The sequence below is a fragment of the Rhinopithecus roxellana genome, chromosome 20 (genome assembly GCF_007565055.1).
Source record: "Rhinopithecus roxellana isolate Shanxi Qingling chromosome 20, ASM756505v1, whole genome shotgun sequence".
Lineage (NCBI taxonomy): Eukaryota > Metazoa > Chordata > Mammalia > Primates > Cercopithecidae > Rhinopithecus > Rhinopithecus roxellana.
The window spans coordinates 31,459,599-31,531,687 of NC_044568.1; the positions used below are offsets into that span (position 1 = coordinate 31,459,599).

General features: G+C 40.6%; 2 protein-coding genes and 1 pseudogene across 2 annotated transcripts; 1 reads left to right on the plus strand and 2 right to left on the minus strand.

The window, feature by feature from the left end:
• The first annotated feature begins 8,870 nt into the window (after positions 1-8,870).
• LOC115895181 (zinc finger protein 681-like) lies at positions 8,871-52,041 on the plus strand. The gene is made up of 5 exons (XM_030924440.1): positions 8,871-8,880; positions 9,076-9,277; positions 9,790-10,382; positions 26,421-26,531; positions 49,407-52,041. The coding sequence occupies exons 1-4, from the start codon at positions 8,871-8,873 to the stop codon at positions 26,516-26,518; spliced, it is 903 nt and encodes a 300-aa protein (XP_030780300.1). The 3' UTR covers positions 26,519-26,531; positions 49,407-52,041.
• LOC104654266 (small nuclear ribonucleoprotein E) lies at positions 38,051-38,506 on the minus strand. Its single transcript, XM_010353384.2, has one exon. The coding sequence runs from the start codon at positions 38,501-38,503 to the stop codon at positions 38,225-38,227; it is 279 nt and encodes a 92-aa protein (XP_010351686.2). The 5' UTR covers positions 38,504-38,506; the 3' UTR covers positions 38,051-38,224.
• Positions 52,042-54,156: 2,115 nt separating the features above from the next.
• Positions 54,157-54,971, minus strand: LOC104654268 (annotated as a pseudogene).
• Between the last annotated feature and the right edge of the window lie 17,118 nt (positions 54,972-72,089).

The following is a 72,089-nucleotide window of genomic DNA, read 5'->3' on the forward strand; positions in this document are numbered from 1 at the left end:
TTTAGCTCTGAGAAGTTTGATGGACTGAAGCCTTCTTCTTTCATCTCGTCGAAGTCATTCTGTGACCAGCTTCGATCCGTTGCTGGCGATGGGCTGCGCTCCTTTGCAGGGGGAGATGTGCTCTTAGTTTTTGAATTTCCAGCTTTTCTGCCCTGCTTTTTCCCCATCTTTGTGGTCTTATCTGTCTCTGGTCTTTGATGATGGTGACGTACTGATGGGGTTTGGTATAGGTGTCCTTCCTGTTTGATAGTTTTCCTTCTGACAGTCAGGACCCTCAGCTATAGGTCTGTTGGAGATTGCTTGAGGTCCACTCCAGACCCTGTTTGCCTGGGTATCAGCAGCAGAGGTTGCAGAAGATAGAATATTGCTGAACAGCGAGTGTACCTGTCTGATTCTTACTTTGGAAGCTTCCTCTCAGGGGTGTACTCCACCCTGTGAGGTGTCGGGTGTCAGACTGCCCCTAGTGGGGGATGTCTCCCAGTTAGGCTACTCAGGGGTCAGGGACCCACTTGAGCAGGCAGTCTGTCCGTTCTCAGATCTCAACCTCCGTGTTGGGAGATCCACTGCTCTCTTCAAAGCTGTCAGACAGAGTCGTTCGCATCTGCACAGGCCTCTGCTGCTTCCCCTGTTGTTTTTTAGCTGTGCCCTGTCCCCAGAGGTGGAGTCTACAGAGACAGGCAGGCTTCCTTGAGCTGCTGTGAGCTCCACCCAATTCGAGCTTCCCAGCGGCTTTGTTTACCACTTAAGCCTCAGCAATGGCGGGCGCCCCTCCCGCAGCCTCGCTGCTGCGTTGCGGTTAGATCGCTGCAGACTGCTGTGTTAGCAATGAGGGAGGCTCCGTGGGCGTGGGACCCTCCCGGCCAGGTGTGGGATATATTCTCCTGGTGTGCCCGTTTGCTTAAAGTGCAGTATTGGGGTGGGAGTTACCCGATTTTCCAGGTGTTGTGTGTCTCAGTTCCCCTGGCTAGGAAAAGGGATTCCCTTCCCCCTTGCGCTTCCCAGGTGAGGCGATGCCTCGCCCTGCTTCAGCTCTCGCTGGTCAGGCTGCAGCAGCTGACCAGCACCGATTGTCCGGCACTCCCTAGTGAGATGACCCCAGTACCTCAGTTGAAAATGCAGAAATCACCGGTCTTCTGTGTCGCTGGCGCTGGGAGTTGGAGACTGGAGCTGTTCCTGTTCGGCCATCTTCCTCCGCCCCCCATATTGTGTTTTTTTAGGGATCACTTGTGTTAATGTTAGTTGAAATTTGTGTAGCTTCTTGATTTTGTTATATATATTTTTTAAAATGTTGAAGTATCAGCTGGGTATCAGTCTTATTTTATTCTTCTGTTCCATAATTTTTATTTCTTTTTGTGCTTTTTATATTGTTGTTCGTTTCATCTTTGTTATTTCATATTGTTTTCTATGTTCCCATTTCACTCAATGAGCATGATTGAGATGATAATTTAAATTCTTTAAGGTGATTAATTTTTTTTTCCAGAAAATCGAGGTGAATTCACATTGTTTCAGGTAATTTTAACATCTCCAGTTTTTCTGTGATTGATTTCTGAATATTCATTTTTTTCTTTGATTCTGCCATCTCGTCCTGATGTTTTGTATATGTTTTAATGTTTGGTTGTCATTTGTCAAAAAAAAGTCACATGTGAAAATATTTATGAAGTGGCTTTGACCTGGGGTAATATGGCACCAGGTTTTTAGGCTAGAAATTCTTGGAGTCTCTCAAACCTGTTTTAAGGATGAGTCTTCTCTGTGCTTGTGTGTTTTTCAGTTAAAGAAGATTCCCCTGTTTCTCCCTGAGATCCTATAATCACTTTCTATTCCAATTGTCTGTCTATGGTACTGAAGTCTTTCTTCTCTTGTAACAGTCATTTACCTCAGCTGACCCAACGTGTCATTCAAAGTATACCACCATTTCTTTTAGCTCTGTCATGGAACATAGAAATTAGTCTTTGGCAAGGCCTCAAAAAGCCAGAAGCATGGACACATGTGGCACTATTTTATTTATTTTTGGAAGGAGAAGCCAGGAGTTGGGACTTTATATTTAAAGGCACTGTGTTGTACTGGGGACAAAGAATGGCTGTGGTGGGTAAATATACTTTTCTTCCACTTCTTTGTAGTTCATGGCATTTTGGTGACTTGTGGTGCTGCAAATGCTTAACTGCTTTTTATATTTCTCAACAAAAGCATTTTGTTTGGTACATTTCTATTAAGTTTATATGTCTATAAGGAAATCAGAGCCTGTGGTATTATATTGTGTCACTATTCATATATATGTAAAGTGTATACATATATATATATATATATATACACACACACTTTAGGTTCTAGGGTACATGTGCACAATGTGCAAGTTTGTTACATCCATCCTCTTTGTTCCCCATGTGCCATGTTGGTTTGCTGTATCCATCAACTCATCATTTGCAATAGGTATATCTCCTAATGCTATCCCTTGCCCAGCCCCCCACCCACCAACAGGCCCCAGTGTATGATGTTCCCCACCCTGTTTCCATGTGTACTTGTTGTTCTGCTCCATCTATGAGTGAGAATATGTGGTGTTAGGTTTTCTGTCCCTGTGATAGTTTGCTTAGAATGATGGTTTCCAGCTTCATTCATGTCCCTGCAAAGGACATGAACTCATCCTTTTTTATGGCTGCATAGTATTCCATGGTGTATATGTGCCACATTATCTTAATCCAGTCTATCATTGATGGACATTTGTGTTGGTTCCAAGTCTTTGCTATTGTGAATAGTACCACAATAAACATACATGTGCATGTGTCTTTATAGTAGCATGGTTTATAATCCTTTGGGTATATACCCAGTAATGGAATTGCTGGGTCAAACCATATTTCTAGTTCTAGATCCTTGAGGAATCCCCACAGTGTCTTTCCACAGTGGTTGAACTAATTTACACTCCCACCAACAGTATAAAAGTATTCCTATTTCTCCACATCCTCTCCAGCATCTGTTGTTTCCTGACTTTTTAATGATCCCCACATTCTAAGTGGCACGAGATGGTATCTCATTGTGGATTTGATTTGCATTTCTCTGATGACCAGTGGTGATGAGCATATTTTCATATGTCTGTTGGCTGCATAAATATCTTCTTTTGAGAATTGTCTGTTCATATCCTTTGCCCACTTTTTGATGGGTTTTGTTTTTTTTTTTTTTTTTGTAAATTTGTTTAAGTTCTTTGTAGATTCTGGATATTAGCTCTTTGTCAGATGGGTAGGTTGCAAAGATTTTCTCCCATTCTGTAGGTTGCTTGTTCATGGTGATGATAGTTTCTTTTGCCAGGCAGAAGTTCTTTACTTTAATTAGATCCCATTTATCTATTTTGGCTTTTGTTGCCATTGCTTTTGGCATTTTAGTCATAAAGTCTTTGACCATGCCTGTGTCCTGAATGGTATTGCCTAGGTTTTCTTCTAGCGTTTGTATGGTGGTCTTACATTTATGTCTTTAATCCATCTTCAGTTAATTTTTGTATATTGTGTAAGGAAGGGATTCAGTTTCAGCTTTCTACATATGACTAGCCTGTTTTCCCAGCACCATTTGTTAAATAGGGAATCCTTTCCGCATTTCTTGTTTTTGTCAGGTTTGTCAAAGATCAGATGGTTGTCGATGTGTGGTGTTTTTTCTGAGGCCTCTGTTCTGTTTCATTGGTCCATATATAAGTGTTTTGGTACCAGGACCATGCTCTTTTGGCTACTGTGTACCCTTGTAGTATAATTTGAAGTCAGGTTGTTGTGATGCCTCCAGTTTTGTTCTTTTTGCTTAGGATAGTCTTGGCTATGCGGGCTCTTTTTTTGGTTCCGTATGAACTTTAAAGTAGTTTTTTCCAATTCTGTGAAGAAAGTCAATGGTAGTTTGATGGGGATAGCATTGAATCCCTAAATTACCTTGGGCAGTATGACCATTTTCACGATACTGATTCTTCTTATCCATGAGCGTTGGAATGTTCTTCCATTTATTTGTGTCCTCTTTTATTTCATTGAGCAGTGGTTTGTAGTTCTCCTTGAAGAGGTTCTTCACATCCCTTGCAAGTTGGGTTCTTAGGTATTTCATTCTCCTTGTAGTAATTGTGAATGGGAGTTCACTCATGATTTGGCTCTCTGTTTGTCTATTATTTGTGTATAAGAATGCTTGTGATTTTTGCACATTGATTTTGTCTACTGAGACTTTGCTGAAGTTGCTTATCAACTTAAGGAGATTTTTGGCAGAGACAATGGTGTTGTCTAAATATACACTCATGTCATCTGCAAACAGAGATAACTTGACTTCCTCTTTTCCTAATTGAATATCCTTTATTTCTTTCTCTTGCTTGATTGCCCTAGTCAGAAATTCCAACACTATGTTGAATAGGACTGGTGAGAGAAGGCGTCCTTCCTTTGTGCCAGTTTTCAAAGGGAATGCTTTCAGTTTTTACCCATTCAGTATGATATTGGCTGTGGGTTTGTCATAAATAGCTCTTATTATTTTGAGATACGTTTCATCAATACCTAGTTTATTGAGAGTTTTTAGCATGAAGGGCTGTTGACTGTTGTTGAAGGCCTTTTCTGCATCTATTGAGATAATCATGTGGTTTTTATCATTGGTTCTATTAATGTGATGGATTACGTTTATTGATTTGCATATGTTGAACCAGCCTTGCATTACAGGGATGAAGCCAACTTGATCGTGGTGGATAAGGTTTTTGATGTGCTGCTGAATTTGGTTTGCCAGTATTTTACTGAGGTTTTTCGCATGGATGTTCATCAGGGATATTGGCATAAAATTCTATTTTTTTTGTTGTGTCTCTACCAGGGTTTGGTATCACAATGATGCTAGCCTCATAAAATGAGATAGGGAGGATTCCCACTTTTTCTGTTGATTGAAATAGTTTCAGAAGGAATGGTACCAGCTCCTCTTTGTACCTCTGGTAGGATATGGCTGTGAATCCATCTGATCCTGGACTTTTTTGGGTTGGTAGGCTGTTAATTATTGCCTCAATTTCAGAATCTGTTGTTGAATCTCTATTCAGAGATTCAACTTCTTCCTGGTTTAGTCTTGGCACAGTGTATGTGTACAGAAATTTATCAATTTCTTCTAGATTTTCAAATTTATTTGCATAGAGATTTTTATAGTATTTTCTGATGGTAGTTTGTTTTTCTGTGGGATCAGTGATGATATCCCCTTTATCATTTTTATTGTGCCTATTTGATTCTTCTGTATTTTCTTCTTTATTAGTCTTGCTAGTGGTGTATCTATTCTGTTGATCTTTTCAAAAAACCAGCTCCTGGATTCATTGATTTTTTTGAAAGGTTTTTTGTGTCTCTGTCTCCTTCAGTTCTGCTCTGATCTTAGTTATTTCTTGCCTTCTGCTAGCTTTTGAATGTTTTTGCTCTTGCTTCTCTAGTTCTTTAAATGTGATGTTAGGGTGTAGATTTTAGATCTTTCCTGCTTTCACTTGTGGGCATTTAGTGCTATAAATTTCTCTCTACACACTGCTTAAATGTGTCCCTGAGATTCTGGTACGTTGTGTCTTTGTTCTCATTGGTTTGAAAGAACATCTTTATTTCTACCTTTATTTCGTTATTTACCCAATAGTCATTCAGGAGCAGGTTGTTCAGTTTCCATGTAGTTGTGCAGTTTTGAGTGAGTTTTTTAATGCTTGGTTCTAGTTTGATTGCACTGTGGTCTGAGAGACAGTTTGTTGTGATTTCTCTTATGTTTACTGAGGAGTGTTTTAATACCAATTATGTAGTCAGTTTTAGAATAAGTGTGATGTGGTGATGAGAAGAATGTATATTCTGTTGATTTGGGGTGTACAGTTCCGTAAATGTCTGTTATTTCTGCTTGGTCCAAAGCTGAGTTCAAGTCCTGCATATCCTTGTTAACCTTCTGCCTTGTTAATCTGCCTAATGTCAACAGTGGGGCGTTAAAATCTCCCTTTATTATTGTGTGGGAGTCTAAGTCTCTTTGTAGGTCTCTAAGGGCTTGCTTTATGAAGGAATACAGGGTGCTGCTGTATTGGGTGCATATATATTTAGGATAGTTAGCTCTTCTTGTTGAATTGATCCCTTTATTATTATGTAGTGGCCTTCTTTGTGTCTTTTGATCTTTATTGGTTTAAAAGTCTGTTTTATCAGAGCCTAGGATTGCAACCCCTGCTTTTTTTGCTTTCCATTTGCTTGGTAGATCTTCCTTCATCCCTTTATTTTGAGCCTTTGTGCGTCTTTGCATGTGAGATGGGTCTCCTGAACACAGCACAACGATGGGTCCTTACTCTTTTTCCAGTTTGCTAGTCTGTGTCTTTTAATTGGGGCACTTAGCCCAATTACATTTAAAGTTAATATTGGTATGTTTGAATTTGATCCTGTAATTATGATGTTAGCTGGTTATTTTGCCCATTAATTGATGCAGTTTCTTCATAGTGTTGATGGTCTTTACCATTTGGCATGTTTTTCAGTGGTTAGTACCGATTGTTCCTTTCCATGCTTAGTGCGTCCTTCAGGAGCTCTTGTAACAAGGCAGGCTTTGTGGTGACAGAATCTCTCAGCATTTAGTTGTCTGTAAAGAATTTTATTTCTCCTTCACTTTTGAAGCTTAGTTTTGCTGGATATGAGATTCTGGTTTGAAAATGCTTTTCTTTACGAATGCTGAATATTGGCCCCCACTCTTCTGGCTTGTAGGGTTTTTGCTGTGAGATCTGCTGTTACTCTGATGGGGTTCCCTTTGTGGGTTACCCGACGTTTCTCTCTGGCTGCCTAAACATTTTTTTCTTCGTTTCAACCTTGGTGAATCTGACAATTGTGTGTCTTGAGGTTGCTCTTCTTGAGATGTATCTTTGTGGTGTTCTCTGTATTTACTGAATTTGAATGTTGGCCTGCCTTGCTACGTTGGGGAAGTTCTCCTGGATAATATCCTGAAGAATGTTTTCTAACTTGGTTCCATTCTCCCTGTCACTTTCCAGTACCCCAATGAAATGTAGATTTTGACTTTTCACATAGCCCATATTTCTTGGAGACTTCGTTTCTTTTCACTCTTTTTTCTCTAATCTTATGTTTTCACTTTATTTCATTAATTTGATCTTCTGTCACTGATATATTTTCTTTCAGTTGATTGAATCAGCTATTGAAAGTTTGTGCATGTGTCACAAAATTCTCATTCCGTGGCTTTCAGCTCCATCAGGTTATTTAAGATTTTTTCTACACTGTATATTCTAGTTAGCCACTAGTCTAACGTTTTTTCAAGGTTTTTAGCTTCCTTGTGGTGGGTTAGAACATGATCCTTTAGCTTGGAGAAGTTTGTTATTGCCAACCTCTGAAGCCTACTTCTGTCAACTTGTCAAACTCATTCTCTGTCCATTTATCTTCCCTTGCTGTCAAGGAGCTGCGATTTTTTGGGGAAGAAGAGGCACTCTGTTTTTTGGAATTTTCAGTTTTTCTGCTCTGGTTTCTTCCCATGTTTGTGGTTTTATCTATGGTCTTTGATGTTGGTGACCTACAGATGGGGTTTTGATGTGGATGTCCTTTTTGTTGCTGTTGATGCTATTGCTTTGTGTTTGTTAATTTTCCTTCTAACATTCAGACCCGTCAGCAGCAGGTGTGTTGGAGTTTGCTGGAGGTCCATTCCAGACTGTGTTTGACTGGGTATCACCAGTGGAGGCTGCAGAACAGCAAATATTGCTGCCTGATTCTTTCTCTGGAAGCTTCATTCAAGAGGGGCGTCCGCCTGCTTGAGGTGTCTTTCGGCCCCTACTGGGAGGTGTTTCCCAGTCAGACTACATGGGGTCAGGGACCCACTTGAGAAGGCAGTCTGTCCATTGTTGGAGTTCGAATGCCATGCTCAGAGAACCACTGCTGTCTTCAGAACTGTCAGACAGGGACATTTAAGTCTACAGAAGCTGTCTGCTGCCTTTGTTCTACTATGCCCTGTTTCCAGAGGTGAAATCTAGAGAGGCAGTAGACCTTGCTGCGTGGTGATGTCCTCTGCCCAGTTTGTGCTTTCTGGCCTCTTTGTTTACACTGTGAGTTATTCAAGCCTCAGCAACAGCAGACACCCCTGCCCCAATCAACCTGCAGCGTCGCCGCCGGTCAATCTCATATTTCTGCACTAACAGTGAACAAGGCTCCATGGACGTGGGATCTGCTGAGCCAGGCCCTTGGGTTATCTCCTGGTCTGCTGGTTACTAAGACTGTGGCAAAAGTGTAGTATTTGGTCAGCAGTTTACCATTTCTCCATGTACAGTCTGTCATGGCTTTCCTTGACTAGGAAAGTGAAATCCCCTGACCCCTTGTGCTTCCTGGGTGAGACGAGGCCACGCCCTGCTTCAGCTCACCCTCTGTGGGCTGCACCCACTGTCCAACCAATCCTAATGAGATGAAGCAGGTACCTCAGTTGGAAATGCAGAAATCACCCATCTTCTGCATCAGTCTCACTGTAACCTGCAGACTGGGGCTGTTCCTATTTGGCCATCTTGGAAGTGACCCTGTGTCACCGTTTTAATGTGCTTTGTATAATTTCGTATTTGTAAAGTATATTCGCCTTAGTCTAATGAGTGAGATGATTTGTTACATTTTTTTCAGCTGGTTCTTTTTTTTTTTTTCACTGCAGAGATATTGCCAAAGGAGGACCTAAAGGATTCACATAAAAAAGTAACAGTGAGAAAATATGAAGGCTGTGACCTTGATAATTTGTACTTAAAGAAAGACTGGCAAGGTGTGATTAATTGCAAAGGGCAGAAGAGTAGTTATAATTGCCTTCATCAATGTTTACCAACAACCCATAGCAAAACATGTCAATGCAATAAATGTGACAAAGCTTTTGAGTGGTGCTCAATTCTCAATGGAGAAAATTAATAGCAGAAAGAAACCCTACAAATGGAAAAAATGTGGCAAGGTCTGTAGGTGGTTCTCAGGCCTCATTTTAAATAAGAAAACTCATACTAGAGGGATCCCCTACAAATGTGAAAAATATTGCAGACCCTTTAAATCCTTCTCAGACCTTACTAAACAGGAGAGAATTCATACTGGAGAGAAGAGAATTTTTTTTTTAAATGTGAAGGATGTGGCCAAGCCTGTGGTTGGTTATCAGAACTTATTAGACATAAGAGAATTCATACTGGAGAAAAACCCTACAAATGTGAAAAATGTGTCAGAGGCTTCAGAAGCTTCCCAGACCTTAGCAGACATAAGATAATTCATACTGGAGAGAAACCCTACAAATGTGAAGAATGTGGCAGAGGCTTTACAAGCTTCTCAGATCTTACTAGACATAAGAGTATTCATACTGGGGAGTGACCTTACAAAGGTGAAGAATGTGGCAAAGCCTTTAGTCGCTCCTCAACCCTTATTAAACACCACAAGATAATTTACAACTGGAGAGAAATGCTACAAATGTGAAGAATGTGGCAGTGCCTTTAAAAGCCTCTCAGATCTTACTCAACATAAGAGAATTCATACTAAGGAGAGACCTTACAACTGTTAAATATATGGCAAAGTCTGTAGGTGCTTCTCAGAGCTTAATCAACATAAGATAATTCATTCTGGAGAGAAACCCTACAAATGTGAAGAATGTGACAGAGCCTTCATAAGCTTCTCAGGGCTTGCTAAACCTAAGAGAATTCATACTGGAGAGAGACCTTACCAATGTGAATTATGTAGCAAAGCCTTTAGCTACTCCTCAACCCTTATTCGACACAAGATAATTCATCCTGGAGTGAAACTTTACAAATGCGAAGAATGTGGCAAAGTTTGTAGGTGGTTCTCCAATCTTATTCAATGTAAGATAACTCATTCTGGAAAAAAGCCCTATAAATGCAAAGAATGTGGCAGAGCCTTTAATAGCTTCTCAGACTTTACTAAACATAAGAGAATTTGTACTTGAGGGAGACCTTATAAATGTGAACAATGTGGTAAAGCCTTTATCTGCTTCTCAAACCTTGTTAAACACAGGAGAATTCACATTGCAGAGAAACCCTACACATGTGAAAAGTTTGGTAGAGTCTTTAAGCTTCTCAGAACTTACTCAACATAAGAGAATTCATACTATACAGATACCTTATAAATGTGAAGAATGTGGCACAGTCTGTAGGTGTTTCTCAGGCCTTACTCTACATGAGAGAATTCATACTGGAGAGAGACCTTATAAATGTGAAGAATGTGGTATAGACTATAGGTGGTCCTCAGACCTTAGAAAACATAAGAGAAATCATACTGGAGAAAAACATTACAAATGTGAAGATTGTGGCAAAGCCTATGTGTACTCAGAACTTACTAATCACAAGAGAACTCATACTGGAAATAAGCCCTATGCATGTGAAGAATGTGGCACAGCCTTTTCCCACCCCTCAACCCTTTTCAACCACAGGAGAATTCATACTGGAAGGAGGCCTTACAAATGTGAGGAATATTTTATACTTTAACGGTATAAAAACATCAGAAATAAGAGAGATGGAACACTTTCACTTACATTACAGATCTTATTGCACACAGAAAAATTTAAGAGGGAAAGGTTCCAGGAGTTTCACAAACTTTACTAATTTTTTAAAAGAATAACAGCTCCTGGATTTATTGATTTTTTTTTTTAAATAGTTTTTTGTGTCTCAGTCTCTTTCAATTCAGCTGTAAATTTTGCTGTTAATATTGTCAACTGCTGTATTTGAGATTTCTTTGCTCTTTCTTCTCTACTTCTTTTACTTTTAATGTTAGTCTGTTTATGTGATCTTCCCAACTTTTTTGTTGTGAGCATTTAGCACTGTAAATTATTATCTTAACACTGCCTTGACTGTCTCCTATATATTTTTGTATTTTGTATTATACCTTTGTTATTAATTTCAGAAAACTTCTTTATTTCTGACTTAGCAATGTTATTCAATTTCCATGTAATTATATGGTTTTTAGTGAATTTCTTTTTATTTATTTATTTATTTATTATACTTTAAGTTCTAGGGTACATGTGCATAACGTGCAGGTTTGTTACATATGTATACTTATGCCATGTTGGTGTGCTGCACCCATCAACTCGTCAGCACCCATCAATTCATCATTTATATCATGTATAACTCCCCAGTGCAATCCCTCCTTCCTCCCCCCTCCCCATGATAGGCCCCAGTGTGTGATGTTCCCCTTCCCGAGTCCAAGTGATCTCATTGTTCAGTTCCCACCTATGAGTGAGAACATGCGGTGTTTGGTTTTCTCTTCTTGTGATAGTTTGCTAAGAATGATGGTTTCCAGCTGCATCCATGTCCCTACAAAGGACGCAAACTCATCCTTTTTTATGGCTGCATAGTATTCCATGGTGTATATGTGCCACATTTTCTTAGTCCAGTCTGTCACAGATGGACATTTGGGTTGATTCCAAGTCTTTGCTATTGTGAATAGTGCCGCAATAAACATACGTGTGCATGTGTCTTTGTAGTAGACTAATTTATAATCCTTTGGGTATATACCCAGTAGTGGGATGGCTGGGTCATATGGTACATCTAGTTCTAGATCCTTGAGGAATTGCCATACTGTTTTCCATAATGGTTGAACTAGTTTACAATCCCACCAACAGTGTAAAAGTGTTCCTATTTCTCCACATCCTCTCCAACACCTGTTGTTTCCTGACTTCTTAATGATTGCCATTCTAACTGGTGTGAGGTGGTATCTCATTGTGGTTTTGATTTGCATTTCTCTGATGGCGAGTGATGATGAGCATTTTTTCATGTGTCTGTTGGCTGTATGAATGTCTTCTTTTGAGAAATGTCTGTTCATATCCTTTGCCCACTTTTTGATGGGGTTGTTTGTTTTTTTCTTGTATATTTGTTTGAGTTCCTTGTAGATTCTGGATATTAGCCCTTTGTCAGATGAGTAGGTTGCAAAAATTTTCTCCCATTCTGTAGGTTGCCTGTTCACTCTGATGGTAGTTTCTTTTGCTGTGCAGAAGCTCTTTAGTTTAATGAGATCCCATTTGTCAATTTTGGCTTTTGCTGCCATTGCTTTTGGTGTTTTAGACATGAAGTCCTTGCCCATGCCTATGTCCTGAATGGTACTACCTAGATTTTCTTCTAGGGTTTTTATGGTATTAGGTCTAACATTTAAGTCTCTAATCCATCTTGAATTAATCTTCGTATAAGGAGTAAGGAAAGGATCCAGTTTCAGCTTTCTACTTATGGCTAGCCAATTTTCCCAGCACCATTTATTAAATAGGGAATCCTTTCCCCATTTCTTGTTTCTCTCAGGTTTGTCAAAGATCAGATGGCTGTAGATGTGTGGTATTATTTCTGAGGACTCTGTTCTGTTCCATTGGTCTATAGCTCTGTTTTGGTACCAGTACCATGCTGTTTTGGTTACTGTAGCCTTGTAGTATAGTTTGAAGTCAGGTAGCGTGACGCCTCCAGCTTTGTCCTTTTGACTTAGGATTGTCTTGGCAATGCGGGGTCTTTTTTGGTTTCATATGAACTTTAAAGCAGTTTTTTTCCAATTCTGTGAAGAAACTCATTGGTAGCTTGATGGGGATGGCATTGAATCTATAAATAACCTTGGGCAGTATGGCCATTTTCACGATATTGATTCTTCCTAACCATGAGCATGGTATGTTCTTCCATTTGTTTGTGTCCTCTTTGATTTCACTGAGCAGTGGTTTGTAGTTCTCCTTGAAGAGGTCCTTGACATCCCTTGTAAGCTGGATTCCTAGGTATTTTATTCTCTTTGAAGCAATTGTGAATGGAAGTTCATTCCTGATTTGGCTCTCTGCTTGTCTGTTACTGGTGTATAAGAATGCTTGTGATTTTTGCACATTAATTTTGTATCCTGAGACTTTGCTGAAGTTGCTTATCAGCTTAAGGAGATTTTGGGCTGAGACAATGGGGTTTTCTAAATATACAATCATGTCATCTGCAAACAGAGACAATTTGACTTCTTCTTTTCCTAACTGGATACCCTTGATTTCTTTCTCTTGCCTGATTGCCCTAGCCAGAACTTCCAAGACTATGTTGAATAGGAGTGGTGAGAGAGGGCATCCCTGTCTTGTGCCAGTTTTCAAAGGGAATTTTTCCAGTTTTTGCCCATTCAGAATGATATTAGCTGTGGGTTTGTCATAAATAGCTCTTATTATTTTGAGGTACGTTCCATCAATACCAAATTTATTGAGCGTTTTTAGCATGAAGGGCTGTTGAATTTTGTCAAAAGCCTTTTTTGCATCTATTGAGATAATCATGTGGTTCTTGTCTTTGGTTCTGTTTATATGCTGGATTACATTTATTGATTTGCGAATGTTGAACCAGCCTTGCATCCCAGGGATGAAGCCCACTTGATCATGGTGGATAAGCTTTTTGATGTGCTGCTGAATCCGGTTTGCCAGTATTTTATTGAGAATTTTTGCATCGATGTTCATCAGGGATATTGGTCTAAAATTCTCTTTTTTTGTTGTGTCTCTGCCAGGCTTTGGTATCAGGATGATGTTGGACTCATAAAATGAGTTAGGGAGGATTCCCTCTTTTTCTATTGATTGGAATAGTTTCAGAAGGAATGGTACCAGCTCCTCCTTGTACCTCTGGTAGAATTCAGCTGTGAATCCATCTGGTCCTGGACTTTTTTTGGTGGGTAGGCTATTGATTGTTGCCTCAATTTCAGAGCCTGCTATTGGTCTATTCAGGGATTCAACTTCTTCCTGGTTTAGTCTTGGGAGAGTGTAAGTGTCCAGGAAATTATCCATTTCTTCTAGATTTTCTAGTTGATTTGCGTAAAGGCGTTTATAGTATTCTCTGATGGTTGTTTGTATTTCTGTGGGGTCAGTGGTGATATCCCCTTTATCATTTTTTATTGCGTCTATTTGATTCCTCTCTCTTTTCTTCTTTATTAGTCTTGCTAGCAGTCTGTCAATTTTGTTGATCTTTTCAAAAAACCAACTCCTGGATTCATTGATTTTTTGGAGGGTTTTTTGTGTCTCTATCTCCTTCAGTTCTGCTCTGATCTTAGTTATTTCTTGCCTTCCGCTAGCTTTTGAATGTGTTTGCTCTTGCCTCTCTAGTTCTTTTAATTGTGATGTTAGAGTGTCAATTTTAGATCTTTGCTGCTTTCTCTTGTGGGCATTTAGTGCTATAAATTTCCCTCTACACACTGCTTTAAATGTGTCCCAGAGATTCTGGTATGTTGTATCTTTGTTCTCATTGGTTTCAAAGAACATCTTTATTTCCGCTTTCATTTCGTTATGTACCCAGTAGTCATTCAGGAGCAGGTTGTTCAGTTTCCATGTAGTTGAGTGGTTTTGATTGAGTTTCTTAGTCTTGAGTTGTAGTTTGATTGCACTGTGGTCTGAGAAACAGTTTGTTATAATTTCTGTTCTTGTACATTTGCTGAGGAGTGCTTTACTTCCAATTATGTGGTCAATTTTGGAATAAGTGTGATGTGGTGCTGAGAAGAATGTATATTCTGTTGATTTGGGGTGGAGAGTTCTATAGATGTCTATTAGGTCCGCTTGGTGCAGAGATGAGTTCAATTCCTGGATATCCTTGTTAACTTTCTGTCTCGTTGATCTGTCTAATGTTGACAGTGGAGTATTGAAGTCTCCCATTATTATTGTATGGGAGTCTAAGTCTCTTTGTAAGTCTCTAAGGACTTGCTTTATGAATCTGGGTGCTCCTGTATTGGGTGCATATATATTTAGGAGGGTTAGCTCTTCCTGTTGAATTGATCCCTTTACCATTATGTAATGGCCTTCTTTGTCTCTTTTGATCTTTGATGGTTTAAAGTCTGTTTTATCAGAGACAAGGATTGCAACCCCTGCTTTTTTTTGTTCTCCATTTGCTTGGTAGATCTTCCTCCATCCCTTTATTTTGAGCCTATGTATGTCTCTGCATGTGAGATGGGTCTCCTGAATACAGCAGACTGATGGGTCTTGACTCTTGATCCAGTTTGCCAGTCTGTGTCTTTTAATTGGAGCATTTAGTCCATTAACATTTAAGGTTAATATTGTTATGTGTGAACTTGATCCTGTCGTTATGATATTAACTGGTTATTTTGCTCGTTAGTTGATGCAGTTTCTTCCTAGCCTCGATGGTCTTTACATTTTGGCATGTTTTTGCAATGGCTGGTACCGGTTGTTCCTTTCCATGTTTAGGGCTTCCTTCAGGGTCTCTTGTAAGGCAGGCCTGGTGGTGACAAAATCTCTAAGCATTTGCTTATCTGTAAAGGATTTTATTTCTCCTTCACTGATGAAACTTAGTTTGGCTGGATATGAAATTCTGGGTTGAAAATTCTTTTCTTTAAGAACGTTGAATATTGGCCCCCACTCTCTTCTGGCTTGTAGAGTTTCTGCCGAGAGATCTGCTGTTAGTCTGATGGGCTTCCCTTTGTGGGTAACCCGACCTTTCTCTCTGGCTGCCCTTAAGATTCTTTCCTTCATTTCAACTTTGGTGAATCTGGCAATTATGTGTCTTGGAGTTGCTCTTCTGGAGGAGTATCTTTGTGGCTTTCTCTGTATTTCCTGAATTTGAATGTTGGCCTGCCCTACTAGGTTGGGGAAGTTCTCCTGGATGATATCCTGAAGAGTGTTTTCCAACTTGGTTCCATTTTCCTCCTCACTTTCAGGCACCCCAATCAGACGTAGATTTGGTCTTTTTACATAATCCCATACTTCTTGCAGGCTTTGTTCATTTCTTTTTCTTCTTTTTTCTTTTGGTTTCTCTTCTCGCTTCATTTCATCCATTTGATCCTCAATCGCTGATACTCTTTCTTCCAGTTGATCGAGTCGGTTACTGAAGCTTGTGCATTTGTCACGTATTTCTCGTGTCATGGTTTTCATCTCTGTCATTTCGTTTATGATCTTCTCTGCATTAATTAGTCTAGCTGTCAATTCTTCCACTCTTTTTTCAAGATTTTTAGTTTCTTTGCGCTGGGTACATAATTCCTCCTTTAGCTCTGAGAAGTTTGATGGACTGAAGCCTTCTTCTCTCCTCTCGTCAGAGTCATTCTCTGACCAGCTTTGATCCGTTGCTGGCGATGGGCTGCGCTCCTTTGCAGGGGGAGATGCGCTCTTATTTTTTGAATTTCCAGCTTTTCTGCCCTGCTTCTTCCCCATCTTTGTGGTTTTATCTGTCTCTGGTCTTTGATAATGGTGACGTACTGATGGGGTTTTGGTATAGGTGTCCTTCCTGTTTGATAGTTTTCCTTCTGACAGTCAGAAGGACTGTCTGTTGGTCTGTTGGAGATTGCTTGAGGTCCACTCCAGACCCTGTTTGCCTGGGTATCAGCAGCAGAGGTTGCCGAAGATAGAATATTGCTGAACAGCGAGTGTACCTGTCTGATTCTTCCTTTGGAAGTTTCCTCTCAGGGGTGTACTCCACCCTGTGAGGTGTGGGGTGTCAGACTGCCCCTAGTGGGGGATGTCTCCCAGTTAGGCTACTCAGGGGTCAGGGACCCACCTGAGCAGGCAGTCTGTCCGTTCTCAGATCTCAACCTCCACGTTGGGAGATCCACGGCTCTCCCCAAAGCTGTCAGACAGAGTCGTTCGTGTCTGCACAGGCCCCCGCTGCTTCCCCTGTTGGTCTTCAGCTGTGCGCTGTCCCCAGAGGTGGAGACTACAGAGACAGGCAGGCTTCCTTGAGCTGCTGTGAGCTCCACCCAGTTCGAGCTTCCCAGCGGCTTTGTTTACCTACTTAAGCCTCAGCAATGGTGGGCGCCCCTCCCCCAGCCTCGCTGCTGCCTGGCGGTTAGATCGCCGCAGACTGCTGTGTTAGCAGTGAGGGAGGCTCCGTGGGCGTGGGACCCTCCCGGCCAGGTGTGGGATATATTCTCCTGGTGTGCCTGTCTGCTTAAAGCACAGTATTGGGGTGGGAGTTACCCGATTTTCCAGGTGTTGTGTGTCTCAGTTCCCCTGGCTAGGAAAACGGATTCCCTTCCCCCTTGGCTTCCAGGTGAGGCGATGCCTCGCCCTGCTTCAGCTCTCGCTGGTCAGGCTGCAGCAGCTGACCAGCACCGATTGTCCGGCACTCCCTAGTGAGATGACCCCAGTACCTCAGTTGAAAATGCAGAAATCACCGGTCTTCTGTGTCGCTGGCGCTGGGAGTTGGAGACTGGAGCTGTTCCTATTCGGCCATCTTGCTTCGCCCCCCGGTTTTTAGTGAATTTCTTAGTCTTGGTTTCTAAATTGATTGTGCTGTGGTCCAAGAGATTGCTATATCTGTTATTTTCATTTGCTGAGTAGTACTTTATATCCAATTATGTGATTGATCTTACAGTGTGTATCACGTCATGATAAAAACAGTATAGTTGTTATTGCTTTTGGTTAGAGAGTTCTGTATGTACTTGTCAGGTTCATTTAACACAGTGCTAATTTCAGGTTTTGAATATCTTTGTTAATTTTCTGTTGCAATGATCTGTCTAATATTGTTAGCGACGTTTTAAAGTTCCCCACTACCCTTGTGTAAGAGTGTGTGTCTCTTTTTTCTTTCTTTTTTTTTTTTTTTTTTGAGGTGAAATCTTGGTCTGTCGTCCTGGCTCAAGTACAATGGCACAATCTCAGCTCACTGTAACCTCTGCCTCCCGCGTTTAAGTGATTCTCATGCCTCAGCCTCTCTAGTAGCTGAGACTACAGGCATTCACCACCAGGCCCAGTTAATTTTTTATATTTTTGGTAGAGATGGGGTTTCACCATTTTGGCCAGAATGGTTTTGACCTTTTGACCTCATGATCCACCCGCCTTGACCTCCCAAAGTGCTGGAATTACAGTCATGAGCCACCGTGCCCAGCTGAGTCTTTGTCTCTTTAAAGCCTCTAAGAACTTGCATTATAAATCTGGATACTTTTGTGTTGGGTGTGTATATATGTAGCATAGTTAGCCCTTTACCGTTTTGTAATGCCCTTTTTATATTTTCATAATCCTTTTTGATTTAAAGTCTGTTTTTTTCAGAAATAAAGATTGCAACCCTTACTGTTTTCTGTCTTTTTATTTGCGTGGTAGGTTTTTCTCCATTCCTTTATTTTCAGCCTATGTAACATAAGTGTCTGGAAGGCAATATACCAGTGGGTCTTGATCCTTTATGCAACTTGCTGCTTTGTTTTATTTGGGACAGTTAGCCCATTTATATTTAAGCTTAGTGTTGATAAGTGTGGATTTGATTCTATCATTTTGATCATCGCTGGTTATTTGGCAGACTTCATTATTGTGTAAAACTAGTGATTTTGTTTTGCAGTTGCTTTATAGTGTCAGTGGTTTGTGTATTTCAATGTGTTTTTGTAGTGGCTGGTAATGGTCTTTCTTTTTTCCTATTTAGTGCTTTCATTAGCAGTTCTCTTAAGGCCAGCCTGGTGGTAACAAATTTCCTTAGCATCTGCTTATCTTAAAAGGATCTTATCTCTTTTCTACTTTTGAAGCTTAATTTGGTCGGATATGAAATTTTGGTTAGAATTTTTTTAAAGAATGTTGAATATTGGCATCTAATCTCTTGGCAAATGGTAGGATTCCTGTTGAAAAGTTCTTTGTTAGTCTGATGAGCCTCCCATTTGAAGCTATGTGTGGGGTCCCCGGATCTGTGCTGTTTTATCCTGCTTCATTGTCAGCAAACAGGGTTGTCTGATTTTCTAAGAGGCTACTCACATCTACCATGTACCAGAAAGCAATGGTGAATATTTGCGGATTAAAATCTCAGGGCTTGACTTTTTAAAAGTGCAGCATTGTGGTCATTGTGGATCAGCTGGGTCTGGTGTTGTCTTGCAGGGATCACAAACTCACATCTCTGCCTACAGCCCAAGAGATGATGGACACTGCATATCTCTTAGGGGAGAGGCCATTAGCTAATCACACTTCTTGATTATGAACAGAAATGAAAGTGAGACTCAGAAAGAGAAGATAAAGTGCTTCAGAACAACACCAAAACTCTGATTCTCCTGGAGAGCAGCTGTCATTTTTCTGTGCACTGGAACATGAATTAAAATGAAGAAATTTATAAAGCAAAAGTTAATTCAAACCACATTTTTTTTAGACTCCCTAAAGTTCAGTTTTATAAGTGATTCAACATTAACTATCTTTTTCTGTATGTTTTTCAAAGTTTTTTTGATCTTTTCAAAAATTAAAATTCCTATCTTATTTGAGAGCAATTTATTTTTGAATATTTTTATTTTATTTATTTATTTTTTGAGACAGAGTTTTGCTTTCTTGTCCAGGCTGGAGTGCAGTAGCGTGATGTTGGCTCACTGCAACCTCTGCCTTCCAGTTTCAAGTGATTCTCCTGCCTCAGTCTCCTAAGTAGTTGCGATTACAGGCACCCATGACCTCGCCTGGCTAATTTTTGTATTTTCAGCAGAGCTAAAGTTTCGTGATGTTCGCCAGGCTGGTTTTGAACTGCTGACCTTGTGATCTGCCTGCCTCAGCCCCCTAAAGTGCTGGGATTATAAGCGTAAGCCACCGGGCCTGACCTATTTTTAATTCTTATTGATACATAACAATTATACATATATTCAGGGTACATGTAATATTTTGATAAGAGCATACAATGTGTGATGAAGCTTAGTAATTGGGATATTTATCAGCTCAAATATTTATTTGAAATTTTCTCTTTTAGCTATTTTGTAACATACAATGGATTATTGTTAACTATTGACTCTATTGTGTTACCAAATCCTAAATCTTATTTCTTTTAACTGTTTTTTGTTTGTTTGTTTGCTTTTGTTTTCTTTTTTTGAGACAGTTTTACTCTCTCACCCAGGCTGGAGTAGAGTAGTATGATTTTGACTCATTGCAACCTGTACCTCCTGGGTTTGAAAGATTCTCGTCTGTCAGCCTTATGAGTAGCTGGGATTACAGGCACACACTACTATGCTAGCTAATTTTTGTATTTTTAGTAAAAACAGAATTTCATGATGTTGGTGAGGCTGTTCTCAAACTCTTGGCCTCAGGTGATACACTCTTCTCGGCTTCTCAGCATCAGCCACCATGCCCAGCCACCTGTATAGTTCTTAATGCTTAATTAGTATTTTTGCTAGTAGTTGACTCAACATTTCCAGGGAAAAAGAGGCAAAAATATGAAGAAACATAGATATCTTCTGTTTTTTTTCTCCTAAATATGTTTCCCAATACATAAAGCAAAAGAAGAATAATCTATCTCAAATACATTATAGTAAGTGAAAGAAACCAGATTGAAATATGGCAGAATGTATCTTTGCATAGAGAGAAAATGTTAATTTTACTACAAGAATGCAGTTTTTAAAAAAGAATATTCATAAAAGACAAGTGAATAGAGACAGTAGATTCATGATGGTCTGTTGTTGAAAGTGGAAAATTGTTTAAGGTTATTCTTTTATGGCTTTTATAATGATAAACATACTAGAAATATTGAGTGTGATATTATGCAAAGTTTAAAACAGTGACTTTTAAAACTAAGCATTCCATAGGATAAGATTGCTACATTATTTTCTGAAAAACAACTTATAAAATCTGAAAACCAAATAATTTCTTTTTGAAGAAATGTAAAATAGAGTTCTTGTATTTGACTGATAGGTGTAGGTGGTATATTTAGGTCAACAAATCTGTATAACTTGCTACTTCTGTCATTAACTGTCTTTTTTTGTTTCATATGTTGGGATCTTTGTTAGGTGCATATATATTTATAACTGTTATGTCTTATTCATGGGTTAACATTTCTTCAAAACATCGTGTCCTCATTTGTCACTTGTAACACTTTTGTCTCAGTATTTATTTTGCTGAAGTATAGCCACCCCAGCTCTTTTGGTTACTATTTGTATAAAGTATCTTTAGGAATTCTTTTATTACAACCTAAAGAGAAGGCTAATGAAAGTCTGTTGTAGATAACAAAGTTGAATTATATTTATTTTTTTTAAACCATTCTGTCAATAATTGCATTGTAATTGTACAGTTTATTTCTATTTAAAGTATTTACAAAAGATGGAATTCTACCATTTTGCTACTTATTTTTCCGTCATATCTTTTTCAAATTTAGTCTGTTTATTACTGACATTTTTATTCTATTGATATTTTTCAAGTCTACAGTTTTTATTCCCTTTTAAATTCCTTTTTGACTTTTTAAAGTTATTGTTTTAGTGATTAAGGATTATAATTAATCTTATGAATGTATGACTATGTATAATAAATTAATACCACTTGAAATCTGATTTCATTAAAACAGTTGGTTCCACACAGATCTGTTTCTCCAACTATATGTGTTTCCAGGTTATATAATTATGCATTGCCTGAAATTAACATAGTTTTATAACTAATTCTATGCATTAGTCTACTGAATCATATATAAAAGCATTTTAAAAGATGAAATAAGTTATGAAATAAAAATATTTTCATAGTGGCATTTTTATTTTTGCATATATTTACTTTTACTGGTGTTACTTGTTCTTCTAATATGGCATTAAGTTATTTTATAGTGTGTCCTTGTATTTCAGCCAAAAAGATAGCCTTTATCATGTATTGCAGAGTGGATCTATTAGTGAGAAACTCTGTATAGATTTTTTAAAAATATAAAAATGTCTAGATATCTCATTTATCTTTGAAGGATAGTTTATGAAAAACAGAGTTCTTTGTTGGCTTTTTTTTCTTTTATCACTTTAAATATGTCATCCTGCTGTCTCATGATTTTATGGTTTCTAGCAAGAAATTAGTTCTTAATTTTACTATGAAAGCTTGTATATGAAGGGTCTTTATTTTTAAGAGTCTTTTTGTCTGTAGGTTTTGAAAGTTTGTAATGTGTCTTTTGTGGAAGTCTTTGAGTGTATACAATTTTGAGCTCAGTTCTATTTTTGAATGTGTAGATTCATGAGTTTTATCATGTTTAGAAATTTAACTGCCATTATTCCTTTAATTTTTTTCTTCTGATTCTTTTATGCTCTCCCTCTTCTTTTTGTATTTTCCATAATCCTTGTGATGGCAATGTAATGATTTCTCATTAGTATCTTAGAGCCTTCTAATTTTTCTTAATTCTCTTTCTCCTAGTAGGTCTAAATAGTTAAAATTGAACAGACTTAAGCTTTGCTAATCTTTTTGTTTTCCTTTGTTGTTTTAACTCATATCTGCTGTAGAGGGTTTCTGGTAAATTTTTTTCTTTCAGTGATTTTAATTTTTGACTTCAGATGTTTTTGTTTATAATTGCTATCTCTATTGATACTTCCTATTTGATGAGACATAATTTTCCCATTTTTTTTCTTTTTTATGGTTTACTCTGTTTTTCAGCATATTTAAGTCCATTGATTTAAAGACTTTTAAATCTCTTTCAATGTCTAGGATATCTCTAGGACTGTTTCTGTTAATTTGTTATGATGTTAATGAGTGATATTTTTTTGCCTGCCTTGTGTTTTGTTGTTTTTGAAAACTGTACATTTGGATATTATAGTATGGTAACTTTGAAGTCATTATTTTTAATCCTTTGGATTTTTGTTTCTCATGATTATTTATATTTGTTTAATGAGTTTTCAATGTTATTTTTGTAAATATTTTATTCTTTGTGGTGTATGGAATAAAAGTCTCTGTTTCATTATCTTATGAACTAGTAATTTGACAGAGATTTTCTCAAATGCTTACTCACCCAAAACATCTTAATTATTGCAGCTCAGCTTACAAACCAGGAAGATTATGTTTTCGCCTTTTTTTCCCCCTGTTTGTGCAGAGTTTGTGTATTACTTTGTTCTCACACTGCTATAAAGAAATGCCTGAGACTTGGTAACTCATAAAAGAAATAGGTTTAATTGAATCACAGTTCTGTGTGACTGGAGTGGCCTCAGGAAATTTACAATCATGGCAGAAAGTGGAGGAGAAGCAAGTACCTTCTTCACAAGGTGGCAGGAGAGAGAGTGAGAGAACAGAAAAAACTACCATTTATAAAACCAGCAGATCTCGTGAGAGTTTACTCACTGTCCTGAGAACAGCATGGGGGAACTGCACCCATAATCCAGTGACTTCTTTCCCTCAACAGTGTGGGGATTATAGTTCGAGATGAGATTTGAGTTGGGTCACAGAGCCAAACCATATTAGGGGGTAAAGCAATCATGACTGATAACGTCTTCTTAGAGCTTTTCTGAACACTGACCTTACCCTTGCCTAGTTCTGAGCAGGCATATGGGCTTCTAGATTCTCAGAAATATGTGGACAGTTTTCAGAGCCCTTATCCCCAGGGATTTTATTCTCCAGTCTTCCTGTTCTACATGACTCTTGTATTTTCCAACTGATATTTTTCTTCCAGGTTTGATGTGTAGTTAATTTGCCTTTGCATGTTTGTGCCAAATACTAGTTTATTGGTTATAAGTTATGGTTGTTCATTTTTAATATAGGTGTTTACTGCTATAAATTTATCTGAGCAGGTTTTTGCTGTGTCTTGTATGTTTTGATATGTTACTTTATTATTTATCTGAAAATATCCAATTATTTTGACATGATGGTTATTTAGTGTGTTGTTCAATTTCCAGATATATGTAATTTTCCCAAATTTTCTGCATTGACTTCAATTTCCTTTTTTTAAAAGAGAGCACCGTTTAGGCTAAGTGTGATGGCTCACACTTGCAATCCCAGCATTTTGGGAGGCCAAGGTGGGTGGATCACTTGAGTTCAGGAGTTCCAGACCAGCCTGGCTAATATAGTGAAAACCTGTTTCTACTAAAAATACAAAAAAATTAGTTGGGCATGGTGGCGTGTACTTGTAATCCCAGCTACTCAGGAGACTGAGGCAGGAGAATCGCTTGAACCTGGGAGGTGGAGTTGTGGTGAGCCGAGATTGCACCACTGTACTCCAGCTTGGGCAATAAGAGCGAAACTCCATCTCAAATAAATAAATAAATAAATAAATAATTAAATAAATAAATAAATTTTAAAAAAGAAAAAAAAGCACCCTTTGAATTATTTCAATTCTTATTTTATTACTGTTTGTTCATTGTATGGCATAGCATATGGTCTATGTGAGGATTGACCTATGTGTACTTCTAATCTTGGGTGGAACAGTATGTGTAAGACTGTCATTTCAAGTTGGTTTGCAGTGTTGTTCAAGTCTCTTTAATTGTTGATTTTCTGTCTCATTTTTCTATTATTAAAATTGGGATATTGAAGTCTCCATTCATTTTTTTCCCTCCATATACTTTTAATTTCAACAGGTTTTTGGGGAAACAGGTGTTGTTTGGTTACATGAATAAGTTCCTTAGTGGTGATTTCTGAGATTTTGGTGCAGCCATCACCCAAGCAGTATACACTGTACCCAATGTGTAGTCTTTTATCTCACCCTCCTCCCACTCTTTCCCCCAAGTCTCCAAAGTCCATTGTATTATTCTTAAGTCTTTGCATCCTCATAGCTTAGTTCCCTTTACTTGTTATTTTTGTTATCTCTATTTCTTTGTTCTCTGTGTTTGCTTTTGGAAGTTTTATGTTCTTTTGCTAGGTACATAATATATGTATAGTTTTTAATGTCTTCATGTTGAATTGACACTTTTAATTATAAACTGTCTCTTTTATCTTTAGTAGTAACTTATTACTATTTTGTCAGATTTTGATATAGCTACTCTTACTTGCTTATAGTTCATGTTTTTATTTAATTACTTTTATTCTGTTTGTCTCTTTGATTTAAAAAGGAATGTCTTGTAGACACCAGTTAGTTATATGTTGTTTTTATATCCAGTCTCACAATCTCTGCCATTGGATTTGATTATTTAATTATTTCATATTTAATGAATTCTCAATAGAGTTAAATTTATAGCTCCCATTTTACTTTTTGCTTTCTGTATGTCTCATGTAGTCTTTTTAAATTTTTTCTAACTTCGTTGATTTCTTTTGCATTAAGTAAATATTTTCCATGCAATATTATAATTTCTGTAATAATTTTCTATGCATTTTTTGTTTATTTTCTTATTGTTTTCTCCAAGGCTTATAATATACATCTTATCAGAATCTGTTTGACATTTTTACTCACTTAGCTTTAATGAGATACAGAAATGTAACCTTTATATGGCTCTTTTCCCCTTTATGAACTAAACTGGGTCTTCCTCAAAATTATTATGGTTAAACCTAACCACCAATATGATTGTATCTAGAGATAGGATTTTTAGGAGGGAATTAAGGTTGAATAAGTTCAAAAGGGTTGGATGGTACTAACATAGAACTGTGGTCTTTTAACAAGAGAAAGACCATGCACTCTCTCATTCTACCTCTCTTTTTCCTGTGAGAGAACAGTGGAAGGTGGCCATCTACAAACGTGGAAGATAGATATACTAGCACAAGTTATCTTCATTTAAAAAAAAATCTGAAATGTCGTGATTACTTAAATAGCTTTGCTGTGAATATGTCTTTGTTGATAGTTTTGTTTTTGAGCACTGGTTCAAAAAAGGAAGAAATAAAGAAACTTCAAATCAAGACATAAAAAGGCAATCAAAATAACAAATCAAGACCTAAGAAACTACCTAAGCTGAGCAATGAGATTGTGGGGATGGCACCTGATAATAGATTAAAGTGGGTTTGACATAGTAGCAGCATTATATTTGCAGACAGTGATTGAAAGTCTAGAAGTAAAGATGTTTCTGACTGAGGCCAATTGAAAGATTTGTTTCTTTGAGGATCAGATATGACACATGAGAACACACCATGCTGAACTGTAGCCTGTTTACAGGGTAAGCTGATGCCCTTTGTCAAGATCCATTGGTTTGTGAAAAGAAAAGCAATCACTTTAGCATCGGGTTCTAAATGTTGCAGTCACAATAAGGGTTAAGTTTACAGTTAGAGTTAATTATATTACAGGTATGGCTGATAAATGGCACAAAGCAAAAAACTTGGCAGTTGCCAAAAAGTGGATGATCTAATGCTGAGTTTGTAAAATTAAACACCCCTGTGACTGAAAACAGTAGATGATGCTGAGAGATGGGAGGACAGAACACAGAAACACAGATGGCTGGAAATTCACATCCAAGTAAGTTATACGAAAAAAGTGCATTCCCCAAACATCAGTGCTTCTTGCAGAGGAGGTGTTCATTTTGCCTTTGATAAATGTACCAGGCCTAATATATTGCAAGTGAAAAGAAATTTACATTTTCCTTTCCCTGCCAGATGCCTTGGCTCAGGACTCTGTTTCTTGTGGTGAAAAGCATTTCTTCTAAGTTGTCCTGAAAAGGGGGACATTTTTCTTATCCCAACAGAGTAGCTTAGAGTCTAGCTGTTACCCTGAGACCATTGAGGAACATGTATGAATACTACAGGACACTCTGGAACCAATGGGGTTACATCAAGAAACCCAATATTATATTCTGTTTCTTTTAAGTAAAAATATTGTTTGACTTCTGTTTTGTTGACAAGGACTTAGACCAGACCACCCACCTGGGCAAGGTTACCATGAAAGCGAGATCAGACGTGACAAGGTTTAAAGCCCATCTGTTCCTCACCTGCTGTTTTTCAGGAGTTAAGTTTAGTTTTCCCCTTGTTGACTTCTTTCTAATAACCTTTACCCCTTGGCTATCCTGCTTCTACAGGTGACATGACAATTATTGGCCTAAAGGGAGATGAGCTCCTGGCATCATTTCCTTGTAGCATATTGTGGTCCTCAACCTACCTACAAAGATTCAACTGAAAGTCTCAGCTGGGTGAGTGTCTATTATTCATCTGCATAGACAGTGAGAGCTTAAGACTCAAGTGGGTGGTGGCATGACGCAGCATTTTCTCAGTGGAATGTTAGAAGAATTGCTTCTCGTAATCACAGTCTAATTATCACTGAATCACTGCTAACAGCAGAACAGTTTTCAAGATAAAATACAAATTTACTCTTATGAGTACATACATTTATAGATTTGTGGAAAGACCTTTGTATTTTCATGTTGTTGTATTTGAGTTGGGATTTAATAAATTAGCTATATGACACCTTATTTTATTCATTGATGTAAAATTTTATATTTTAAAACAAATATAAGCCAATTGAGAGATTATTTAGTTTTCTTTGTTCTTTTTAGTTTGGAGAATCATTAACGTGTTTATAATATTTTAGGATTGCTTAAAATTGTGTTATCTGAATATATTAGTTATTTACTGTACTTTATAATAATTATTATTAGAAATCATAAAGATCCTTTTCATTGTTTTATAAAATTTTTAATAGTTTTTTTCTGATTACCACATAACTATCTAAGAATGTCACATTTTGCTATTTATTAAATCTTTACAGAGTTAAAATCTTACCTGAATGGGGACTTGCAATATTTATCATAACTTAAAATATTGTCTTAAATTAATTAAGTTTTATTACTGTGTTTTGTAAACCAACCAAACTTATAAAGTTGTTTTTATATTTCTTTAGGTGAGATTGCTTAGTGATAAGAGAGTAATAATTTACAAAAATATTAAGGATATAGTATTTCCTTTTCAAACAGGGTCTTCTCATATTGTATCCCTATCACTTCTAAGTTCTGATTTTAGTTTTCCCTCCCTCCCTCCCTCTCTCCCATCCTTCCTTCCTCTCTTCTCTCTCTCTTCTCTCTATATAGTCATCTCACTTTGTCACCCAGGCTGGAGTGCAATGGCATGGTGCTGGCTGACTACAACCTCCACCTCCATGCCTGGCTAATTCTTTTGTATTTTTAGTAGAGACTGGGTTTCACCATGTGCACCAGGCTCCTCTGGAAATTCTCACCTCAAGTAATCTGCCTGCTTCAGCCTCCCAAAGTGCTGGGATTACAGGAGTGAGGTACCATGCCTGGCTAAGTTTATAATCTAGTTAAAACATGTATTCATAAATATAACTAGTAAATGTCAAGTCAGTTGTTGAAATTAGTAAGTTAGCTATTTCTGCAGAAATAGTGTTCTTTGTGTCTGTGTTTCTTTCTTTTTTGTCTTTCTTTCTTTTTTTTTTTTTTTTTTTTTTTTGAGACGGACTTGCTCTGTTGCCCAGCCTGGAGTGCAGTGGGGCAATCTCGGCTCACTACAAGCTCTGCCTCCCGGGTTCACACCATTCTCCTGCCTCAGCCTCCTGAGTAGCTGGGACTACAGGCACCCGCCACTATGCCTGGCTAATTTTTTTGTATGTTTTTAGTAGATACGGGGTTTTGCTGTGTTAGCCAAGATGATCTCCTGACCTCATGATCCGCCCACCTCAGCCTCCCAAAGTGCTGGGATTACAGGCGTGAGCCACCATGCCCGACCGTGTCAGTGTTTCTTTAAAATGAAAGACAGGATGAAATTAGGGTAGAATAAATACACAAAATAATGCTGATAGAGATTGTGACCCACAAGCTCAGAAGCATCTTAAAAACATAATCAATAGTAAACCTGTATGTCCTTGAACTTCAGATTATTTTAATTTGTCTTAAAATTATTCATAACAAACTCTACATTTCATGCATTCATAAGGGAGAAAGTCGGAAGGGAGGGACCTCTACTGATCTTGATCAGTGTACCTGAGGTACAGAGGACACAGATGTCTTTCCTCCCAAACTGAATTTTAGATACAGCCTCATCTTCACATTAGAGTGATGCCCAGAGATATAATAGACCAAAAACTCACAAGCTTTAAAAAATAAAAATGCTATATTTTTATTTTGCTCACATATACTCTTCATCCTAGAGATTAAAACACACAGACACCCCCCCCCCCCACACACACACACACTACTTGGCAGAATTTTAGAATTTCCCCCAATTTGTAGCCCATGGCATGGCTTGTGACCAAGCCCCTCAAGTGTTTTTTTGTCTCCTGTTTCTTCAGTGACACTTTCATAGTCTTATTTTTTTGCTCAGGGACCTGAGAAGTAATGGTCTTGAGATCATAAAAATTTATGTTAGCAAACATCCTAGCTGCATCCAACAGTAAGTTAAATTGCCAAACAAATTGAAATGTACTTAATCTATTCAGTTATTATTTTATACCTATCATAATTGGGGTTTTCTTGGCATTTCTGCATTTCACATTTTTTTCATGTAATAATCTAGGTTGAAAAGTGTTTTTTTTCTACAATGCCTAGCTCTATTTTAAAGGTTTCAACTATTGCCACTAAATCATCCACCCCCATCACTTGTCACTTGCAATTCTCATAACCACTTTGTCAGTGACCAGTCATAAGTCTTAAGTGCCATTCATAGAATATGATAAAATTGGTAATGACCATGAAGCTATCAAAACAATAATAAAACAAGTGCATTATTTTATTTCATTATTTAGGCTATATGTAACTTTAATCTAAATCAGGTACAGTGTAAAATTCTGTAGATCAATTGCTATTTTAAGTATCTCTGTCAATTAGACATTATTATAAAAATAAGGAAATAGACTTTATTTAACTTTATTTTCTCCAAGATATAATATCTTTTTTTTTTTTTTTTTTTTTTTTTTCAGAGAACAGTCTTTCACTCTGTCACCCAGGTAGCCAGGTAGGAGTGCAGAGGTATGATTATAGCTGACTACAGCCACAGTTTAATGAGCTTAAGTGATTCACCTGCTTCATTCTCTTTAGGAACTAGGACTGTAGGCTTGTGTCACCACACCCAGTTAATTTAAATTTTTTTTAAAAAGTAGAGAAAGGAAGTCACTATTTTGACTCGGCTGGACTTGAACTCCTGGTTTCAAGCTATCCTTTTATTTCAGTTTCTAGAAGTGCTAGGATTGCAGCCATAAGTCACTTTGCACAGCCAAAAATAGAATATTATTCTATGCATAATAGTACTTGGGTCCTTGTGTATGGCTAATGTCTTTTAAAACTGTCTTCTTTAGACATATGATCTAAATTTGCAAATTTTGTAATCACTCTTTTATTCTTAGTCCATTTAATGGTGTTATCTTCCCCATCACTGTGTGTGTGTGTGTGTGTGTGTGTGTGTGTATGTAAACTTGCACTGTTTAGAAGATAAATCAAGTATAATGAGAATGTACTTGACCTGTCTTGTCAGTCTTTGAGATTGCTCAGGGTCTTTATTCTCAGCCCAAGCAATATCTGGTTGCCACATCTCATAGTGAGATCTCACATGTTCATCTCAATTTATATTTTTAGTATATTATTCAGGAAGCAATTTTCTTTTACATTCTGACCAAATCATATGGCCTGTATAAATTTTTTTCTATTCTGTGTCCCTCAGCCCTGTAACATGTTATTTCAAATTTTGTGATAATTTTATGGTAGATGTGGCAGATTTACCAAATTAAAATACAGAATACACACTTAAGCTTAAAATTAGAATAAACAACAGAAAACTTTTTTATATAGCTATGCAATATTTGCATATTTTTCTGTAGTATGTGTAAGCAATTCTTTGAAGATATTTACACAAAATCATTATCCATTATTTACCTAAAATTCAAATTGAACTAAATGTTTTATACTTAATTATTTAACCCTAGTCTGTGAAAATCACTGTTCTTTCCTCTAGACTCAGGACTAATGTCCTCAACATCCTCATTAGATAAAAAAATTGATAATTTAACAGACAAACTCTTTTGTAGTAGGTAGTAGTTATTTAAAAATGTGCAGGATGTATTAAAATATGTGACCTGGACACAACATTGGGCAAATAAAAAGTATTAGAATTCTTATCTGTTTTTTTTTTTTTTTTTTTTTTTTGTAATTTTATTATTTGTTTCTGGGACATGACTTGCAATACACACAGTATATTTGTAAAGTGATTGTTATATATTTACTAAATAATTATTTATATATTAGTAGTTCAAGTACAACTATTGTTTTGTTGGTACTGAACTGTTGTACTTTAAATGGAGAGATTATTGTGCCTTTAATCTGACATAATATGGGAGCTTCTCGATCTAACATGAAAGCAAAACCTAAATTTGTTGAAGGCACCAGTATATATTGGTGGCAATTGTCTGCTGTTTGGTTCTGGACATTGACATAAATGTTTACATGTACTAGATTATGCATTGGGAGATAAAACAACAATGATTATATCAACTACAAAATTTCTAGTTTGTAAATGCATCCACATCAGTTGATATTAGAGCAGTGTTCTAACTTAGATGTGAATTTCTCAGTATAATCTAAAAATGTTGTCAAATTATCTTCATTGTCTTACATATATTACATTTATAAGTTGGTATAATTGTAAGTGACCTTGAAATCATAACTTAACATTTTTATCTTGAAGTTTGAGTAATTTATTTGCTAATTTAATGTGTGTGTGTGTGTGTGTGTGTGTGTGTGTGTTATAAAGGTAAATTATTCTAAGCCCTGGATTAACTTAATTGGATACAATAGTAGTGCCTATATCCAGGGACAGTAACAAGAGAAAGCAATTGCAAAAGTATTTCATAAATTTATAAAGTGTTCTGATACAGAGATATTCTCTTTAAGATACAGCAAATTATCTTCAGTATTAAAGACCTTAGTATTTTTCAAGGGCATGAAAGGATATCTCTGTAATAATTGAAGTCTCAACAAGGATCAACAAGTTATCATTTTAATGCAATTTATTTTATGTTAAAAGGCAGAGAATGGTAGTGTAGGTCATTTTAATATTGAGAGCTGGATTTTAGCAATCTTCTTTTCTTCTTCTTCTTTTTTTTTTTTTTTTTTGAGACAGGTTCTAACTCTTGTCACTCAGTCTGGAGTGCAGTGGCGTGATCTCAGCTCATTGTAACCTTTGCCCTTCAGGTTCAAATGATTCTCATGCCTCAGCCTCCCGAGTAGCTGGGATTAGAGGCACATGCCACCATTCCTGGCTGATTTTTGTGTTTTTAGTAGAGATAGGGTTTTGTCATGTTGGCCAGGCTGGTCTTGAACTCTTGACCTCAAATGATCTGCCCACCTCAGCCTTCCAGAGTGCTGAGATTACAGGCATGAGCCACCGTGCTGGTTGCAATTTTCTTCCATGATATAAAAGTTTACAGGCCAGGTGCTGTAGCTCATGCCTGTAATCCCAGCACTTTGGGAGGCCAAGGCAGGCGGATCACCTGAGGTCAGTAGTTTGAGAACAGCCTGACCAATATGGTGAAACCCTGTCTCTACTAAAAATACAAGGCTTAGCCTGGCATGGTGGTGGGCACCTATAATCCTAGGTACATGGGAGGCTGAGGTGCGAGAATCACGTGAACCTGGGAGGTGGAGGTTGCAGTGAGCTGGAGGTTGCAGTGAGCTGAGATTGTGTCACTGCACTCCAGCCTGGGCAGCAGAGTGAGACTCTGTCTCAAAAAAAAAAAGTTTACATAAGGGTTCTCTGGGATGGAAACACAAGGTGGACAGAGCCAGGATTATTTAAATAAAATACAGTCAATAGGAGTTGTGATAAATGAAATAATGCCCCACAAAAGTGCCCATGTCTTGACGCCTGGGTTCTAGGAATATATTATGGTACATGACAAAGACGAATAGAGGCTGCAGATACAATCAAGGGTGATAATCAGTTGACTCTAAAATAAGGAGATTAATTTGAATTACGAGTTTGGTGTCTACAACCATACCAACCTGAATGCATCTGATCTTATCTGAGTTGAGTGTGAGCCTAAGGTAATCACAGAAGTTCTTAAATGTGAAAGAGAGGCTGAGAAAATTTATGCTGTGATGTGAGAGTCAGTCAGATTTTTTTTCAAAAAAATTGAATTATGTATACACATAAATATTCTTGGAATATATATATATTTGTACACTATATATAGTGTATAAAATAATGCTGAGACCATTTTTGAAAATTTATGTACTAGAATTAATGAATAAAGAATTTTATGAGATTAAAACATGTTAGTGATGATTTTGAACATACCATAATGACATTTGTGATGTAAAGTCTTATTTTGAGATACTCAAAATATGTTTCTCTTTCTCAGTTTAGATTATTACATTTCACTTATGTTTTCATTAAAGAATACCTCTTTTTTCCAAGCTGGCATTGGAATCTCAACCATCAGCTTCCTCATTCTTCCACGTCTTCATACTTCTTTTGTAATGCAGGCCTAAGCCCACTGACCTGACCATTTATCACTTGGCCCTCAACCACATAGTGATGCTTCTTACTATGGTGTCATTGTTTTCTCCAGGTCGGTTTGAGTCACTGTATTTTCAGAATAACTTCAAGTGTAACGTATTTTTCTACCTAAACAAGATGATAAGTTTCTTCATCTGCACCGCCTGCCTCCTGAGTGTTCTGCAGGCCAGTGAGTGTTCTATCAGCCCCAGCAGCTCTTGGTTGGTGAGGTTTAACCATAAATCCACCATTTTCACTTGCCATTTCTTCTTCTTTTTATGTTTTTTCTAGTTTCTTTTTCAGTAGTAATCTCATCTTGTACACTATAGCTTCTTCCAGTGTGACCCTGAGCATTCTTCTGCGTCTCAGTAAATACTATTCACTTTTCCACCATGAACTCAATCATCAGAAGACTGTTTCTTACTCTGTCATTATCCAGAAATGTTTTGTTTATAGGAATAATGCTGCTTTCAAGTGCATACCTGGTGGTTCTTTTGTTCAGGCACCAGAAGAAATTCCGGTACTTTCACAGCACCCGCCTCTCCCCAAGACATTCCCCAGAGAAAAGTGCCACTCTGACCATCTTGCTCCTAGTGAGTTTCTTTGTGGTTATCTACTGGGTTGATTTCATCGTCTCATTTACCTCAGCCTTGCTATGGTCATATGACCCTGTTGTCCTGGGTGTCCAGAGGCTTGTGGGCAATGTATATGCCACTGTCAGTCCTTCAGTGCTACCCAGATGTGATAAAAAGATAATCAGTGTGACGGAAACTGAGACAGAAAGTTACCAAGTTATTTTTATTAAAAACAGATTATTCTGTCACCACTTAATTTAAGTAGTACAGAAGTTGCCATCTAATTTAACTTAAATATATGAACTTACAGTTTAAATGTGTCTAAATACTTTTGAAATTAATGCTGTCAGTTCTCTCGTTTTTAGTTTAATATATATGATAGATAATTCCCATATGTTTACAAGTGTCTGTTTTTCATTTCTTTCTGAGGTATAATAATAAGAATATCTGGTAATAAACTTTCTTTGTCTTCATATTTTTGAAAATGTTTTCTTTTTATCTTTATCTATTAACAATATTTGACTAAATATTAAATACTTATACTCAACATTTACTTATCTTTGTTCTGGGTTCTATAAAGGCTGTATGGATGGTGCCTACAAATTTATGGCTTACCTCTGTTTTTTATCTCCTACTTTTAATATTTTTCTTTGTTTTTTAAATTTTATTTATTTATTTTTTGAGACATAGCTTTGCTTTGTCACCCAGGCTAGAGTGTAGTGGCACGATCTCGGCTCGCTGCAACCTCCGCCTCCTAGGTTCAAGCGATTCTTCTGCTTCAGCCTCCCGAGTAGCTGGGATTACAGGTGCCCACCACCACACCTGGCTAATTTTTGTATTTTTAGTAGAGACGGGGTTTCACCATCTTGGCCATGCTGGTCTCAAACTCCTGAGTGCAGTGTGAATCACGTACCTGGCCTTAATTGGTAAAATGCATTCATTCCTCTCTATTCTGTAGATAATAATTGATTGTAGATTCAAATGTGCAAAATACAACTGGAAAACTTGCAGAAGTCACCAGGGGTTATTTTTTGATAAAGAATAGGCAGTTTTTGATATAAGGAAAAGAGAAAAGAAGAAACTAACAAATTCAAATATATTAAAATTAGAGAGTTAAAAGACAAAAAACTGACACAAAAATCTGCAATACATACAATATTAAAAATATTAATGTGCACAGTAAAAATAAATGAATAAGTAATTTACCATATATGAAAGAGGATTCATCTCCTTGGTAAATAGAATACTCAAAATACCATATAGATAATATTTAACATTTATTACAAAGCTAAATATTAGTCAATTAGACAATTCCAAGTGTTGATGACCACAGCTAACAATTACACATGAATAATGGAAGAGCCTGTGGATACCCTTTATTCCAATTAATGTGATTTGGAATTTACCACAATCCTCAGTCTAGTAATTTTCCTATACTGTCCAGAATGTTTATTGTGCATTTAAATTTGGAGACTGAAGAAAATGATAGGAGCAGTATTTTTTTCTGAGAGCAAGAAATTAACTTCAAAAGCTCACTGAAGTGGACAACTGAACAGTGCATTGCCTTAGACACTAATGTGTAAAACAAATTGAGGCAAGGACAACACTGATAAACATTTTCATTTTAATTCCATTGATATTCATAACATAAATAGTACATGTTTAAGGTGGTGAATATGATGGTTACCCTGATTTGATCATTATACAATGTATGCATGTATGAAAATTTTACATTGTACACCATAAATATGTAAATTACTATTTGTCAATCAAAAGTAAAATTGAACAAAGGTACCAAACAAAAATAAAAATAATAGAATTATATACTGGGACAAAGTAAATAAATTAAACCTGATTGAATGTTGGAAGCTCCAGCTACAACCTTTTCTTCTCTCACCCCGTACATTTCACATACTTTGAAGTACACTTGCCTTTCCTTGGAATCATTAGTAAAGATTAAGGAGATGCCTGCTTGGCTGCTTAAGCATGTAACAACACCCAAAGAATAATGAAAACTGTTCACAGTTTATGGCATGAAGGAAAATAATTAGCTTGAATTATTTTAATTAACTCAGTGTTGAAGCCCTATTTCTTCTGTCTCCCGTATGTGAGGTAAAAATTTTGAGGAACGTATTAGTATTACAAGTATCATTAATAAATAATGGGGAATAAAATAGAGAGGTCTGTGCAGTTGAATTATAACTCACATATTTCTGGCTTAGCGTGTAAGGAGATGGAAGTGGAATGTCTTTGTTTTTGGCAGGAGCCTCTCAGAATAAATGCAATGGGTTAACAAGGCAAGAGAACTTCAGGAAGCTACTTTCTTCTCCCTTTCCTCAGAATGGGCTGTGACTCATCAGGGCTTCTTCTGTCACATGCCCCTTCTCTTTGCAATTGATGTCACAAAGCTCTGCTGACACTCTCTGTGACAGAGCTGTTTGGAACTCATCTTGTGTCCCCATTCTGAGCTGCTAGCTTCCATCTCCCCACCCAGGGAGCAGCTCCTATGGCCGATCCCCAAGGATGCCCTTGGCTTCTGTCCCCCCTGATAGCCCCAGACAGAGGAGACAGAAATTTGAGGTGGGACTTGAGCTTCTTCTAGAGTGAGTCTGTTCCATAAGGGCTACACCTCAGCCTGGAAGACGTGCCCAGAATGCCTGTCACCAAACGTTCAAAGACCCTGTGAGGTACATCCTGTAGACTGAGGTGAAGCCCTTTTAGCCCAGACTTTCTTCTTGAAGGTATTTACCATAGTCCATGACACATAATAGTGCTCAATTAATAGCATGTTTTCTCTTTTCCTGCCAGGGAGTCACAAAAAATCAGCTACAGGGAGAAAGTGTAAAAGAGAGAGAGGGAAAAGTGTATTACTGAAGTGAGGGTCAGGAATGTTTGTGCATGAGGCTGATTGGAGTGAAGATCTAAAAAAAGAAAGTATGAATTTTTCTGGATTAGTTCCCCCATTTCACCATGGTAGCATCTTCTATAAATGACTGCTTCCCTGAAAGCTTTTCCCCCAGAAGGCACTGGTGTGTTATTTCTTTATCAGCTTTAAAAAAAATAGGCCAGGGATGGTGGCCCACAACCTGTAATTATTTTGGGAGGCGAAGGCAGGTGAATCGCTTGAGCTCAGGAATTCAAGACCAGCCTGGGCAAGATAGCGAGACCCTGTAACTACAAAAAAACAAAAATAAAAATTAGGTGTGGTGCCATGCCTCTGTAGTCCCAGCTACTTAGGAGGCTGAGGTGGGAAGGTCACTTGGGCCAGGGAGGTTGAGGCTGCAGTGAGCTGAGATTCGACCACTGCATTCCATCCTGGGTGACAGAGTAAGACCCTGTCTCAAAAAAAAAAAAATTTCTGGGGTTTTGTTTTGTGTCTTTTTTTTTTTAAGCAACTGGTATTTTCAAGCTAAAAATGAAAAGTATTATGGAAAAACTAATGTATTCATAGGAAAAGAGTTGTGCGCATAATTTATTTGTTATAAGATGTAAATGTTATGTTCTAGAAACTTTTTGATTTGTAAAATTTTCCCTCTCAAGAAAGTTTTTTTTTTTTTTTATGTCTTATAAAGACCCCCCTGAATTAACGTGTGATAATTCTGTTGTTGGAGTGAGCATAATGTTGCATATAACCTGCTTTTTGGGGCATTATCTTAGCCTACTTTGCACAACAGAGATACCAAGGGTTGGTCTTATGAAGCTGAGGCTGTTTTTGCATTGTGATTTCAAAGATGCTGAAAATACTGATTTTCTAATACCCAAAATTACACTAAATATATAAGAGACTTGGGCTTTTAAGTCTTGAAAACTTTTCATCCTGAGTTTCTGTTACAATCTAAGATGAAAAGCAGATGCCTTCCAGAATCCTAACAGGGGTTGCTGCCAGCCAACTGAATGACTTGTTGGAGGAAGGACTTATACTGCTGGGACTGAGGGACAGGCTGATAGGCTGACTGGCTTCAGCGGGGACCTTCCACAGGTGACCCTGGTTCATAATCTGAGGCTTTGTCTACACGGTTTCATTAGTGTGTAGCCGTGGAGTACTTAATCTTAAAAACCAAATGAAAAAAATGAATTGAGAGTTATCACTGTTATCACTATATAACCATGTATAATATTTTATAATAAGGTCCCCTAGCAAACTACTAAAACTGGTCCAAAGGGATATTTAAAAAGGGATAATGAAAGTATTTCCACTAGAGCCCTGTTCATGGCAGAAATGCAGACACTGCCCATGACCTCACCACACAAACTTCCCTCATGTGTGGAGAGAGACCAACGGGCCCTCTGGTCCCCCTGGCTTGCGTTCATTATGCCGACTTCAGTATGGAGTCTCCCTGTAGGGGTCACTGGAGAAGCTGAGGTAGTGGTGACCCAATGGAACTGATGACTTTTGGGATGCATCTGGATCAGCCAGCCTGTGGTGAGTGGATGGAGCTGGGGAGGGCAGCAGATTGGGTGAGGCCAGAAGTAGGGACTCACCTGGGACCTCTCAGCAGAGAAGCTTTGGTCAGTCCCAAAGCTCTGGAGCACCCTCTAGAGACCCAGCTCCCTGCTGGCTTGGTCAGCACCAGCTCACAATGCCTGGGAAGGGAGGAGAGATGAGGCTCACTAGCCACAGAAAAACAAGCAGTAAGTTTTTTTTTTTTTTTTTTTTTTTTTTTTTAATACAAACAATCCCACAGCATTTATTGACATCTTGTATAACACAAGGCTAATCAAAACACTATGAATAAATGTTCATATTGGACAAAGGACATCTAAAAACAAACTGTATTCTTCTCAACAATTTCTCACTTCATTGATCATTTCTAGTTGGAGACACTTTGTAGCAGAGTAATATTATCTCCTTTCAGCATGATCCGACCCAGTTGTTTTCTTGACTTTGTTTTAGAATGAATCTCTTCTGCATCATCTAATACAAGGTTCATATATTCATCAAAACCAATGATACAGCCTTCTATCCGCATATTCACTTGCTCGTAGAGCCACACCTGAATCCGTGATCTATTTTGTAAGTATCTGAAGATGAGGTTGATGGGCTGCACCATAACCTTCTGTACTTTCTGGCCCTGGCCACGGTACGCCATGGTCAAGCAGTAAGTTTTTAAAGGACTCCAGCTCTTTCTCTTTCTCAGGGGGAGTTGGGTTTTCTTACATAGAACTGAGTTTCTGCTTACATACACTTGAATTTCTTTTAATTTCTTTTAATTCCTGTTCCACCTTGCCTGTTGGTCATGTTATGCCCAGACCGTTTATTCCCCGAAGAAGACCACCAGAGTCCAGAGTCAAAGCCAAGCGGCAAGGATCTTTAATGCAAGTTCGAACTTGGTCCCTCCGTTCTACAACATACAAGAGGGCCTCGAACAATGCAGGTGCTTGCCTTTTATAGCCTAATGTAAACAGGACTTGTAAAGTTGCAGAGGAACGAGGGAATTCTCTAGGTTACAGCGTTACAATTGGTTAACATTTTAAGTTTATACATTTAGCAGTTTTTTTATTGGTTCCCACGCTCTCACAAACGGCTGTGTTCTTATCGGGGACTTTCCAGGTGGTGTCTTTCTAAAGTTGAGATATATGGTAGTCTTTGATATATGGTGGGGAGACATATGGTGGGATGAGCCCAGGAAGTTGAGAGACATATGGAGGGGAGACATATGGTGGGATGTGTTTATACTGGGCTCAGGAAGTTGAGAGATATATGGCAAGCACCGGTAATTAGAACAGAAAAAGAACAAGACAGGGACCTTCACAATGCTTGTCTATACAACGCCTGGAATCTATAGATAACATAATCGGTTAGGTCCGGGGTCAACTTTTAACTAGGCTCAAGGCGATGCCCGGGCTGTCTGCCTGTGGGGTCAACTTTTAACTAGGCTCAAGGCGCCGCCTGGGCTGTCTGCCTGTGTATTTCATTTGATCTCTTTCAGTCACAGAGTTGGGGGAGTACATTCTCAGCACGGACCAGGATTGGGGACCATGGGGATCCCTGGAGGGAGGGGCATCGCTGTGTGACATCGCTTGCTACACGCGGGAGTAGTAGTCTCTCAACCCCTTTTGGCAAGCAGCCAGACTACAATCCCAAACTGGGACTGGAAGTTGTGCTGTGAGGTAGGAGCAGCACTGTGCCCTCCTCGCCTGGTGTGCTGGGAGAAGTAGTCTCTACAATCCCAGCATGCACTGGTTCCAGCATGCACTGGTGTTGGCATGCACCGGGATTGTGGTGTTATTGGGGGTCCTGCGGGTAGCATCTGTCCCAGTGTGCATCTGAGTTGGTATGCACCTGGGTCGGGGGAGTCTCTGGGGGTCATGGGGGGTCGTACGGTTGCCTTGAGGGAGGGGCAACATGTTGCTCCTCTTGCCAGGCATGCTGAGAGTAGTAATCTTTTTTGGTTGCTTGTTTTGTTTTGAGAAAGAGTCTCACTCTGTCACCCAGGCTGGAGTGCAGTGGCACAATGCACCATCTCGGCTCTCCGCTCACTGCAACCTCTGCAAACCTCCCCCTCCCGGGTTCAAGCGATTCTCCTAACACAGCCTTCTGCACTGGGATTACAGGCATGCACCACCACGCCCAACTAATTTTTGTATTTTTACAAACGGGGTTTCACCATGTTAAGCAGGCTGGTCTCAGACTCCTGACTTCGTGACTCCTGATCTGGTGATCCGTCCGCCTCTGCCTCACAAAGTGCTGGGATTGTAGGCCTGAGCCACCGCCCGGGCCAAGAGTAGCAATCTTTTAACCGCTATTGGTTGTTGGTAGCCTGCCTTCTAGACTACAATCCCAGCATGCACCGGGATTTGGGGTGGTGCCCTTAACTTGTGGGAGGGGCAGCGTGGTGCCCTCCTCCCCTCTCTTTTGGCCTTTAGTCACAGGGAAGCGAGACTACAATCGCAGCATACGCCGGGATTGGGGGTGGTGCAGATATTTTGAGGGAAGCACAGAGCTTTATCCTCCTGGCCCGGCATGCAGGAAATAGTAGTCTCTTAACCCCTTTTGCCTGTTGGTCGGAGGGAAGCTGGACCACATTCCCAGCATGCCTGGACAGTGAGCATTTCTGGAGGGAGGGGCAGTGCAGTGTGTTCCTCGCAGGGCATGCAGGGAGTCGTATCAGTGAGACTGATACCCAGGCCTCTGTGAGCATCCCTCAGCACAAAGGCGCTCTCCAAGGGGGATGGGCTGGCCCTCCCAGGACCAGCAGCCCAGCTTCAGAAGCCCATGGGTCATCACAAACCTCACCTGGCTGGCATGTTCCTGAGGCTATGGCCAGTAGTCTGTGGGGAGTTCCACAGAACCCAGGGCAGTAGGCTGCTCTCTGGGGCCCCAGGGGATCAAGGTCTGGCCAGCCTGTCCCTGGCTCAAGACACGTGCCTGGGAATTGGGGTTTTCTCTTCTGCTCTTTGCATCTCCTGGGTAAACCAATAGTTATCCTCCTTCATGCAAAAAAGCACTTGTGAGGGTGACCTTTCCAGGAAACCACAGCCCATGTCACCCCCGCCAAGCTCTGAACTTGTCCATGGGCAGGCCAAATGGCGAATTCTCCCAAAAGCGGCTGAACTGAGACTCTGGCTGGAGAGAGCAGAGGGCAGCAGCACAATGGACAGTTTCTCAGACCTCAGGCCCGTTCCACAGCAGCTTCAGAAAGCAGGCAACTCTTTGGGCTTGGTGAGGCGTGATGCCCAGGAAAGACCCCCTCCCTGAGCAGGCCCCAGAGAAAGACCAGCCTCTTCCCCATCCACCCCAGGTCTCAGCCTCCCGGCTGGCTGATACACAGGAGAGGCTAGGAAATGGGAACAGAAGAAGCAAAGGGCTGGGTAGGTGCTGCTTGGGATTCATGGAGGTTTGGGCTAAATGATAGGGCTGCCCCTCCTGGGCTGGAGGCAGTGTCCTCTTTGGGAACCAAGAAACTCTAGTCTTGAGATGGGCCAGTGCTGCCCAAGATTGTGAGTCTGAACTCTGACAGAAGACGCCAGGAAGTAACCGCATCCCCAGGCTGTGGTGCAGGGAGCCTGGCCTGAGAGCTGCCCAGTGCACTGAGGATGCACCTGGAGTCTGTCTTCCTGATGGCCCCACAGCCATTCACAGGGTCTGACCATCTAGCCTGCCACTCTCTGCTTACTGACCACCCACCCTTCCTGTTGCTTCACTTCCCTAACCTGTGTGCCCTCGAAGCCATGACTGTCTCTTTAGGCACTCTAGTTCTTCTGTTATCCTTATTTTGTCAGAAACTCTGAGCAAGAACTCCCCAGATCCATCCACGCACCTGCCTTTCCACTTTTTAACTGGGCTGCTCAGCACTGCTGGTGGACACCAGGGTCAATGAGGGTGACTGAGGGTTTCACAGGCAACTGGGATGGCCCTGTACCCAGTCCCCAGCCTCAGATGGTACTTAGGGTCTTCAGCCAGCAGCTTCCTCCCTCCTGTTGCAGCAGCCCTCACACGGGGAACCTGGCTGTCCTCCTCTCACTGTTCTTTTCTGACTCAGTCTCCCCAGTCTTCCCTCTGGCCATGGTGCTGACCAAGCCAGCAGGGAGCTGGGTCTCTAGAGGGTGCTCCAGAGCTTTGGGATTGACCAAAGCTTCTCTGCTGAGAGGTCCCAGTTGAGTCCCTACTTCTGGCCTCACCCAATCTGCTGCCCTCCCCAGCTCCATCCACTCACCACAGGCTGGCTGATCCAGATACATCCCAAAGTCATCAGTTCCATTGGGTCACCACTACCTTAGCTTCTCCAGTGACCCCTACAGGGAGACTCCATACTGGGCTCCTCCCACCAGATCCCAGATCCCCTCTTAGCATGAGACCCTTGGTCAGATCACCTTGGCTGCAAGCTCTGCTTCCACCTTGCCTTCCCTATGAGATGCCCAAGCCAGGGCCCTGACCATGTTCTCCCTGGGTCACAGCTTTTGCTGCCCCTGTACCCCTCCCTGTGGGGTGGCAGGGCTGGACTATCTTAGCCCTCAGAGACCTTCTGGACAACTGCCCACCAGCCATTCCAAGCAGCCCTTTGTCCTGTGGCTAGACCCTGTAATTCTCTAGGGCAGGCTCCAAAGGACAGGGCTGGTCCCTCAGGCTGGACTCCTCCTCCCTTGTTGACTTGGAGACTGCACTGCTGTCCCCCTTGGAGAGCCCAGGGGCTTAGCCCAGCCATATTTCTGTCTCCACTTGCTCTCTGTGTTCCCACAGTGGGCCACTCAGCTCTGGCCTAACACTGACCTTGGGCTGGATTTGCAGGGCACCTGGGGAGGAGTTCCAATCATGGGAAGGAGGCAGACTTGAGACATGTCCTTCCTCAGAGAGGCCTTTCTCAAAATAAAACCTATCACTGAGATGAGATTGCTGGGGGTGGGGGCTCAGGAGACAGAAGACACACTACAGAATCTGGAGATAATTGGTGATTTTCTAGATTAAAAAATCTTCCTGCCCTATGTCCACTGGCACCCTGGCCTGGCATCCCTGCAATGCAGAGGGGTCAGGGTGAGGGGGGCCAAGCTGTGGAGTGTGGAGGCATGGGGGTGTGTGCAGCCACTCCCTGCCCTGTGTCCCAAGTAGGCCCAGGACCCTCTGACTACAGCACAGAAGGAGTGGTGATTCCCCTGCCGCTTCGAAAGAGCAGCCTGCCCTGTACCCACTCATACTTGGCAATAATGTCCCCTTGATTCTGGGTAAGAGGGTGTCCACATCCTCCTCCATGTCCAACCTGCAAGCAAAAAATAATTTAAATATTACACTACATTCGAGAGCTTCAGAGAACACCCCAAACCAAGGTCCTGCCTGGGTCTCAAATACCAGCAAGATGACCACATTCTCCACCAGGAACAAAAGCCCAGACCCAGTCCTCATCCCCCACCAGGGTCTCTGGAGTCTCTTCCCCTGTCCAAGGGTGTGTTCCTGCCTGAGGGTATGAGAACAGGGGGCCCTGGACAGCAAAGTCTATTGTCTTCAAATGTGCCAAGATGGGCACACAGTTGCTTCAGGAAGATGAACGATGTCCACCTGCCTAGGGGAAAGGTCCTATGATGGGTTGTTCTGGGCACCTGGAGGCAGAGTGGGGTCAAGGACTAGAGACCTCTGTATGATCAGCCACCTGGGATCATTTGGGGACCACAAAAATCCCAGTTACTGAAGAAAACAAGAAATCTCATAACAGCGTTGGTCTACTCAAAACTCACTGCGGCTGGTGAGTCAGCTTAAGAAAACCAGTTGGGTGAGAAAATGTTTGGTTGAGGGGAAATGATCTATTGATTCCAGAGTAGCCTCTGTGCTCGTGGAGATTATGTCTTAGGTAAAGGGACAGCAGATTCCCCAATTCTGGGCTGTCAGTACAGTACTATTTTTAATCTAGAAAATAACCTGGGCTTAATTTGCCCAGGTTGCCAGAAAGGAACAAATGAGCTCTAGTGGTGTGGTCCTTGAGAACACCCAGAGAAACTGTTTCTTCAGGGACTACTCAGGGCAGAGGAAGCATGATGCCTCCAGAGGTTGGGACAGAGAGGGCCATGCAGAAAGCCCCTGTTCATGACCAATGGGAAGGGCACCCTTCACCTCCCAGCCATTCCTCTAGGGCTATTTTATTGTCCATGAATGTCTGAGGGCAGAGGGCTCCCCACTCCGACTGGGGACCCCACATATCTGGTGGGTCCCACAGTGACCCCAGCTGAAGTCTGAATTGATGAGACCCCCTCTTGCCTGGACCCATGTTAGGGGACAGATTTTTACTGAGGCCAGTGCTCCACCACCACCCATAAAGGCCCCATCCCATGGATCTTCCAGCGACAGGCTCTGCCCCATTGGGGTCCAAAATCCTGGGCAGACTTTGTATCTGGGGCAGGAAGGGTGCAGATAAAACCATACCCCCAAATAGTTACATATATGACTGAATTATTGGGCTTACAGGATAGCATATGAGAACAGAAAAAAAATGTGCTGAAAAGCTGAAACTAAAATTGTGACCCAAAGAGTGAGAAACCACTGACTAACAGGTATTCTTGAGTTTGCAGGATAGCAGATACTAAAGGGAACAACTTTCTGAAATGCTGAACTCCCTCCATTTGTGATATCAAGAAAAAACTAACTGAAAAATGTTGGAGCCAAGGTGGCTGGAGACTGCACAGAACAAGCTTGCAAACATCACAGCCCAAATTTCATTCAAATGTTTTATACTAACTTCCCCTGAATTTGACATACAACCCATGATGTAGCATGAGGAGATGACTGTGCATGCTCAAGGACTTTCCAGACCTTCCCTTTCCTTCCACCAATCACCAATTAATCTCCAAACCCAGTTCCTGAACCTTTTCTAGTAAAAATACTGGCTTGAGGCCTACACAGAGAGACAGATATGGACTCCTGTCTTCTTTTGAGTCAAATAACAATAATATCTATTTCTGTCATCTGCCCACTTTTTGATGGAACTATTTTTTCTGCTGATTTGCGTTAGTTCCCCATAGATTCTGGATACTAGTTCTTTGTGAGATTCATAGTTTGCAAATATTTTCTTCCATTCCATGGGTTTTCTGTTTACTCTTTTTTTTTTTTTTTTTTTTTTTTTGCTATGCAGAAGCTTTTTATTTATTTGCATTTGTTTTTGGGCTCTTAATCAAGAATTCTTTGTCTAGGCTAATGTTCCGAAGAGTTCCTCCCATTCCCCAGGTCATCTTCTAGAATGTTCGTGATTTCAGGTCTTAGATTTAATTTAAGTCACTGATCTGTCTTGAGTTGATTTGAGTATGAGGTGAGAGATAATAATCCAGTTTCATTCTTCTACATGTGGCTAGCTAGTTTTCCTGGTACCATTTATTAAAGAGAGTCTTGTTTCTTCAATGCATATTCATGTATGCTTTATCAAAGATTAGTTAATTGTAAGTATTTGGCTTATTTCTGGTTTCTCAATTCTGTTTCATTGGCCCATGTGCCTAGTTTTATACCAGTGCCGTGCTGTTTTGGTAACTACAGTCTTGTAGTATAATTTGAAGTGCAGTAATGTATGTGATGCCTCTATATTTGTTCTTTTTGCCTAGAATTGCTTTGGCTGTTCAGGCTCTTTTTTGGTTCCATACGAATTTTAAAATTTTTCTAATTCTGTGAAAAATATTGGTATTTTGATGGGAATTGCACTGAATCCACAGATTGCTTTAGGCAGTATAGTCACTTTCACAGTATTGATTCTTCCAGTCCATGAGCATGAGATGTATTTCTATTTGTGCCCATATGGTTTATTTCAGCAGTGTTTTGTAGTTCTCCTTGTAGAGATATTTTATCTCCTTGGTTAAGTAAAAGCCTAGTTATTTTATTTTATTGCAGCTATTGTAAAAGGGATTAAGTTCTTGATTCCTGTGGGGAAAAGAGAGGTCAGCCTGTTACTGTGTCTATATAGAAAGAAGTAGATTTAAGAGACTCCATTTGGTTCTGTATTTGAGATGCTGTTAATCTGTGACCCTACCCCCAACTTTGTCCTTGCAAGAGATATGTGCTGTGGTGACTTAAGGTTAAAAGGATTTTGGGCTATAGAGAATGTGCTTTGTTAAACAAGTGCCTAAAGGCTGCTTGTGGTTAAAGGTCATCACCATTCTCTTAAATCTCAAGTAAGAGAAAAACATTTGTCTCCTGCCCGTCCCTGGGCAATGGAACATCTCCGTGTAAAACCCATTGTGTGCTTTGTTTACTGAGCAAAGAGAAAACCGCCTTTAGGAATAAGGTGGGACTTGCCGGAGCGGTACTGCTAAAAGGTTTATGGAGAAGGTTTATGGAGATGTTTGCATATGCATCTCAAGGCACAGCATTTTCCTTGAACTTATTCAGGTCACCAAGATCTTTATCTATATGTCTTACTGCTGATTTACTCCCTTAACTTTTAGATGGTAAAGATAATTATCAATAAATACTAAGGGAACTCAGAGACCACGGCTGGTGTGGGTCTTCTGTAAGCTGAGCGCGGGTCCCCTGGGTCCTGCTTTTCTTTCTCTATACTTTGTCTCTGTGTCTTATTTCTTTTCTCAAGTCTCTCGTTCCACCTAACGAGAAACACCCACAGGTGTGGAGGGGCAGGCCATCCCTTCAATTCCGAGCTTGGTGTTGGTACAATGTACGAATATGGTACATTGATTTTGTAACCCGGGAGTTTCCTGAAGATATACAAATGACCAATATACATATGAAAAAATGCTCAACACCACTAATCACCAGGGAAATGCAAACTAAAATCACAAGGAGATACTACCACCTTGCACCTTCTTTAAGAATGGCCATTATCAGAAGTCAAAAAACAACACATGATGTGGATGTGGTGAAAAGGGAACACTTATACACTGCTGGTAGGAGTGTAAATTAGTGTAACCTCTATGAAAAACAGTATGAACAACTTAAAGTAGATTTACCAACAATCCTTGTACTGGGTATCTACCCAAAGGAATATAAGTCATATGAAAAAGACACATGCACATGTATGTTTATTGCAGCACAATTTATAGTTGCAAAGATAGAGAACCAACCTAAATGCCCATCAACCAATGAGTGGATAAAGAAAATTTGATATACAGGCCGGGTGCGGTGGCTCAAGCCTGTAATCCCAGCACTTTGGGAGGCCGAGTCGGGCAGATCACGAGGTCAGGAGATCGAGACCATCCTGGCTAACACGGTGAAACCCCGTCTCTACTAAAAAATACAAAAGATTAGCCGGGCGAGGTGGCAGGCGCCTGTAGTCCCAGCTACTCGGGAGGCTGAGGCAGGAGAATGGCGTGAACCCGGGAGGCGGAGCTTGCAGTGAGCTGAGATCGCGCCACTGCACTCCAGCCTGGGCGGCAGAGCAAGACTCTGTCTCAAAAAAAAAAAAAAAGAAAAGAAAATTTGATATACATACACATGGAATACTATTCAGCCATAAAAAGAAATAAAATGCCCTTTGCAGCAACTTGAATGAAGCTGAAGGCCATTATTCTAAGTAAAATAACTCAGGAACGGAAAATCAAATATCATATGTTCTCACTTATAAGTGGGAGCTAAGCTATGAGTATACAAAGGCATATGGTGTGATATAACGGGCTTTGGAGACTCAGAAGGGGAGGGTGGGAGGTGGATGAGAGATTAAAAAAAAAAAAAACTGCCTATTGGGTACAATGTGTACAACTCAGGTGATGGGTGCACTAAAATCTCAGAATTCAACACTATATAATTCATCCATTTAACCAAAAATCACTTGTACCCTAAATGATATTGAAATAAAAACATTTTAAAACAAAACAAAAATTACAACAAAAAAGTTTTTTTTCTAAAAAGAAAAATTCATTGTCATAGTATTGACTTCAGTGCATAGGATAGCAAGCCCCTTTTGCCCAGTAACACATGTCACTACTGGAGAAACCAAACGCTGAAAATTCAAGAAGAACCTGGGCATCAATATTGCTGACAAGTTATTTACACACTGCCTACATGAGTATTGCAGATAAGTGTTAAAGACAAAGATCCAAGTCAGACTGGGTCAGATCTATCTATCTTATCTATCTTATCTATCTATCTATCTATCTATCTATCTATCTATCTATCAAAGACAAAGATCCAAGTCAGACTGGGTCAGATATATCTATCTTTATCTATCTATCTATCTATCTATCTATCTATCTATCTATCTATCTATCCATCCATCCATCCATCCATCCATCCATCCATCCATCTTTTGAGACTGAGTCTCACCCTGTCTTCCAGGCTGGAGTGCGGTGGCACAATCTTGGCTCATTGCAGCCTCCACCTCCTGGGTTCAAGAGATTCTCCTGCCTTATCCACCCAAGGAGCTGGGATTAAGGCACCCGCAACCACGCCCTGCTAATTTTTTGTATTTTTATTAGAGACGGGGTTTCATCATATTGCCAGGCTGGTCTCAAACTCCTGACCTTAGGTGATCTGCCTGCCTTGGCCTCCCAAAGTGCTGGTATTACAGGCATGAGCCACCACGCCCAGCCCTTGGTTCAGCTTTATACTTGGTCATTTTAATTCCAATTCTCTCTTGAAATGTAAGTCACTTGTTGCCTTGGTGATTACTCCAAAGGCATTGTGAGCATATGGAACTGGTGACACGTGTTCTTACTTCCCTTTCAGTTACAAAATGAGCTCCAAGTTCTTAGCCATCAAAATCTCACCAACACCTGCTACTTTAGTTTCAACTCTGCTCTATATTTCAAGGTGATAACTAAAGGTTGCAAATCACAGAAAGACAAAAATGCTTTAATTAACCAAACAAATTTTACCCCCTGAGGTCATGTAATTTTGTTTTTATTTTTTGTATTTTCAGGTCCATAAAGCCTACAACTATTAATAAAATACAGTTCATGATGAGTTAATTTTTATTGAATAGTAAAATAAATACATGTCAAGAGTGGATCTGGCTTCAAGTATAACTGTCGTCAGGGCTGAAGTGTTATAACCAGTGGTCAAGGAGAAATGTCAGTGTATAATCTGACCTCCTACACTGGAATTACACATCAATGATTTAACTGTCTGAAAAGAATTAAAGTCACATAGGGAAATAAATGAAATGGAAGAAAATAGAAAAGATACAAATTAGTTTAAGAAGGAATTAAACCTGGTGTTAAAGACAAATAAAAAATACTGAATAACAATTAGCATAGGTAGAGCAGCACTAAAAGTATGATAGGAAAGAAATGCATTTAAAAATATTAGTGTACGAGTTAAGTTTATAGATATAGAGATCTGACAAGGAGTTGCTCCTACGTTAAACAAACAAAAAAGCTGGAGAAACTGCAAATAAATGAATGGCTTGTTCTGAGCCCTTTGGAGAACTGAGGTCCAACAACAGGCATGCAGGAGCCTGCAGGTCACACAGGCACCAGGCTTTTAATGTGTACCTGGAAGACCATGGAAACTAGTAAAATTAAAGCAGGACTTTTGAACTAGTCCTGGTGGCTGTGTTTGGGTGGGTGAAGGAGAATGAGAAACCCTGGAGTCTATAGACATAGGGTTTATACTTTTGTGTATAATTTTTCTAGGAACTGTACAAGGCCTGGCAGGAAGAATGGGGTAGAATCCTGAGAATGCTTCCCCCATGGTGCTGATGGGGAGGGACCACCATCCCACCCACCGCTACAACTCTGGAGACACAGCTTTCCCATCTCTCATATAGAACACAAGGCCCGATCTGCAGGGAAAGAGCATCCAATCCTGAGCCAGAGGGAACTGTGAAAAAACTCACTGCAACTGATGGCGGAGAAACAAGGTCAACACCCACATCTCTGCCCAGATACATCTCCCATAAAGAAACGAAAGCGTTAATTTACAGGGCACTGTTGCAGACCCACTTCAACTGGAAGCTAGGAACATGAACAAGGAGCCTCTCTACCACTGAGGGAGGGACGGGAATGTGCTCTTATCCTGGCATTGCCTCTATAGGAGGGGCAGGAAACTCTGAAGGTCAGTCACCCCACACCCCAGTTCACAGTGCTGAGTGGGAGGCTTCCTCAGAACATCAGAGATCTCCTCGTTCCCTCACCCCTGCCACCAGGCTAAGCAGCACGGAATAAAAAGAACAATGGAACATATTATAGCTGGGCCGAGTGCAAGAGACCATCTCTGGTAAGCAGCACAAAGGGAAGGCACAGCAAGCCTGGGCGATATTAGCAAAGTATCATGAGAGGGATTTGAATTTCCTGGTTCCCAGAACATGGCTGCCATAACAAACTCTAATCCCAGCCTACCTCTCAACTATGTGACCACAAACCCCTACCCTAAGGCGTACCTGAGGGAGAACTGCTCATCAATAACCTAAAAACTATATCAATGTCAGTGAGCTGATGAAAATACAAATTAAAAACCTATTTACTCCAATACACTATCCTATAAAATAATACTATTGCTGTCAACAAAAATTAGAAGCCAAGACATCCCATTTTATGTTTATGTGAGATCTTTATTTGTGTCAAATTAAGGTCGGACTGCGGAGTTCAGGAGACCCGGACCGAGGTGACGCCGGGCATCACCTCTCCTGCCCGCCATGGCAGGAGTTCGCCTCCCCCGGGGAAGGCGATCACCATGGCAGGCGGCCTGGCGGGCGGCATCTACACCTATATTCCGTTTCCTACCGAGCACGCGAGGACCTAGGAGCGCTCGTCCCCGCCGGGCACTGGGCATGGGGGCCTGTGGGGCACAGTGACAGCCACGGCGTCCTGGGCCTGGACAGCAGCCTCAGCTCTCTGCTCTGCGGCTCCATTTCCGAGGCAGCGTCAGGTTCGGGAAATTCCAATTCCTCCTCACCCAGACGGGGGATGTCCAGGGACTGCTGAACATCAGGTTCGGGCTGCTGCCTGGCCTGGGCTCCAGCGTGGTCGAGGCCGTGGTGGTCGTCCGTCCTATGGAGACCATCGAAGTGAAGTTCATCCACCGCCAGACCTCCCCAAACCCCAAGAACAGGTAATTCTTCGGGGTTAGGGAGATTGTGCGGGAACAAGGGCTGAGGTGACATACCAGGGCCTCACGGCCGCTGTGCTGAAGCAGGGCTGGAACCAGGCCATTGCTTCTTCGTCCTGACCTCCCTGCAGCAACTGGTGCCAAATGGATAAGCCCACGAACCCGCTGATCACTGGGGTCTTCTGAGCCATTGCGGGGCACAGCCCACGTCTTCGGAAACGCCCCTCTGGACGGGATCCAGACCCATATGCGGGGCCTGGAAGTGCACAAACAGGGGAACAGGGGACTCCAGCTGCAGATCCCGAGGAAAGGGGCTCAAGGCCGTCACAAGGGCACTGTCCCCTGCCAGTCACTGACCAGGTCTGCCTGGATGTGGCCACAGCATTTATCATCTAGGATGAGGTGGTGAAGCCGCTCAACAAAGTGTGGAAGAGGGACTAAGCCCAGAGGGGCTGCAAGGGGACGCTCCAGGCACCTCCAGTGGGGCCCCCACCCTTGTCTCACAGGATTCCAGGGCAGAAGTGCCATAAGGCGCCTCCCACGTCCCTTGTGCTCTGCAGCCTGCTCTGTGCATTGTGGCATCAAGTCCCTGTGTCCCACAGTGCCATGTCTTCCTTGTGTCTGTGTGTGAAACTACCACTGTGTCCACATGTCTGGCCCAGCCATGGCTGGCTGTCCATCTGGCCTGTGAATCTGTGACCACTTGCCCATGTGCTTACTGTGAGCCTGGGCCTGTGTTTCATGTTCTGTGTCATGTGACACTGTGCCCTGCCTGCCCTGGGGTACTTGTGTTGCCTGGGTCCTTGGGTCTGTAGGTCTGACTGGGCCCCAGTCTGGTGTCTTCCACCCTGCCCTGGCCTACCACAGCTGCCTCCAGGCCTCAGCCTGTTTTCACCGCATTCAAGGGACTGCAACCCCACCTTTGCCCACCATTGTCCTTAACTGGCCCCCTGGGCCTCCCTTGGCCCAGGATAGGGTGGCACCCAGGACTCTCAGGACCACCCTGAAAAGGCAGAATCAACTGAATCCTGTTGAAAAAAGAACTGGAAAAGATGAAGCATGGAAGAAAATAAGGTACAAGGAAAAGGTGTCAGAAGAAATTAGACATCACATAAACTTTGAATATTGGAAATATATGTTAAATGTTTCAGTAAAAACAAATGGAGAAAAGAGAATATCAAAATAATTTTGAGACCAGCCATGGTGGCTCATGCCTGTAATCCCAGCACTTTGGGAGGCCGAGGCAGGTGGATCACTTGAGGTCAGGAGTTCGAGACCAGCCTGGCCAATATTGTGAAACCCCATCTCTATTAAAAATATAAAAATTAGCCGGATGCAGTACCGGGCACCTGTAATCCCAGCTACTTGGGAAGCTGAGGCACAAGAATCACTTGAACCTGGGAGGCAGAGGTCGCAGTGAGTCAAGATTGCACCACTGCACTCCAGCCTGAGCAAAAGAGTGAGACTCTGTCTCAAAAATCCAATAATCTTGAAAGAGCAGGGAACTAAACTGAGAAAGCAAATTTGCAAAAGCGTCAAATACAAATAAATAAAGATAAATTTCATATACAATATGTGAATTAAATATAAAATTAGGCTGAGTCGAGAGAACTAGTGAACTGGATTAGTGAACTGGAATTTTGAGCAGAATGAATATAACAAATAAAAGAGAAACAAAATAATAGCAAAATGAATGTAATTATACATATATATATATAATGGAATGACAAAAAATAAAGCACAATTATTTCACTGGAATTCATACAAATAATAAATCACACTAATAAAATATTTACCAACTTCAAAAATTAAAAGCCAGGCATGAACATGGATACATAGCTAGCATATTTTTAATAAATAAGGATAAACTAAATTATCTGCAGAACTGGCTGTGCGCAGTGGCTCGTGCCTGTGATCCCAACACTTCGGGAGGCTGAGGCATGTGGATCACCTGAGTTCAGGAGTTCAATACCAGCCTGGTCAACATGGTGAAACCCCATCTTTACTAAAAATACAAAAATTAACTGGGCATTGTGGTGCATGCCTGTAATCCCAGCTACTTGGGAGGCTAAGGCAGGAGAATTGCTTGAACCCGGGAGGCAGAGATTGCAGTGAGCCAAGATGGCACCACTGCACTCCAGCCTGAGAGACAAATTTTATTTGCCAATGGGAGCATCTTAAGTGTACACATCACGAAGATAGAAAAGTTGTCTTATATAAAGTTTAGGGAATCAAAATTCAAGATAAGGAACTTGTGGACACAGGGGACTATGATGGTGGACAAGGAACTAAAGACTTGGCAGCATAGATTTCAAAAGTATTTAGATGAAATAAAAGTGTAATCAAATTGTGGGGAAAAGAAAGAGATCAGATTGTTACTGTGTCTATGTAGAAAAGGAGGACATAAGAAACTTCATTTTTATCTGTAGTAAGAAAAATTGTTTGTTTTGAGATGCTGTTAACCTGTAACTTTAGTCCCAACCCTGTGCTCACAGAAACGTGTGCAGTAATGAATCAAAGTTTAATGGATTTAGGGCTGTGTAGGATGTGCCTTGTTAACAATATGTTTGCAGGCAGTATGCTTGTTAAAATCATTGCCATTCTCCATTCTCAGTTAACCAGGGACACAATGCACTGCGGAAAGCCACAGAGACCTCTGCCTGAGAAAGCCTGGGTATTGTCCAAGGTTTCCCCTCACTGAGACGGCCTGAGATATGGCCTCATGGGAAAGGAAAGACCTTACCATCCCCCATCCCAACACCTGCAAAGGGTCTGTGCTGAGGAGTAGTGAAAGAAGGAGGCCTCTCTGCAGTTGACATAAGAGGAAGGCTACTGTCTCCTGCTTGTCCCTGGGAATGGAATGTCTTGGTGTAAAGCTGACCATTCCCATTGGTTCTATTCTGAGATAGGAGAAAACCGCCCTGTGGCTGGAGGCGAGATATGCTGGCAGCAATACTGCTCTGTTTCCCTTTGCTACACTGAGATGTTTGGGTAAAGAGAAACATAAATCTAGCCTACGTGCACATCCAGGCACAGTACCTTTCCTTGAACTTATTCATGATATAGACTCCTTTGCTCACATGTTTCTGTGCTGACCTTCTGCCCACCTGTTGCCCTTCTACACTCCCCTAAGATAGTAAAAAGAATCATCAATACATACTGAGGGAACTCAGAGGCCGGCACCGGTGTGGGTCCCCCGTATGCTGAGTGCCAGTCCTGTGGGCCCACTGTTCTTTCTCTATACTTTGTATCTTATTTCTTTATCAGTCTCTCATCCCACCTGATGAGAAATACCCACAGGTGTGGAGGGGCTGACCCTCTTCATCAAATTATGTATCAAATCATCTGTTTCTTGAATAATTTGATGTCAAAATCTATTTTCAGATAATTATTTTCATAATTTAATTAAAATCTGTGATATGTATTTTGCACATTATGGAAAATTTTGATTACTCTTTTATCAGAACTAATTAGTATGAAAGGGCTAACAGTGGAATAGAAATTACCCATAGGCCTCTGGATGCCCATGATGACTGAGTCACAAGCCCATAACAGGGTTGAGGAGGATGAGATGATGTGGTCGATCCAGTGCATGACCACAAAGCAACTCACCAGCAGCAGGATGGTCTGGGTGGCCCTTTTCTCTGGGGAGGCTCCTGGAGACAGGCTGGTGCTATGAAGGTACTGGGATCGTCTCTGATGCTTGGACAAGAGAATCACCATGTATGCACTTGAGAGCAACATGATTGCGACAAAGAAGACATTCGTAAGCAATGGCAGCATGAAAGACAGGCTCCGGATGATGTAGCTTATGGAAGAAAGTGAGCAGTATTTACTGATACACATCGGTCTTTATCCCATTAGAAGCCACAGTGGAGGAGAGCAGGTTACTACTGAGAGACAAACTGAGAACCCATAGGAAGAAAAAGAGTGAAAGATGTAACCTGTGAACTTCTGTTTAATCTTTGCAGACCAGGAGGTGCCAGGGCTGATGGCGACGGCATGCAGCATGCTCAGGAGGCAGGTGGTGCCGATGGAGAGGTCCCTCATCACCCTGTTCATGTGGAAAAGCATCTTACACTTGAAGTCAGTCTGAAAATTCAGTGACTCAAAAATGTCTTCAGACACAAGAACACAATGGTGAGCAGCATCACGATATGGACAAAGGCCAAGTGACTGGTAGGTCAGTAGGCTTAAGCCTGTGATCCACAAGAACTGTGAACACATGGAAGAAAAGGAGGAAGGCATTGGCTGAGACTCCAATACCAGCTTGGGAAAAGAAGACATTTTTAATGATAATATAGGTAGCAAGTGTGTTCATCTTCATCGAAAATAGGAAACATTTTATGTATCTGAAACAAAAAGAAATAAAACTCCTGCATCAATGTTTATTCCATAGTAAAAATTATCACCAGCATGATTTTAATTCCAATCATTTATCTTGATTAATCTTGAGTAGCTCATATTTCTTAAAAATATGGTCTGGAAATGATTTTATACACCCAATTGTTAATACAATGCATCAAGGACCCACATGTGAACAATTAAGAGGTATAAATAGTCACATTGTCCTGTACTGCCTAAGAATCATTCGTTTAGAAAACTTTAAGTTTTTACTTTCTTTTATTCAATGTTAATGACAAATAGTGAGTGCATGTAAAAATAAATCACGTGTGTTTTTGCAAGTGAACTGAAGTACATTTTATGCTAATAGAGGAAGAATAACCAAAAACATCTTGGAATAAATGACCCATTAAGTTCTAATTTCATCATCTCTGTCTTCCATTTTAGGAACATATAGACACCAGAAGGCAGTAATCCTACTCAATACAGAAAACATTAACTTATGAATTCAAACATTTAAATTAAAATATACTTGTCACTTTTTGTAAATACATGTCTTACTGAGCTATAGCACATTCGAAAATTTCTGAGAAAAAGTAGAGTTATGGCCAGGAGCAGTGGCTTACACCTGTTATCCCAGCATTTTGGGAGGCCGAGGTGGGCAGATCACCTGAGGTCAGGAGTTCAAGACCAGCCTGACCAATATGGAGAAAACCCATCTCTACTAAAAATACAAGATTAGTCCAGTGTGGTGGCACATGCCTGTAATCCCAGCTACTTGGGAGGCTGAGGCAGAAGAATCGCTTGAAACCATGAGGTAAAACCATGCAGCAGAGGTTGCGGTGAGCTGAGATTGCACCATTGTACTCCAGCCTGGGCAACAAGAGTAAAATTCCTTCTAAAAAAAAAAAAAAGTTACTCAATTTTAAGGTTAATTTTTATAATGAGGAAATGCTGTCATTCTACTTTGCAAACTATTATTCTCTCAACACTAAACAGTCTTATAAAAGCTAATACATATAACATTTTATTAGTTTTAGACCATAAAACACAAAATATTAAACTGAATTTAAGAAAATATTTGGACCAGGTGTGGTGGCTCATGACTGTAATCCCAGCGTTTTGGGAGGCTGAGGCGGGCAGATCACAAGGTCAAGAGTTTGAGACTAACTTGGCCAACATGGTGAAACCCCGTCTTTACTAAAAATACAAAATTAGTTGGGCAATGTGGCAGGCACCTGTAATCTCGGCTACTCGGGAGGCCCTTGAACCTGGGAGGTGGAGGTTCCAGTGAGCTGAGATCACACCACTGCACTCCCAGCCTGGGTGACAGAACAAGACTGTCTCAGAAAAAAAAAACCAAAATATTTGAAATCATTCTTAGTATCACCAGCCTCCATGCATACAAGGTATTCACTCTACAGAGTTGTAGCAGACCCAGCAGAAGGTAATGTTTTTAGATAGTTTTGTGGCAGAAAAAAAACAAAACTGACCTGTTTATTAGTAATTACTCTAATACAATTAAACATAATGTTCCTTATGGTCATCTGCTAAAATACCATTATTGTAAAATATTTTAAAATTTTGTTTTATCACATGATTATTCAAACAGCTCTTAAGTATTAGAGATATATTAACATATCTTCGAACTTAAAAAATAAAAATATGATTAAATCATTATAAATGAGCTCATATTTTAGTGTCAAGATAAAAATGTTCATAAATGCAAAATTTGCTGTAAAATGAGAAACAGTCAAATAAACCTGCAATTAAAGTGTAACATTACAAAATTACACATTTTCTTACACAAAGCTATACGTTTATATGTTCATAATATTTTATGTAGGAACACCTACCCATTAGTTATCATTCAGTGAGATATGAGAGCAAAATCATGAGAAAATCACAGATCTCATTCATACATTTCTGCCTCTCCAACTTTCCAACTGAGTCTTGAGTATTCATCAGTAATGAAGCTAAGAAACAGATACCAAGGTTTGTCTTGGAGTCATTCTGTGTATATGAATTTTTGACCCTGAGACATGGGTATAAAGAATAAATGCTGCCATTTCATTTCCCTCTGTACTAATTATTGTCATGTCATCTGTAGAAGACAGACAGTAGGCTCTGGGATTGGTAGAAATGTGAGTCATTACAGCGAAAACTGAAATTACCTAATTCATGGAAAAGTAGAGTAGCAGCAGATGGGTCCTAAACTTGGTAATGAATAAGCTCATTTTCTTCAGTAATCTTGCCCAGGTGCATTGCCTGGTCTCAGTCCTCATCAACAAAACCAAAGTAAAAGATAACTGTAACTTCAGACATTTTTTATTTTTATATCATATTACCAAATGTATTATTGCTGAATAATGAACAAATTATATGCACATGGAATGAGATGGATAAACATCACAAATACAATGTTGCATAAACTCAAACACATTAAAAATATGTATACTATCTAATCTCATTTATTAAAACTTCCAAAAGCAAACAACATTCAGTTTCTGTCTTCAAGCAAGGGTGGAATAACTTGTGGAACTAATACACTCACAAAAAGTAATAAATTCTTGATAAAATAATATATATATTATATAATATATAAAATATAAATATAAATATTATATGTAGTAATATATAAATATATGTAGTAATATATGTAGTACTATGTATTATAATACGTATTATAATACATATATGTATTATATATATATGTATTATAATATATATGTATTATATATATATAATATATATAATATATATGTATTATATATATATGTATTATAATATATATGTATTATATATAGTAATATGTAGTAATAAAATATAAATATAAATATTATATGTAGTAATATATAAATATTATATGTAGTAATATGCAAACATACATACATACAACACATATGACATGATATAGGTAAGAACTGAATGACAATTTTACCTTTGTCTATGTAGGGGATATGGAGATTGGAGTTAATTTCATCCTAGAAATATAACAGTACTCTTCAAAAAAACACAATGGAATCCAAAATCTCTACAACTGTCATTTCCAGTTTCTAGCACAAAACATTAAAATGTGTAAGACGTATGAAGAAACAGGACAGTGTCACCAATACACAATATAAAAAACAGGCAGTAGGAATGATCCCCAAGATAGCCAAGATGTTGCAATTAGGAGATAAGGATTTGAATACAGCTAAAATAAATATGTTCAAGGAGATAAATTCTCATAATGAATGAACAGACCTGGTAGAGAAATAGAAATTATAAAATAATCAAATAGAAAGATAACAAAACAAAAAAATACTGTTGAGCTCTCAGCTGATTAGAAACTGAAGAAATACAGAGCCATAGAAATTATCCAGTCTGAAGAAAATAAATATAAAAGTTTGAAGAAAAATAAACAGAGGCTTAAAGACCTGTGCGGTGAGTCCCACTAGACAGGGCCTGTCTTTCCCACTGCCAGGCGCACAGTGCAGCTGACCTTTTCCTGCCTGAGCATTTTGGCTCTGGCCCAGTGTTCTTCTGAGAGCTCAGCCAGCAGAGGCAAGTGATACTCCCTGAGGAGTCCCCTTGCAGTCACAGTGGCTGCTACCACTGCTGCCACCAGGCTTGCAAGGAAGCATGGAGCCTGGACACCTTCGTGCACCCAGCAGTGAAATCCATGGCTGGCTCTGCAGGATGGAAGTGCCCACAGCTGTCAGTCTTCACTGCACCCTCCAAGGGACTGGGGCAAGGCTCACCAGTGACAGCCCTAGATCAGAGCTGCTCTGCCTGCACCCAGGAATTTTGGCTGCTGCCCAGTGGTCTTCTGAGATTCCAGCCTTGCAGAGGTCTGCATTCTGTCCTGGAGCCCCTACTGCCATCACCACTGTTGCCACTGCCACGGTCACTGCTGGACCAGGCAGGCAATGGGTGACCAGGCACTGCTACACACCCTAGTGAAGGATATTGCTGCTTCTCCTGTGGGAGGAAAACGTGAGTGGACAATGTGCCCAGCATCTATCTGCCTCCACTGCTCCCTGTGAAGGGGCCCTGCCTTCCCTGGGACAGGCCAGCAGCACAGCTGCCCTCCTCCCATGGGATGATTTTAGCCATGGCCTGGAGCCTTTCTGCGAGCCCAGCCCTCACAGGCCTATGATCTGCCCTTGAGCTCCCACCATCTGAGTGCTCTGCTTGGTCCTGCCTGACAGCTCTGCTGGTGACCTAGGGACCAGCCTGCTCCTCCATGTCACAGTCAACACCTGCACCCTGAAGACCCAAAGACAAGTTCACTGGCCCAGTTCAGATCCAGGACCTCCAGGACTCATTCATGCTGTGCAGAGGGCCATGTAGAAGCCTGAAGATTGGGAGAGTGCCTAGCCCAGTCCACCATTCCTGGCACCTTATCACACAACTCAGGGTCTGTGCCTAGGCTGACCCGACCAACTAACACCACCACAGCTGACACTCACCTGCATGGGGCAAAAGGCAGAGCCCGGCCTCTCTAATGAAAGCAGCAACATCCCTGCATGGAAGATCAGGTGAACCACAAAAATGTCTGTATTGGGCTGAGTTAATAGGTTCTGCCCCGTAGCCACTCCCATGGAGAACTGTGGAACAGAAGTTTTCTGTGGCTCTCAGGTACACTGTGGCCTGGAGAAAGATGACAGCATCTGTCTGAATGGAGAGCCATGAGCCCTAGAACAGAAGTTTGATAAGGAAGCAGATCATATATTTTTTTTCTATATAGGGGTGTCCAATCTTTTGGTTTCCCTGGGCCACGTTGAAAGCAAAATTGCCTTGGGCCACACATAAAATACACTAACACTAACAACAGCTGATGAGCTAAAAAAAAATCACAGAAAAATAATCACATAACGTGTTATGAATTTGTGTTGGGTCACATTCAAAGCCATCCTGGGTTGCATGCACCTTGTGGGCACAGGCTGGACAAGGTTGGTGTAGGATGTGGAGCTGCTGTATCTCCATTCCCCTCTGCAGCCTCACCAGGACCTCCCTCAGCCACCCCGCAACACAGCTAGTGTCTGTGCTCATCAATGGGGTGTTCATAGATGAGCTTGGTGTCTGCTCTGCCAGCTTTGTCCCCTCCTGGATAAATGGGGAAATAAAGGCACTGGGCTTTTCAGAAACCAGCCCATCACCTGAAACAACAAAGAGCATCTCTCATTAAAGAAAGATCAAGTACATGTGCATCTGCTTCTGCCACACCTGGCTCTTATCCGTAAGCACTATCTGACTCATTTTGTTCTTGATACGACCCAGTTCTGTATGTGCTGAGCATATACTATATGCAGGACACTGTGCCAGATGCCCTGGCCTCAATGAGCATCCCTGTGGAGAGAGAAATTTTCTGGAAGAAAGTGTTGCCTTCAAAAAATTAACCCCATGCCACTTTCCAAATTGAGGTAAAAATAAAAAGACCTTGTGTTCATTCAATAATTAGGGCAGGAATAGATTTCTGAATATTCAAACTCATTTAATAACGTCATGAGAGAACATGTTTGGCTTTAACCAAAACAAAATACTGTGAGATTTTGGTTCGATTTTATGTGAAAATATGTACTATTTATACTTTGTGATGTACAACAGGCATACAAAAATACATGCACAAAGTATTCACACAAAGCTTGATGAATTATTGCAGAGCAAATACACCTGCATAACCAAGAAAGAGAACCAGCTTCACTCACTGCCCTGGCAATTATTCTTTTCCTCCCTCCCTCCAATCGTAGCTAAGCTTTTAATAGCCTACATTGTACAGTAACTTTGTATTTTTATACAAAGTGTTTTATTTCAAAATATTTTAAACATGTACAACAGATACAAAATCATATACTAGACCCATCACCCAACCTCAACAACTAATCATGTGCCATTTTGTTTTATCTATATTTCAACCTGGCTCACCCCTAGTTCTGTTTTTCTTTGTGAGGTCATATGTATATTGAACTGCACGAATCTTACATATACAACTTTGACAGATAAATATACAATATAACATTCATAACTTTCAAGAATAGAATACTTTTACCATCTCCAAAAAATTATCTCATGCTCCTTCCTGGGCAATTTTTTTCTCCCCCAGAGTTTATTTCTTTGTTGATTTTTTTTAAACCATAGGTTCTGTCTGAAATCATACAATATATATTATTTTATCTGCAGCTTGTCTCACTTAGCAGGTTCATGAGAATGATACAGGCTGTGTGCTTCAGTAGTTTGTTCCTTAGTGTTGATGAGTAGTACTCGGTGGCATGAATGCTCTACAATTTGCTCATCCATTTTCTGTTGAAAAACATTTGGGTTATTTTCTGCTTTGGGTTACTATGACTAAAAGGTCTATACACATTCTTGTACAAATACTTTATATATATAATGTAATTTCTGTATCAGCATTTTTAAGTGATTGATCCAGAGATTACAATACACATCTTTAACAGATCACAATCTACTTAATACATTTTACTACACGTAAAACATAAAACTTTCCTACAGAACAGTTCCATTTTCCTCCTCCTATCCTTTCTGCTTCTTTTATAAATTTTACATCGAAACATTATGAATCTCACAATACAATGTTAATTTTTTGCCTTAAGTAATTATATGTCTTTTAAAAATTTTAGAGAAAATGATATGTTAAAAATATTTGAAAGTGAATACTTTAGGGCTATGCAAATACTTTCTTTCTCCTTTAAATTGTACCCATAATTTTGAAATTCTTTACTAACTTTTGCCTACAGTCGTGATTACTGGGGCATTCTAGTAGTGATTTTCTGTTTTGAATTATTCATCTACATTGGTAGATGCAGTATTTGGAATTCTGTAAATATTTTCTTTCTTCCTCCCCTCCTCATCCCCTCCTTTACTTTCTTCTTTTATTCCTTATTTATTTCATCTTTTTTACATTGGTATGGACATGTGGATATATATTTTATTCTCTGGTTATAATTTAATGCTATCATTGTTTATTTTGCGGTTCACATTGTTCCACCTTGGGCCATTGGGAAGTCTTACAGGGTGGCTCCTTTTGACATGCTCCCTTGTATGTTTTTCAAGCATTTTTTTGAATTTCTGGCTCTATAAGATACTCTAGGCTCAACTTGTGTTTTCTATATCCTGCCCTAGAATTATCCACTATTACAAGTAGCCCTGGTTCTTTTTATTGAAGAACATTATTTAGAAACCAAGATCTGAGAGCTAAGTGTGCTCATTGATACTGAAGTGTCACTGCTTCTGGTGCCTATTAGCAGACATGGTTTGGAAATGTATGTATAAATATAAACTAAGGTGTGCACACATATCTCCTTCTCTCTCTCTGGATAGATACGTTGCAATAGAAATGTTTATTCTGATATTTCCAGCTGCAGAGCAGCACGACAGGGTTCATTCTAGCATTCCCTCTTAGTTTATTTTCAACTAGAGTGAGAAACAGGCACTAATCATCAATCACATATACATCTATAAACTAACATGTAAAGTAGTATCAAAATTGTGACTCAGTAGTTTTACAGGAAATAAAAATACAACTAGAATACAGTGTTGGTGTACAGCTTTTGACTATTACAACATTCAATCAAAACCCTATTTTCCAAAGTGACTCAGATCAAGAACTTTGATCCCCACCATCTTCAGTAGGGTTAGGCCATACATTTTTAGTAAGTTAAACTCAATTATCACCTACTGTATTTCATCTAAATGTCCCGAATTTCCTGGTTATTTTTTCAATTTGCTTCAAGGAGTTTACTTTTTGTCGTCTACAGTTCAGTGTGATTTCGCAACTGTTCAGAGTATCATCCGCCTTCACAGTATCACACAGAATTGTTTCATTACCCCCTGATTCTCTCAGGCTGTCCCTTTGTAGCCAACGCCTCTCCTCATCCCATTCTTTGGCATTCACTAATCACTTTTGATCTTTATAATTTTCTTTTTCTACAATATCATATAAATGTAAACATATAATATATAGCCTTTTGGATCTGACTTCCTTCATTTATAGAAATAAACTTCAGATTCATCAGTTTTGTTTTGTGAAGCAAGAGTTCCATTTTGTTGAAAAATAGGATTCGAGTCTATGGTTACATCACAGTTTATTGATCCACCTGTTGAGGGACATCTGGTTTGTAGTTAGCTTTTTGCAGCATGGCCCTTCATCAACTTCAAGCCTTCTCAGAGTTGGCCCATGTATCCCCACCCCTCCCCGTCTGCTTCCCCCAAGTGGTTGCTAGTGCCAAGAAGGTCAGTGTGCTCCCCCTGACCTGGGAACCTTCTGGACATAGGGGTATCTCCCTAGGGAGCTCCCTCCCACCCAGGAAAGCACACTGGGCAGGCCCAGGACCCAGTGGTAAGCTCAGCTGAATGGATGAGGCAGGACAGGCCTTGGGAGCAGTTCGCTAGGAGGGGAAACCGAGCTGCCTGCTGAGCTGGGAGCCTCAGAGGCAGCCAGGAGCTATCAGCCCACAAGGATCTCAGATCCTACCCCACTCTCTGAAAAGCTCCATGGCTTGGCCGGCACCAGGTGACTGAGGATGGCATCCTGGAGGCCCCACCTCTTCCCCTCCTGGTGTCCAGGGCTGCCACTACCCACTTCCTCACAGCTCAACTTGTGTTTGTTCCTTCTTGGGGTCTGCCTTCCTGCTGGGACTCCTGGGGAGGCTGGCACATCATTCCCCAGGAGGGAGTCAACAGGAGCCCAGGAAGAAAATGGAGGCAGTCCCCTCCCCCAAGTTGACCTCACTGCCGTCCACCCACAGGAACATGCCCATCACATGGAGGAGGACATTAAGGGACAGGTGAGAGCAGTGTGGCAGGCACAGGTGAGAGCAGTGTGGCAGACAGTGGGAAGAGTCACCTCCCAGGGCTCTGGGCTGCCCTCCTGAGTGTCCTGGGATGGGAGACAGAGACCCCAGGGTGACAGAGACAACTTATCAGGCTGTGGAAGGGGCTGTTTTCTAAGATAAGGAGACCACAGTAATTCGATGCTGCTCCCTGCCAGATGGTGCCTTCTGAAATGTGCCCTGCTAACCCTCACAGCTCAAGTCCACAACGGGAGGAACACCTAACACCTGCCTAGGATGGCCAGGTGGATGAGAGCAAGCCGAAACTCAGGGTGAGGTCACTGGAGAGTGTGGTCTGGGCAGGGTTTGAGGGCTCAGTTGAGGCCAAATGTTCTGATTCCATCCTGGGTTATGCTCCTCTCCTGGGACCTGCTACCCTGGTTTCCTCCATCTCCACCCCCTAACCGAGTACTTCTCGCCTCCTTTCCTACTCTCCCGTGTGGGCCCAGGGCCTCGGCCCACATAGCATCAGTCCCTAAGTTGTAAATTTCCCCATATTCATTCCACAAAGACCTTCGTCTGCACAAGCACATCTGTCTCTTTGTCTTCCAAAACCAGAGGCCCCATCTCTCTGACCAGCCCTCCACAGCTGGGCAAAGTCCATCTGCCACTGCTGGGGGCCAAAACATCCCAACATTGTCCCACTGAGAGCTCTCTCAAACCCGTAGCCCCTCTGCAGGAAATGCTGAAGACACTGCTTTTACAGCTGCCCTCTCCTTCCACTGGGCCGGAGCATTCACCTCTGGGTGCCCTCAACCCCGGAGCCATTTGTTACCTGGCAGCCACCTAAGCCACATGCCCTGCTGTCCGCACATCTATGGCAGCTTACCTCACTGAGGGCCAGCACCAAAGTCCCCAGAGTCCAGCGCTGTTCTCACTGCTCCTGGATCCCTCACAGTCCTGGGCCTCAGTCTCTCCATCTACAGTATGGCTGTCCCTCTATCATCCCCAGCCTCTCACCCAGAACCCAGGGCAGGAATCTAGAATCATCTTGATAGTCTGGCCTCTCCTCCACCTTTTCAGACCTGGACCTTTGGTGTGACCCAAAGGAGACTGTCCACCAGGCATTGGTCCCTCCCCTGCTTGTTGAGGACAGAGTTTTGTGGGTAAAAAGCAGGCCCATGCCTGTCTAGCCTGTGTGCTGCGAGCTGATCTCACCTGAGTCTTCAGCCTCATTCTTCCATCTTTCTCACCTCCCAAGGATGGAGCACCTGCAATGCAGGAGAGGATGGGGGTGGGCAGTGGCCCCACCATGGCCATATCCAGGAGCCTGCTGCTTCTCAGCTGGAATGTGCATCTTTCCCTCCCAGGGCTGTCTCTGACCTGCCTCAGAACTCCAGGTGCCTCTTACAGGCTGGGCTGGCGCCCTTCATTCACACAGCACCTCCCTGGGATGCCCTTCTCTCTACCAAAAATCAGCAATACCCTCAGGGCAGGGCTGCTGCCGCCATACCTCCTGAGACTCCCTAGCCACCCCTGGGCCACATACCCACTCAGGGAACTCAGTGGCCCTGGTAGGCAAACACCTGTCACACACACAGTGAAGGGGCACAGCGTAAGTGGGTGAGCAGCTGCCAACAGCTGTTGGCCCTGGCATCCTCAGGGAAGGTGATCAGCACTTCAGTAGCTGGGGCCCTTCCAGGATGCAGTTCAGTACAGCAGCCCTGAGGCATCATTGACCCAGACAGTGGGCCTCAAAAAACTACCTCCAAGTGGGAGGCAGCTCAGCTCCATGGTGTCCCTGCAGTGAAAGACCAGCTGTTCCTGCTGGTTTGGACCAGGCTTGGGACCTCTTTGGGTGAGATATGACACATGAGGAAGGTATCCCAGAATCTGGCACACCAGCCCTTGACCCCCACCCATGGGAGGCACAGTGGGCATTGCCACCTTACACACACACCAGCAAAGGCCACAGCAGGCCCCGAGAGAAGAAGGATGTGACCAAGAGCCTAGGTTTCCACCACACAACTCCCAAATCAGGGTCAGAGGTCAGTATTTTTAGTTCTGCCAACCTACCTCTGTTCCAGGGGCTCAACTCTGTCATTGTAGTAGGACAGAGTCTGTCACAGTCTGAGAATGAACGGACATGGCTGCATGCCCATAAAACTTCACTGATGGACATGAAAAATGTTGATTTCAAAGGTCGTGAAGTATGATTCTTCTTTTGATTTGTTTGAACATTTGGAAATGTAAAATTCATTCTTGGCTCATGGGCCATAAAAGAACAGGTGGGGACAAGTTACATTTTGCCAACCTTTGCTAAAAATGGAGCCGAGGGCAGGGAAAGATGGGGTAGGGCAAACCCAACCTCCTCACAGCAGAGATTTACCCCAGGAGGGGTCCCTCTCAGCACCCCATTTCCCATCCCTCATCTTGGCTTCAGGAGCAGTTCAGGTGGCAGATGAGGGATCAGAACAGCCCTCAGCAACAAGAAGGAAGGAGCTGCAGGGCCAGGCGGGCATGTAGATGGATCTCACTCAGCAGTGCACACTCCAGGAGCCTTTCCATTAAGCTGAGCACAGGATTGACCAGACCTGGCAGTGCCTAGGGTGGACAAGGCTCTGCAGCCTGCATCTTAGATGGAAATTCCTCACAGCAGTTGGTTACAAAAAACACACACTGAGAAAAAGAGCAAAGTACAAATAGGACACCAGGTCTGGCCAGTTGGGTCTCAAAGGCCAATGGCGTGAGGAGGTCCAGCTGGGCCCACAGGACAGACTGGTATGGGCTTCTGCCTGCAGGGAGCCTGGGACCCCCGCCTCACAGAGGAAAATGCAGGCTGTTGGGAGGAAGCAGTGATAATAACCAGGGGAGCACAGCAGAGCTGGAGCCACAGAGCAGGTGAAGACCCTGGCTGCTTCTACCTGAGGGCGGAGAAGCTGGGGTGACAGCACATCCCCAGGGGCAGAGGCACACAGGTGGCTGCTGGACACTTGAGATCCATCCATATGACCGCCTGAGCCTGCATCTTCTTCCTTCTTGTAGCTGATCTCTGTTCTGCTCCCTTGCTCTCCCCCTGGACTGTTCCTGAAGCCGAAATGAAGGATGGGGAGGCGGGTGCTGAGAGCGACTCCTTCTGGGGTGAACCCATACTGGGAGGATGCTGGGCTTGGCCAAACCTCTCCCCTCCTCTGAGTTTCATTTCAGCCAGAGGCTGGCAAAGTACAACCTTTCTCCACTTGTGTTTGGGCCAACCGTGAGCCAAGAATGGATTCTACATTTCCAAAGAGTTGAACCAATCAAGAGGGGAATTATACTTCAGGACACTTTAAAACTGGTCACAAGAATGATACAGTGGACTTTGGGGACATGTGGGAAGAGTGGGAGGGAGGCAAGGGGTCAAAGACCATAAACATGGTGCAGTGTATACTGCTTGGTGATGGGTGCACCAAAATCTTACAAATCAACACTAAATAACTTACTCATGTAACCAAATACCATCTGTAACCCAATAACTTATGGAAAAATAAAAAATAACAATAAAATAAAATAAACTGTTTGTGTCCATAAGTATTTTGGAAGTGCAGCCATGCCCATTCATTCACAGGTTGTCTGCGGAAGATTTCTCATGCTCAACTGTAGATGTGAATGGTCGCCTAGACTAGGAGGGGTTTCGGAAAGGTTGGAGAAAATGGGGAAAGATTGCTAATGGGTGTAAGGTTTCTTTTAAGGAGCATTAAAATGTTCTAAAATTATATTACAATGATTATTTGTCTATCCAGTTAATATACTAAAATAATTTGAAGTTTACACTTTAAATGAGTGAATTAAATAATGTACAAATTACATCTCAATAAAGTTATGGAAAGTTAAAAGTATATGTAGTATGCATACAAAAATACTACTTATCTTTATAAATGAGTGAAATTCTGTCATTTGCCAAAACATGGATGAATTTAGAGGACATCATCCTAAGTAAAATAAGCCAGACACAGAAGGACAAATATCTCATAATATCATTTCAATGAGAAATCCAAAAATGTGCACTCATAGAAGTTGGGAGTAGAATGGTGGTTTATCAGAGGCTGAGCACGGCGGGAAGGGGTTGGGAAAAGGGGAAATGTTCAATGGGACAATGCTTCAGTGAGGAGAAATACATTCTGGTGATATGGTGCACAGCAAAGTGACTGCAGCAACTCATAATGTAGTGCATATCTTAAAATTACTAAAATAGTACATTTTAAATGTTTCTCCATAATCTAATATATATCTGAGGTGAAGGATATGTTATTTGGCCTAATTTGCTTATTTCACAATATTTACATGTATTATACCACATTGTACATCATATTTATCAATAAAAACAAAATTTTAAAAAGTGAGAAAAAAAGATGTGCTAGATCTTCATCTAAAGACATTTCTGAGAAAAGTGTTACCTGTTTTCTTTCAGAAGAAATTCACACTTAATAGATATTATGGTAACTACAGTAAGACAAATAATTTTGGCCATCAGACTTTTATCATGATCAGGTAAAGGTTCTTCATGCTTCTATTTTGAATAATATTTTCCCCCTAGAATCACAAAGTGTGAGTGCCTTTCATTTCAGAGGTCGAGCCCTAAATGGTTTAGTCAATTACATCATGCGTTCTGAAATAAGTACTGGTACATTTGTGAAGGTAGTATATATCATTGTGTTTTTAATTTAACTAGCATATAAGTCTACTTTTCCAGTTAAGAGTCTATATTTTATAGAGGCCCTCCATATATATAAGTGCTTTTCTGATAGTATAGCCACTAAATTTCAAAAATATGTTAAGGAACAATTTTGCATTTATTTTTTATTATTGTTATTATTTTTTAAGGTTAATCAAGTGAAGCAGTAGGAGTGGAGAAGGAACAGCTTTTATTTTTATATGTTGGTGTTACAGGCTATATGTGACAGGCTATGTATTTGCTGAATTGAAGAAACAAAATTAAATATTTATTTCATATTTCATTAGATTTAGGGATGATGATTAAATCAAGATTGTGACTAGACTGAAAGCACCACATCATGAATCGCTTGGAAACAATATTTTGCCTGTGTATTATATTGACAGAAGCTTTTATTGTGGCAATATGGCTCACAACTGAAATATGTGAAAAATGAAGAGGAAAAAAGACAGTATTTGTTATCAAGGGATATTTAGGCCTGAGACACATTATGCAAATATTCAAAACATACAATTTTTAAGATTAGATTTAAAAAGTATATTGAAGCAGAGCATTTTAAAAAAGACATAATATGTACTATGAAAGTCCTAAGTTAGAAAAGTTAAAATACTAACAATGAGAAAATAATGCTTCTTGGGTAGCTTAAAATCGAATGTGAGACAAAAAATTACTCAGAACTTTTTCTAAGATTAAAAACATGAATACGGTTTCTTTGATATAAAATGAAATAAATGTCTGAATATAACTTTAATAGAATAGTGGAGACGAGGGCAAAGGGGAGGTGTATGCAGAATAAAGCGAACATATTATTCTAACAGTGAGAAGGACAGAGTTGAATGATTGCTCCTAGAGACAAGGGATTTTGATGTGTAAGTTAATGACAAACCTTTTGTCTGCAAGTTAAAAAATGTAACTTAAACCTGGTGAAGGAATAAAGGATGGTGGTGGAGGGGATGATTCTTTGTATATGAAACTGCTTTTAATGACTGATGAATACAGTTCAAATGATTTTATGGAGATCCTTTTGTATTTGATATTTCTGAACTGCTTTTCTTTTTGTATTTGCTCCATTTTTACCTACTTGAACAATTTTTACCCACAAACTTTAGATAAAACTGCAACCAAATGTTCCAACACGATGTGAGCCCTAAAAGCACTTACAGCTGGGGGAGTAGGGGAAAAGGGGTTTCTCTTTCAACAAATGCATATTAATCTCAGTGAAAACTCAGAAGTTTAAACATGGTCCTCCTTGGGTCATGTGGCTACCCCAGGACCAATCATTGCACCACACATAGGAGATAATCTAAAAAACCAGGCTGGAGTTAAGTTTCTCTGGTGGAGTTTCCACTTTAGAAATCAGTTTTGTCAGGCTTTGTGTTTTCATGTTATAGACATGATAGCCATATATCCATCTATTCCACTTCCAGTAGAGATGAAATCCTCAAAGCATATACCCATTCAGAGGATTTTACATGAATCTTCATAGCAGCTTTACTAGCAATAGCCAAAACCTGAAAACTGTCCAAATGTCCATGGACAGGTGAATTTTTGACTGATAAACTTACTATGTATATAATGAAATAATACTCCATAGTAAGAACAGAACAATTGATAGATGTAGCAACAGGAATAAATCTCAAAAATAGTGATGCGGAGTGATCAGAAAGTATATGTACTCTATAATTTCATGTATTGGAAATAAAAACTCACGGATACAGACTGAAAGTGGATCAGTGTTTGCCTGTGGATGGGATGGGGGTAGGCAGGAGAAAGTGAGCAAAAAAAAAAAAAAAAACCAGGAAACGGGGTAAAGGTAATTGATATGTTAGTTATTTTAATATGTTGTTGGTTTTACAGAGCTACAAATGCCAAGAATTATCAAAAAGAACAATTGAAGTATGTGCAGTTTATTGTATGTAAATAAACCTTTTACAAATTAACTGATACGGCTGGGCATGGTGGCTCACGCCTGTAATCCCAGCACCCTGGGAGGCCGAGGCGGGCAGATCACAAGGTCAGGAGATCGAGACCATCCTGGCTAACACGGTGAAACCTCGTCTCTACTAAAAATACAAAAAAATTAGCTGGGCATGGTGGCGGGTGCCTGTAGTCCCACCTACTCAGGAGGCTGTGGCAGGAGAATGGCGTGAACCTGGGAGGTGGAGCTTTCTGTGAGCCGAGATCGCACCACTGCATTCCAGCCTGGGCGACAGAGCAAGACTCTATCTCAAAAAAAAAAAAAAAAAAAAAAAAAATAACTGATACAAATTGACTTACATGACCAGAAAGCTCTTGAAAATCTCTCCCGTTTTCTCCCGTTTTTATTCTTCTATGACTTTATAGACAGTGTTAACACATTTCTCATCTTACTGATCTTTTATGTCCACATTTCTCCAGGTAAATATAACTATCACCATAATTTATTGGTTTCTCTTTAGTTCATTAGTAATTATGAGCAATGTACTGAAATATTAAAGATATATTCATGCATTCAGAATCCTCTGCTCTCTGATCCACATAATAGGTGAATTATGCTATCAATAATTACACAGAATATTGCTACTTTTTTTTTTTTTTGAGATGGAATCTCGCTTGGTCACCCAGGCTGGAGTGCAGTGGTGTGATGCTGGCTCACTGCAACCTCCACCTCCTGGGTTCAAGCAATTTTCCCACCTCAGCCTCCTGAGTAGCTGGGATTACAGGCATCCGCCATCATCCCCAGCTAATGTTTGTATTTCTGTTAGAGACAAGGTTTCACCATGTTGGCCAGGCTGGTCTTGAACCCCTGACCTCAGGTGATCTAACCACCTCGGCCTCCCAAAGTGCTGCGATTACAGGCATGAGCCATCACGCGGGGCCAGAATATTGCAAATAGCTACAATTAACCCTGATCTGGACACCCGGAGTTGATCCTAACTTTGTAAAAGAGGGTAGCACCATGAAACTATAAAATTGGACTAATAATAAGTAACATAGAATGTTTTCAGTATAAGAAATAATACTATACTAAGCAAAAAAAAAAAAAAAAAAACTGGAGGAAATACATTTTCTGACTTCATATTATACTGCAGAATTACAGTAACCAAAAGAGTATGGTACTGGCATAAAATCAGACCCATAGATCAATGGAACAGAAGACAGAACCCAGTAACAAATTACATTACAGTGAATTCATTTTTGAAAAAGGTGCCAAGAGCATACACTGCTGGTAAATGGTGTTGAATAAGCTGGACATCCACATGCAGAAGAATGAAATCAGACCAGTATCTATCACCATATACAAAAGTAAAATCAAGGTGGATTAATGACATAAAGCTAAGACCTCAAACTATGAAACTAGTCCAAAAAAAAATTGGGGAAAATCTCTAGGACACTGTTCTGTACAAAAATATCTTGAGCAATACCCCACCACATTAGCACAAGCAACCAAAGCAAAA

Excerpts from the sequence above, each read along its gene's own strand:
- LOC115895181 (XM_030924440.1), top strand. Across the intron at positions 9,278-9,789 it reads AAGAGTATTCATACTGGGGA|CCCTATAAATGCAAAGAATG; the intron begins GTGACCTTACAA and ends TCTGGAAAAAAG. Across the intron at positions 10,383-26,420 it reads TGGAAGGAGGCCTTACAAAT|GTGACATGACAATTATTGGC; the intron begins GTGAGGAATATT and ends CTGCTTCTACAG.
- LOC104654266 (XM_010353384.2), bottom strand. The coding sequence starts at position 38,503 with ATGGCGTACCGTGGCCAGGGCCAGAAAGTACAGAAGGTTATGGTGCAG.